Source organism: Saccostrea cucullata, unplaced genomic scaffold (assembly GCF_032062105.1).
Source record: "Saccostrea cucullata isolate Sc308-1 unplaced genomic scaffold, CSIRO_AGI_Scuc_v1 ctg4505, whole genome shotgun sequence".
Classification (NCBI taxonomy): Eukaryota; Metazoa; Mollusca; class Bivalvia; order Ostreida; family Ostreidae; genus Saccostrea; species Saccostrea cuccullata.
In genome coordinates this window covers 1-66,707 of record NW_026935772.1, presented here as the reverse complement: position 1 = coordinate 66,707, position 66,707 = coordinate 1, and the positions used below count along the sequence as shown (strand labels likewise).

Sequence of the window (66,707 nt, the reverse complement as noted above, 5' to 3'; positions counted from 1 at the left end):
TCCGGAAAAATCGTTAAAAATCAACTACTTAAAAGCATTTTTCAATAGGTGCCCCTCATATCACCACTTTGAAAATTTCTCAGATGAACCATTGATTTAAGAGCACTCTTCATGCAAAAAATTACGATGGTGATATTTTGGGCACTATGTGATTTACAAGAAAATGTGTTCATTTTTTATACCATTAAAACTCATGCATAAGACAAAATGTTGCTATATATTTATGTACATGTAATATAACTTGCCAGGTATCGCTGAAAAACCATAATTTTATAGGATGAAGTTTTCACATTAATATAATGAACATCAAGTCTCCTTTAAATTTACATATTGGTCAAATTCCGATAAATTGGACCTGTACATCTACATGTACATGTAGATAGCATCGACCTTATTTCTGCGTCGTCTTAACTATTCCGACAGTGCCCTAATTACAGAAAGTTAATGTCTACGTTAGGTAGATATAAAAAAAAATAAGTTTCAATAAAAGTAGTATTTAAGCATTATCTATAATAAAAATGTTATTTTAGATTTAGTTACAATGCTTTTGTTTATAAAGGCTGATCGATAAAACAATTTGAAATTTATACATGTACGTCATTTTTCCAAAAAATGACGTCACAATGGTTTCACCGATATTTTTTCATGGTCTGTTGGAAAAACAAGCTATTTTTTATAATTCTATTATACATACGTATACCGCTTACAAATCAGTTTAAAATATATGTGCAATATAATACAGTCCCGATTTCATCTAGTTTATATACAGTATCAGATGGCCGGTTGATAATGGTGAACAGGTTTTAATTAGCGTTTTATATAATAGTAAATTAATGGCGATTACATAAAGTCTTAGGATGTACATTATACTATATATAATAAATTAAATTATACAAAAAAGGAAATGACAAGAAAACAATTTACAAAATTTATTGGGGTGGGGTTATTACAGTGTACATGTGTACTTTTAAACAAGATATACTAGGGTGAATTCACCATGCATCGAACACCATTATATTTCAACATATTTCAGCGATATCGATACCGACGGAACAATGAAACTTAACATTGAGTCTGTGAATAAAATATAAATTTCAGACACAAATATTTGCTTTTTATTGAGAAATATCATTTAAAATCCACTTAAAAAAAAAACTCAGAATTCACCATGGATCGGACATGCATCATACAAGTGTTATTTGAACCGGGAAAATGTGGTACCTTTATCACAGTGCTTATAAATTATTGATATGAATATATAATTAAACCTTTACTCACAGGTAATTGAAGATATCGTTGTACAAATGTGGAAAGATGCAAGATGCGTTACTTTTCCTTAGAAAGACTTTAAAATGCTTGTAATGTGGTAATTCGCGCATTAAATCTGTTATTACAGATTTGTTGAATTCGTTATAACCAATTCAAAAATTCGTTAAAACAAATTCTTGAATTGTTTAAAACAAATTCAACAAATCTGTAATAACAGATTTAATTCGTTATACCGAATTTAATATATCTATAATAACAAATTAAATTCGTTATAACAAATGAGTGAATCCGTTATAACAAATTAAATTCGTTATAACAAATTTAATGAATCTGTTTTAACAAATTAAATTCGTTATAACGAATTTAATGAATCTGTTATAACAAATTAAATTCGTTATAACGGATTCAATAAATCTGTTATAACAAATTAAATTCGTTATGACGAATTCTAAAAATCGTTATAACGAATTCAAAAATATTTTTTGATAGGTCCTAAATGGGCGTCCGTATTTTCAACTTATGAGTTCCGCGACTTTAAATCCTCTTCCTGTCTCAACTTTTTACTTATCTCTCTCTCTCTCTTTTGTTATATTGAATATATACGTTTAATTAATTATCAATACACTGAATGTGCAGTTATTTTGCTTGAATATCAACGTTCTTATTAGTCATATTTATAACAAAGTGACTAAATTGTTACAAGTAATGATATAGTTCTCACAACTCATATCATTGTATAGATTTTCCCAACACAAAACAAGTAAAATATACCAATTTTATTGTCTGCCACGACCCCCTTCCCGGCCTTCAAAAAAAAAAAAGAGTGATCTGTCCTTCGAGAGGGGGGGGGGGGGTATCTCCTCACTCATTCTTTTGGTTTTCAAGCGCAAAACTGATATATCAAAATACCAAAAATGATGATGTGGTGGAAGATGAGGGGGTATGAAACGTTCAGGAATACCTTCTTAAATACAGTGTAGATAAGATATATAAGAAAGAAAGGGGTTTTTCACGTTTATTTTGATTTTTTTATGTTTTTTAATCTGCTCCATGGAAGTTGTTGTCTCACACTGCACAAGATGAAATAAGCCCTGTCTTCTTTTCCGCGAATAGACATTGTTTAGTGAAATCTTCTATAGGACATGTACGCTTCGCTTATGTTTAAAACGGGGTTGAATTAAAGTACAATTTTTAGGTCATCTACGTACCAATCAATACATCTACACATCGTTAATTTTTTTGTGAAATTGCACCTCTCGTATACAACGTTGTGAAGAGGAACTATATAAATTAACAAAACCTTGACATTTGGAAAATGTAAACGTTATATGTAGCAAGTATAAAACCAGTGACGTACCATAATTTTAGGGGGGGGGGGCAGACAGAGATATTTTTTTTACTTAACTGTAAAAGTTCACAAGCAGAAAAAAAACATTGCCGGATTACGAAAATCCTATATCGGGGAGGGGTTATAGGCCAGCAATTTTTAGTGTTAACTTCTTCCTGTACCATTTTTTTGCATACAATACTACATTTCCCTTATATCACTTTACTGTAGTAAAAAGTGATGGTGCTTATCAACCTTTCGATGAACATTTCCAATAGAGAAAATAAAGTTGGGAAAAAGGTGAGACTACATGCCTGAAAAAAATCATTTATTTATAGATCTTATACATCTTATAAAATTGTTTCAATAAGCATTGGTATAAGCAAGGGTACATTTAAGATTTATTTTTGTAATGGCATAGGAAACGCACTTTTAAATGTGAGCATTTTGTCATCTAATAATCAATGTCATTTACTGATGTGTCGTAAAATTCACAATTTCTCAGTTCTATGAGGTCTTGTAAACGAATTGGCAGAGAGTAAAAAATCTTACTGGAAAAAAAAATAACGCTGGAAATGGGATGTTTGTGTTTATTGTTAAATAATCACATGCATGTAGACTTGGCCACCGAAAAGAAAGAGACAAAATTAGTCCAGATTACTTTTTTTAACGTTAGTAATTGAAATTCAACGACGCTGCGGAGCGAAATCTTTCTTAATAAGCGCAGTTCCATCTTCAATATTGTGTTTTGAAGTAAGCTGTTCATGAAATTTTAAAGTCATGGAAGCAAAATTAGTTTCAATCACTATTTAATAACATGATGATAAGTGCATTGAGGCAGAGAGGGGGGGGGGGGACGGAGAAACACTGACGTCATTAAAAAACATCTAACGATGAAATAAAAATTGTTGAAGTTTCAAGGTGATTCTTTTCAACACTAACTCTACTTTTTTGTTTTAAAATTTTAAAAATATTTTTAGCTTACGAATCTCATGGTATAAGCCCACGAATATATGAAAACCCTACAATAAACAACATTTTTTATCTAAAAATAAGATTTAAAAAATCGATTTCAATCATACCAATTGATAAAAAAAAATTGCTATTAATTATGGAAAATAAAGTAGTAATTATGGTATGCTATCACATGTAGAACAATAAATTATTGCATTTTACGTTTGTGAGAGAAATTTGATTAGCCTATACACAATGAAAAATACATGTTAGCTGGATATATTGAAATATAATATCCTATTCTTGTTCATGACGTCGCATAAAGCAACCCCAAAATATTGCAACGTTAATTAAGGTAAACAATGCCACCTTTACAGCTATATAAAACATTAATAAAGCTTTTTACAGGCATTTATTGATAATTTCATAAAAATATACACTCTTTAGAAGAACTTACTGAAATATTCTTAATTTTGACACAGGGCCGAATTTTGCGACAAGTGAACCAGGTCCTTTGATGTTGTTGTTGGCACAATGAACTATGATTTTGTAAATCATTTTGTAAGGAAATTGATCAGAATAGACCAATCCAGTCCATCGATACTATGGAATAAAATTTGAACGGAAATGCCGAGTTACTATTAAGATTCTTGATCAGGAATAATAAAACTGGGAACTGTAAAGTAGTTAAGTAAAAGAGCTTAGGGCTAGAACTCCTGTGGTGCGGAGATGGGGATTGAGTCCATTAAATATTACTAACGTATGTTTACCTGTATTTGAGGGTGGTGCAAGTTGGGGTTTATAGGTCAACGGACAGACCTACGGACAAAGCAAAGGTGGCAGGGCAATGGTAAGACAGCCAATGGAAAGTGCTTTTATACATCCGGGACCATTAATACCTTCTGAGTACAAAATACCCTGTTTGGCCGGAAAACGCCATTCTAAATTCGAGACTAAAATCTGAATTCGAGACTAATTTCTAAATTCGAGACTAAAATCTAAATTCGAGACTAAATTCTAAATTCCAGACTAAATTCTAAATTCTTTGACTTTCTTTTGAAACACTCTTTTGAAATATTTTTGGTCTCTTAGTTTTTATATTTTAGTTTTAAGCTCTTCATATATATTTGGGATCTTACAGACATTTGTATACAAAGTGTATTGGTCTATGCTGATTACAATTCCGTTATTAATTAAAAACCTATGCGATCACGGAGAAATTATAAACTTGGATTCATTTAATAAACTTTGAAACCAAAGACAAGTTTTCTTCATTGGCATACAGAACTTAATACTAACAGTATATGGTATTTTGCCATTAAATTTTGAAAATATGCACATTTGTTCCACACGTTTTACTCTGCCTTTGAAACAAAACAGTGACTGAGTGATGTACGAAGAAAAAATGTGTATCAAGTGCTATTCCTTATAAAAAAAAACTCATGAATCCTATGCTTTATCATCATTCCATGAATAGCCCTGACCGTATCTGTTACTGTGAATGAGCACGGGTATTTAAATGATGGTGAAATGGGATACAGGAGCACTTACACGAATGGATAAACACGGGTATTAAATTGTCAAAGTTGGTAGGGAGAGCAAGAGAAGGCCAACAAGTACTCTAAGACTTTGTCTTAAAAAGAAATGTTGAGATTGCTCGCGCGCACCGCCGCCGGCCGGAACACGTGGACTCCAAGACAAAAGCTACCGGAAACCGTGGACTCTGGAGACCGAAGTTATCGGAGACTGTGAACTCCGGAACCCGTGGACTCCGGAAATATTTTAGGTGATAAAACATTCCAGGAGAGAAAAATATTTAATAAAAAAGCATTTCTGAGGGGGAAATATGTGTGCATTTTACAAAATGGATACTGTTATTTAAAGAACGCAGATAGAACTTATATATATTTTTTTTATTAACACCACCCTATTGTGGTGGTAGTGCTGGTGGTGGAGAACGTAATGAGAAAACAAAACAAAATGATTTTTTGTGATTTTCGGACTTCATTTCCATGTTGAACAAACAAAATAATGCACAAATATCATTAAAAAATAAACGTGTCAGTTTATTTATTTTCTTGAAAGAGGTGATTAAACTTTACATGATGTTTGTCGAAAATACATGATATTGCATCTTCTAGAGGCACGTCATTTTCATTGATAAGAGAGAGAATTTCCTGACGAATACTCCTATGCAACGCATTTTTCATGAGGCATGCAGAAAAGAGCTGCTGCTTTCTTTAAATCGAGGGCGTGATTTTATACGTATACAAAATATTTTGTAAAAGTCAAACATATTTCGACATTCGAGTATTCACCTGAAAATTTAACTATTAAACGCGAATTCTATTCAAAGCAGCAGCACTTTTCAGAAACTACAAAGTATGCAGTAACAATTAATACCTTGAATTTTTAATTTCAACTAGGGTATGCTCTTGCGATATTGAAATTTGTTAATGACCTACATTCAGTACACGTACTGTGCATTCATCACGTGACTGTCCATCGATGGGACCAAGCTTCATACAGTACAGAGTGGGTTATACTATGCTATATCCATAAGTATTTAAGTTATGTGATAATAAAACAGCTTTATTAAAATAAATACAGTTCTTAAAAAAAATCGCCTTTTTGGCACGTCTATTTTCCGTTGATTTCTCATAGTAGGCCTTAACAGTGCGGCGTATTGAACAGTGGAAAAGAAAATTGGACAATGAACCTGAACAGCCAATATTTGGTTCTTTTTAAGAATCCGCAAGTCACACTGCAAATCTCTACCATCGCTCCTCAAATGTATTCTGGACATTCCAACATATTGTTAGATGCCTATCAAAAAGCCGTTGATGAAACGCCTCGCGGATCCCTTGTCGTGGATTTAAAACAATCCACACCAGAATCAAAGCAAAGAAAAATATCCTTTATCTATATTCAAAAAAAGGTTAAGATCTATTAAGTGTATGCCCTTGCGAAAGTACGATTTTATGAGGCATCTCATTGTAAAATATACGTAACATGTACATAAAAACATGACATAGTTAACTAGGGCTAATTGTAACGGGGACCGTTACAGATGTTCCCCAAACGCTCCCCAACTCCCTTTTGGTGCCATATTTCCTTAAGCTCTATTAAATAAGACATACTTTGTGCAATTTAGACTTAAACAACATTTTCCCAGAAGACTACAAAATATATTTAAATTTAAGCATGACATGCGAGTTCATGTGAATGCATGTGGGTAATGATCCTATCATCTTTTCTACACTGTGTATATATATTCAAAGAGACTTAATATCAAAGCATTTAATCCAGGAAGTATTAGAAATACACTTATTCAAGCATATTTTAATTTTACTCATTTCACGTGCACACACGTGCAAGCATGTGCATGATGACCATACCTTCTTGTAGGGGTCCATTATGTCTATCAGTATTCTAAATACCATCCTATTTCGTTGAAAACCAAGGGAGTCATAACCATTTAAAGTTTAAGCCAATCAGATTTCAGCGCACGTGCATGCGTGTGATTTAATGACAATTGTTATATATCATATTGTAGGACATCCTTTTGTATGTTTATGTTTTAAATTTCAAAGCATTTCGTCAAAAAACGGAAAAGATATTGAGATTTTTGTTTCAGCCAATCAGAGTGAAGAACACATGCACGCACGTGCATGTCGACCATACCATCTTCTTGGAGTCAATTATGTCTGTCTATGTTCTAAATCCCATCCTGTTTGGTTAAAAAACAAGGGAGTAATAGCCATTTAAAATTTAAGCCAATCAGATTGCAGCGCATGTGCATGCGCATGTTTTCACGACAACTGTTATATATCATATTGTAGTACATCCTAATGCATGACTAAGTTTAAAATTTCAAAGCATTTCGTCAAAAATTAAAAAAGATATTGCAATTTTTGTTTCAGCCAATCACAGCAAAGCACACGTGCATGCACGTGCATGCATGTGCATGACGACTACACCTCCTTGTAGGAGTCCATTTTGTCTGTCCATGTTCTAAATCCCATACTTTTTGGTTGAAAAACAAGGGAGTTATAGCCATTTATAGTTTAAGCCAATCAGATTGCAGTGCACGTGCATGCGCGTGTTTACATGACAAATGTTATATACCATATTGTAGTACATCCTAAAGTATGCCTATGTTTTAAATTTCATAGCATTTCGTCGAAAAACAGAAAAGTTATTGAGCTTTTTGTTTCAGCCAATCAGAGCCAAGCGCACGTGCATGCGCGTGAGTTCGTGCTAATTTGACAGTGTCACATTATCTACAGTATAAATATATCTTTATATGATGAGTTTCAAATCATTTCATCAAAAAATGTAAAAGTAATAGCTATATTAAGTATATCAGTCAATTCACTCATTTCACGCGCACGCACGTGCATGCGTATGCGCGCAAAATGACCTTCGTTCCGCACACCTACACTACACACCTATTAACCCTAAAAAGGTTTTAGCTCAGTTTGGTGAACAGTTTCTGAGAACACTCGCGGACAAAAAAAGTACCGGAGAAGAAATAAGAAAAAAAACTAGAGCAAAGCTCGTTGCAAAGCAACGAGTAGGTCTTCCGTCCGGTTTTGACAGGAAGTGCCGAAAGTGACATCAAAAAAGAAAGCAATGAGCTAAGTCGTCTCCAGTGATTTTATAATTTCAATTTTGCATCAAAAAACTTCAAAATAAGCCATTTTTGGCTACTTCCGGTTTGACCGGAAGTGACACCGACGGACAGAAAATTAATTTTTATGCTCCCAGAGACATATGTTATCCAAAAACCTGTCAAGAACGGCAAAAATACGCGTTTTCCGACTACTTCCGGTTTGGCCGGAAGTGACGACGCCGGACGTATTTTGACGACTCTAATAGATAAAGCTTGAAATTTTGAACAACTTTGCTTCTTTGACGTATTACAAATTCTCAATACTTTTTGAGATATAAAGAAAAAACTTTTGGCCCCTCTAGGCCCCTCGTTTTAGGGGCCAGCCCCTTTTACAAGATATCATTTGAAAGATCGTAAAATTCTACACTTCTTTTGTTCTCTATGTTTTAACAAAATATTTCCAGGTAAAAAGATATCGTAGAAAAGGTGTTAAAAATTTTGAAATTCGCGATACGACAATTTTCGGGCCATAGCGAGCGCCGACGTGCGGCACTTCCGAAAAAAATGAAATACTTTATACATATCTATAGGCTTTGGTCCATCATACCTCAAAGTTTCATGATTCTATCTTGAGCCATTATTGAGAAAGTCTGGGGACAACCTGACCCTTCAAAAATCATAAAATCGACAATATCTCCAAACCGAAAGTGACGTCATCAAATCGGAAAAAAATGCATAAGGTTCAAGTTATGTAACATAAGTCCTGAAAGTTTCATGAAAATCCATCGAGCCGTTTTTAAGAAATAGCGTGCACAAAATCGGTAAGAAAAAAAAGAATAATAATAATAACTAGAGCCGAGCTCGTTGCAAAGCAACGAGTAGGTCTTCCGTCCTGTTTGACCGGAAGTAGCTTTCATTTTTAACAAAAATGAGAAATAACGCCTAAAACTGGTTTGAATCCTTTTAAAGCTATGTTAATTAATGCAAAAATATACGAATTTCTGCTACTTCCGGTTTAACCGGAAGTGATGACGACGGACGGAAATTTAATTTTTTAATGCTTCCAGAGACATATGTTACCCAAAATCTTGACAAAAACGGCAAAAATACGCGTTTTTGACTACTTCCGGTTTGACCGGAAGTGACGACGCCGGACGTATTTTGACGAAACAAATAGATTAAGCTTGACATTTTGAATAACTTTGCTTCTTTGACGTATTACAAATTCTGAATACTTTTTGAGATATCAATTAAAAACATTTGGCCCCTCTAGATCCCTTATTTAAGGGGTCAGCCCTTTTTTCGAGATATCAATTGAAAGATCTCAAAATTCTTCACAACTTTTGTTCTATATGTTTTAACAAAATATTTACAAGTAAATTGATATAATAGAAAAAGTGTTAGAAGTTTTGAAACGCTCAATACGTCTTTTTTCAGTCCATACCGAGCGTTAACGTGCAGTACTTCCGGTGAAAGTTAACAACACAATGCAAAACTACATATGTTGCTCTATCTTCCTGAAAAGGTTTCATCTTCCTGTGATGAGCGGTTTTTAAGAAGAGCGACGGACAAACTGACCCTTAAAAGTCACAAAACTGCGAAAATCTCCGAACCGGAAGTGACGTCATCATAATAAAAAAAAGGGTATCGAGAATTTTTAATGTTCTATCAGACCTAAAAGTTTCATAAAAATCTAACGAGCCGTTTTCGAGAAATCGCGTGCACAAAATCGGTAAGAAAAAAAATAATAAGAAAAACAGTGGAAAAGAAACAAACGAATAACAAGAAGGTCTTCCGCTGAAGACGGAAGACCTTAATAATAATAATAATAATAATAAGAAACAGAGTAAAAACAATATGTTCCCAAACTCCGTTTGGGGAACATAATAAAATACATTCTCTTAATAGTTAATGAATAATCACACTAAACAAAGGATATGCATTGACATTAGTCGACTATTTAAAACCTGTAAGTAATATTCCGTTTGATAATAAAACGCATTTTTCATTGTTAAAATATTCATCAATCTACCTCTCACAGCACATGAAATACGTCATTTTTACCAAAATGACGTCATGTTTACAAGTTCATCGCGATCAGTGCTTTGTTTGTAACCAGGTACATGGGATTTAACTAGCAGGTTTTTATGATGCATTGAAGTTTTATTGTTGTTTATTATGCTAATAGAGTTAAAAGTTGCAAATTATTTCATTTTCAGGTATTTTGAGAAATACATAAAAGTCTTATTTTTGTCTGACGTCACAGTAAACTTTTCCCGTATAAATTAGGCCCTGCCCCCCTTTTCAAGCCTTAACAATGCTGCGTTGTGTCCCATATACATGTATGTACCAGTGTCCTTTCTGAACTTGCACTTATCCGAGTTTATCATTAGATTGTAGTGTCAAATTTTGTCCATTCTCCTTGAGGTCTCTGTCCCACACTAGAATGTCATCAATAATGGCTTTGAAACCTGTCGTTGATAAACTTCAGATGCTGACTTAATACTGAATTGGAGTCGAGTAAAGCTATACCCCCCGAATGGGGTATTTCATGTACAAAACTTGCTACTGGCTGATGATAGGCGAATCTGTCAAAATCCTAAAGTAGCTTTTAGTAGCATCAAGTTTCGTAAACACTATGGCTCCCTCTAAGTTTTTGAGATCACCTTCTATAGAATTTACCCATGGAGTTGGTTCCTGTTGTTTGATGACAACCAATTCACGTTCCATGCGGTCCAATTTCTGTTTCACTTTTTTTTTTCTTAAGGGCAAGTGGCACTTTCTTCGGTGGATGTATGATGGGCTGAACATTAGGATCTAACCTGATTTTATGTTCCCCTGGTAGGCATTCAAGACCTTTGAACACATCCCCATACTTCCTTTTGAATGCCTTTTTTGTACACCGCACTTCCTATGTACATGTATTGTTTTACCTGTTTCACTCTGTTCACTTACATCCACTATATCATATTGAGCGGTTCACATGCCTTTTAACCAACTATCGGTTTTGCGTTTATTTTAAAAATTAAAAACTCAATGTTCTGAAATCTGTCATTCACTCGGCACTCAATTGTATACATGTAGTACCATTTGGTAATTTTCTGTGTCCTGAATAAGATTTCATAGTTTCTCTTGTACTTCTGAGTTTATAATGTACGTCAATTTTGTTCAGTGTGCTGTAAGGCATAACATTACACATTGCACCTGTGTCAACCTGGAGTTTCACTGGTTTACAATTTTCGATAACAGCTGATTCTAAACTTCAAGGTCTACAAAATTCACGTTTGATTCCATATAAATGCTCCCAGTACTGTAGATTGCTAATTATACGCGAGAAATTAATTTCCGCGTTATTTCGCGAGAAGCATTACTCGCGAAATAATATTACACTCTTATATTTTTAAGATGTTGAAATCCATTTAAATTCTATAGATTAACTGTCCATTCGCGATTTATTGTTCTCGCGCTTTGACGATAAGAAGCCAGGACGCAAAAAAAGTTCTCGCGAATAATAAGGAATCTACAGTATTCTTCTCCATCGTCATTTGAATGCTCATTGTCGACTACCCTCACGTTCCTCTTAGTCCCACACATTTTTGAAATGGTTTTGCTTCTTGCACAATCTATCTGTTTTTTCTCTGGCTGAACAGGTGTCTTTTTCATGCTGATATACACAGCGTGTACACATTTTCTGATCATCACTATATTTGTCTGTTTTGTTTCTATGAAGTTTTGTATATTTCCAGTGTCATAACTTAGAGACTGTTTGGATGATTTCTTGTAAGATGTTTTTTAAGTTTACCTTGAAATCCTCTTCAGAATCGTATGCCATTGCTTTTGCTTGTGTAGTGAACAGTTCGTGCAGACGAGCGATTTTCTGTGCCTTGTGTAGCGTAAAGTCAATATCAACCATGGATCAGTTTCTTACGTATTTTTCGGTCACCTGAGTAACTCAGGTGACCTATTGCTATCCGTTTTCGTCCGTCGTCGTCCGTCGTTCGTCGTCCGTCGTGTGTTAACATTTGAACATTTTCAGCTTCTTCTCTAGAACCACTGAACCAATTTTAACCAAATTTTGTAGACAGCATTTATGGGTGAAGGGGAACATACATTGTGGATTTCATGGTCCCTGCTCCCCTGGGGCCGGGGGGTGGGGAAAAAACCACTAAAATTATTACAATCTTTAAAAAATTTCTCCTTTACTCCTGGACATCAAGCAGGCAAACTGTTGGCATGAATGTATAAAGCATTGAGTCCTCTACCAAAATTGTGAAATTCATGGCCCCTGGGTCAGGAGTTCTAGTGCTAGGGCGGGGCTATATAGACAATATAGTGAAAATGCAGTATTTCTTTAAAAATCTTCTTCTCTGCTCCTGGGTATTAAATAAACTAACTAAGTACATAGTTATGATGAGCAAGAGTCGTCTTCCGAAACTGTGAATTTTATGGCCCCATGGTCAGGGGTTCTGGTGTTTGGGCGGGGCTCTATTGATTATATAGTGAAAATGCTTTTATTCTTTGAAAATCTTCTTCTCCGCTTCTGGGTATTACATTAACTAACTAAGTGCATAGTTATGATGAGCAAGAGGGTCTCTTCCAAAATTGTAAATTTTATGGCCCCAGGGTCAGGGGTTCTAGTGCTGGGGAGGGGCTATATAGATTATATAGTGAAAATGCATTATTTCTTTGAAAATCTTCTCTGCTCCTGGGTATTAAATAAACTTACTAAGTACATAGTTATGATGAGCAAGAGTGCCTCTTCCAAAATTGTGAATTTTATTGCTCCAGGGTCAGGGGTTTTGGTGTTAGGGCGGGGCACTATTGAATATATACTAAAAATGCATTTATTCTTTGAAAATCTTCTTCTCTGCTTCTGGGTATTAAATGAACTAATTAAGTGCATAGTTATGATGAGCAAGAGTGCCTCTTCCAATATTGTAATTTTATGACCCCATGTCAAGGGTTCTGGTGTTAGGGTGGGGCTCTATTGATTATATAGTGAAAATGCATTTATTTTTGAAAATCTTCCTCTCCGCTTCTGGGTATTTAATTAACTAACTAAGCACATAGTTATGATGAGCAAGAGTGCCTCTTCCAAAATTATGAATTTTATGTCCCCAGGATCAGGGGTTCTAGTGCTAGGGAGAGGCTATATAGATTATATAGTGAAAATGCATTAATTCTTTAAAAATCAATTCCTTTGCTCCTGGGTTTTATGCCAATGATCCAAGTATATATATTTATGATGAAGAAAGGTGCATCTAGCTAAATGGTTATTTTTTAAGCCCCCCCTCCAATGGGCGGGGCAGGGGTGAGGGGTTACATAGTCTGAAAATAAATTAATGCTTTGAAATCTGCTCTTTGGTATTAATCAACCATTTTATAATAAAATTTGCAAAATTTTGAAATATATGGCATCCTGGTCCGTGGTTCCTTTGTGGTGAGGTGCAAAACTGGTTATAAAGTGGAAGTGCATTTTCTCGTTGTTACTCTGGTCAACCTCTGGGTATTAATTGATAAAGCATGCTAAGTTTATATTTATGATAAGCAATGGTGTCTCTTTCAAGATTATGAATTGTAAATTTCATGGCCTCTTGTTTAAAACACGAACCAAAGTTATTTGTTTGAAAGATGTTACACAATACTCAGGTGACCTATAAGGCCCGTGGGCCTCTTGTTGTTTTGTTGATGCCTATGACAAGTCGTGTTCCTTGCAGTTGCACACTTTTGCAAACAGTTTCAAATCAGTTACAAATTGGTCAAGAGTTTCTCCTTTTGTTCAAATTCTGCTATGATACTTGTATCTCTTGTGAATAATATTGGTTCTGGGCTTAATATAAGTTTTGAATTTATAAGATGTTTATCTTGAGTGTCTTTCTTTCCTCTTCGTTTAGATTCAATGTGGAATATATGTCATGTCCTTTCTGGCTGATCCTGTATCATTAGATATGCGCACTTTTCTTCCTCTGTCTCCTTTTACAGGGGTCCTGGGAATGCGAAGTTTACGTACTGCAAACACAATTTTTACTGGCCTTCTATATCAAGTGCTTCAAGTCCATTGCTGGTGTTGATCCTGATCACAAATCCATCACTCCTTTTTGTCTGTTTTACGTACAGGAAATTTATTGATGGCTTGTATTTGTTAGGTTATTTCCAGATTATTTCTGAAACCATGTTGTGTACAGTACTTAGAAGTCATATTACATAAATGGGACTCTTTCATTATGAAGGTACAAGAAGTAATGAACAAGTCGTAAACATATGAATCATATATGACAATAGGAGTAGAAAGCAGCTAAATATGATATAGCGGATGTAAGTCAACAGAGTGAAACAGGAAAAACTATACATGTACATAGGAAGTGCAGAAAAGGCATTCAAAAAGAAGTATGGGGATGTGTCTAGAATGCTTGTCAGGGGAACATAAAATCAGGTTAGATCCTTATGTTCTGCCCATCATACATCCACCAAGGAAAGTGCTACTTGCCCTTAAGAAAAAAAAAAGTGAAACAGAAATTGGACCGCATGGAACGTGAATTGGTTGTCATCAAACAACAGGAACCAACTCCAATGAGTATTCTAAATAAGTTTCTAATATTAAAATAGCACCGTAATGTCATTTTGTGGTGATGATAATGTGTATCATAATTTTGCTGCTTCTGAAAATTTATTTTAAGATATTTTTATTGTATATATTTCATCTAATATTTTTTTTTATTTTGGCCCTTGCATAATATTCACAAAGTTAAATATGCGCAATATAAGGATGTTTTGATGTAATGCCATCACAGGAAGAAACAAGACTTTTCAGTTAAAACTGAAAGGCGGCTTTCAGTAACTTTTAAGTGGCCATTCAGCCACTGAATGGCACATACATTTCAGTGACCTTTCAGTTGCCTTTCAGTCACATTTCAGATACCTTTCAGTCACCATTCAGCGGACACATTTCCGTCAACTTTCAGTGACCTTTCCATCAACTTTCAGTGACCTTTCCGTCGTGTTTCAGTGACCTTTCCGTCGACTTTCAGTGACCTTTCTGTCGTCTTTCAGTGACCATTCCGTCGACTTTCAATGACCTTTCTGTCGTCTTTCAGTGACCTTTCCGCCACCTTTCAGTGATATTTAAGTCTCAATTTAGCAATTTTTTCACTAGCGTATTATTTTATAATCAGATATTTTTCCTTAACAAGGAAGCAATATTTTTAATAAAGATTTATTATTCAATCTTAATTGTGTTTTTTTTTACTTATCGTGATCAAATTCGGGTACCTTGAAATATATCTAAGTAATTATTATAATTTTATAAAATATGTGAGACTTATTCAAAATGATTTTTAATTTTCTAGTAACATTTAGAAAACAAAAATTCTTCAAGTGATAAAAAATGATGATCCGATAACCGATTCAAATTTAAATATATGCATAACATTCTATAGTGCTTATACGTGTATTTTTTCATGGAAATATATAGTTTTTATTGATGAGACAGAATTTATATTATTTAAACCATTTCTGGAAGATCGCAAGTATTACTGATCAATTTCGTTTCTTAATTGTGTCATTGTCAAAACTGCAGGATATTTAGTTTTTGAAACTTGAGACATTATTTTAAATTCATTTTTAATTACAAGAATAAATAAATCGTTAATACTGTTTACATGCCTCTTGTAGAAAAAAATATAGTAGATTTTAGCTTTCTAAATGATATTGATTAAATAAAATCATTCTACTAAGATTCTAGATAGAGAATTTACAACGATCTTAAATCTTTGACACAGGAACAGGTGCCCGTCTCTGATAATTGTCATCATCCCGATGGGAGATGTGTAATTAATTAGTCTGTCCCCAAAATCCGCGCAACTAACATAGAATATACAAAAGATATACAAGATATATACACATCGCAGCTCCTCGATACAACAGGTGAACTGATTGTTCCATCGATTTCTATAAATTAATTGATTTTAACTCCTCACATCTCAACAAGAAGTTGTAGCGTAATCGATAAGGTCGCGGACAACTAAGCAGGAGATCAGGGTTCGATTCTGGGCGTGGGAGCAATTTTTTTTTTCTTGTATTAATTTTTTTCCTATTTTTTTTTTATTCGGAATTAGATACATTTAATGCTATTATGCCAGGAAAAAGTGAAATAAAATTTTTAGGTAAAAAAATAAGCCGATTATTCAATAAAAAGATTCAACTGAATGATCACGGAAAGGTCACTGAAATGTATGTGCCATTCAGTCGACTGAATGGTAACTGAATGATCACGGAAAGGTCACGGGAAAGGGTCTTTTCAGTGACCTTTCAGTGACCATTCAGTGACCATTCAGCCACCATTCAGTCGACTGAATGGTGGATTTTCATCCTGTGCATTCAAAGATTTTCTCTCTGTTTCTTTGTTAAAAGTCAAAAAAAGTCAGATTGTATTCCACGTATTAAAATAAATTGACAATAGGACTTTTGAAATTGTATATGAACATAGAAAAAAATCTTTCTTAAGCTTTTTTTCACTTTAAGTGCATATATATCCTAAACAATTCTTGCATTTTGTTCAATTTGAAGTCTATTTTCTTCAGTTTTATTTTGTGTTTTTCAATAACTAAATTTCATCAAAGTAGAACTCTGTCACTGAAATCTCGGAGAATTGAGTATGCTTAAGCTTTGTGTGCAATCAGATTGTTAAAGGTGTTATAGTTTATACATTTTATGAGAAAAGTAAAGGAAGAAGTGTATTTCCATATATAAGGTTCAATATATTTTAATAGTACAGCAAAACTCGAATTCACGGATATAGCAAAGTTTTTCTTGGTCTCCGACAAAGTTCTTAACACATCTTTGTAGAATTTTACGGTTATAACGAACTCTTAAAAAAAGAATTTATGGATATAACGAACTGATTTTGAGTCCCGTTGAGGGTAAATATAATGAATTTTAAATCTTTTGTATCGAACATTCAAAGATCTCAAATATTGTTAAATGTAACTGACTTTATTTTCTTTTTAAAATTAATGAAGCGAAAATAGATTTCTAATATATCCAACGATTTGGAAACTCTCGCAAAAAACGTTAAATTTCAAAAAACGCCAGTGCACTTACGGGATATCCCAAGACATCAAAGTACAGCTCAACAAACTTTTTAAGCTCACATGGTTTTTCGCACAAATTAAGGTCACATTGTTGTAATAAAAATTACCATTTTGGAACTGAAGTACAATGGTATAACCCTTCGTTATATTACATATATAATGTCAAGCATAAATGTCTTTTAAAATTATCATCTTAAGTTTCCAAATTGGATGTTTTCAAGGAAAATTTATAAATAAATGAAAGGATGTTTCGGCTATACGATTCTAACATAGGTTTTTACAAATTATATAAAAAGAGCTTTCCTTGATCCCATGAAGTTGAATTTTTTTAAATTTTCTTCTTAAAGGTGAGTATGTTTGAAAAATCTTTCCTCATTTACCATAATCCTTTTGGTTTCGTCGAAATGTAGCGCCCAAAAGCGATAATATTGCAAAAGGAAACCACATTAAAGGGTAGGATAATGAAGTATTTTTATTTTTTTTAATAATAAATTCCTTCTATGAGAAGAAAAATTCTTCTGCATTTACGGTTTGAAACGTTAAAATTTTGCAGTGGGATGAATCTTTCATGATTCTATATTTTAGAAGTTGACTCCTAAAAATCCCATCTTATTAACATAGAAAGCAGTCAAACACATGAAAAATACTATTACCACCCCGAGTTAAAGAGTCAAAATGTACAAAAAATACAAGTTACAGTAGCTGTACTGTACCCATGTCAACGTTTCTGCGAAGAGCTATTGCTTTCAAAGGAACGGATTAAAAGACAGTTACAATTGGCAAGAAACTACAAAAATTCAAATGAAAATAGCTGATATTTTTCAGCCATGCATATATTAAAGTTCTACCAGTTAATTTGTGTGAATTATGTTTCAGAAATTGAAATAAAACTCAAATTATATAAAGAAATACTTTAAAAATGTATTCTGTTGTCTCGATACACAATATTATATCTGAACAATGTGACCTTAATTTGTGCAAAAAAACCATGTGAGCTTAAAAAGTTTGTTGAGCTGTATATCACGTTGCAAATTTGAAAAATACCAATCTACAGGAGTTAAATTTAGCACCAAATAGGATAAAAAGTGTAACTACATGTAGGTGGTTTAGTTACACTTCCGAAATAGCTTCGTGTCTTTAATTTGGCTGATAATGTGCTAAGCTTTGGACTTTACATCCTTGAATTTGCTGTTTTACAGAGTTTGGCGATACTGATTGTGAGTTTTCAGACTTCATTTCACCAAGTAGGCATGAAGGGAGAATATTTCGAAAAATACAATGACACAAGAATTCAAGGAGGTAACGTTTGCTTTTCTAAACAGGGAAGCAAAAACAATGAAACTTACAACAATTCATCTTTTGGAGGGTCAATATCTAGATATATATATTGGTGATATTACAAGAGTAAAAAACTACACAGTATATTTGCCATTAAATCTACGAAAACTTTATTGGCATAGTATCTTTATAAAATGCCCATTCCGAACTACAGATTAGATCAGATAACAAACTTTAACTTACACATATATGTCCAGAGGGATATAATTTATGAGGTAATTGAACCATTAACGGGAATAGAAAATGTTCGATGTATTGATTTTTCACGTTACTTTTGTGGAAACATTTCTTAATCATTTTACAGCATTTTTTAGGCATTGAATTTTTTATCTTTAAAACAATGCTCTTGGACAAGTTTCGAAAAGGATAATAATGAAGAAATACTTTTATATCAAACTCTACTGACATACCTAGACTTGTCTTTCAACAGAATTCATAGTCTTTCAAGTGTTATTTTTCAAAAGAACAGCATGATGGAATATTTGATTCTTAGTTATAATTCTTAAAATGAATTTACATATTAACCACATGACAGATTTATCTCTGTTAGATCCAACGTACAATCAGATATCCTCTCTGGAATCATTTCTAAGAGAGCCTTAAAAATCATAGCAAAGTTTAAAGAAGTTAATGTAAATTTGCTGGGTAACCCTCTGAAATGCTTCTGCGAAAATTTTGATTTCGTAAAATGGATGTATTACTCCAAAGCATTGAAATTTGAAATGTTGAAGAATTACAATTTTGAACTGGAAAATGTTAAAGAATCTCCATTGAATGCAATTGACAATTTATTTCAGAAAAAAGAAGAAAAAAATGTTCTTCGTATACACTCATTATAGTGGTGATTACCTCATTGATATTCGTATCGTTAAAAGCAACGAGTCGAATTGTATTTAGATACAGATGGAAGCTGAGGTACCTGTATATGTCGCAAAAGAGAAATATCAACGTGATGTCGTTGATGACGTCATAATCATGAAAAGTTTATACCGCTACAAAGCCTTCGGATCTTACGCAAACCAAGACGGAAGATTTGCAATTAATCTTGTACAAAAACTGGAAAACAAATATAATTCAAAATTGTGTATTCATTACAGATATTTCATTCCGGGTACTGGGATAATGGACAAAATTACGAATCTCACCCACTGTAGAAGATGATCTATCTGTGTTATGACGTCACACTATTTAGATTGTTATTGGTGTATGTTTGAATTAAACATGGCAAGAATGGAAGCGATTTATTCTCGAAACGGTAGAAATGTTTTGTTTCTAATTATCTTGGAGAAAAACGCCATGAAAAATGTTCCTCTATTTCTGATGGACCTAATTGAGAGCCAGTCGTACCTTGAATACCAAGATGAAGAGAAAGAGACGGAATATTCAGCGTTTGAATCTAAACTTGGAGAGACTTTAAAATCAAACTATTGTGCTCATCAACAGACAGGTAGGTGTATTGGTATTTTACTTATATTGGTTCAATCCAAAGCATGTCAGATTTCAAGATGACCTCGTGAAAGAAGTAGAAAATTAAGCAATGTCTATCAATCTTTGAAATGATTTGAAAAAATCAGGATAAATTGAAGAGTTTAAGGCTATACAATTGATTTCATGATTTTAAATGAAATAAAAATCTCCCGTCTTTGCACTTTGTTAAAAGTGTGTTTTACTGCATTTAGAAAGAGAGACCCGGAATTTCCTAAGATTTTATCCAGTAGAGTTTCCAAGATGTAATTCAAGAGCTATGGAATGATAAAATGTGTTGTCCACAACGGCGTTAATTAAACATTTTAAGCATTAATAAAGTAAATTGTAAAGGATATACGGACACTTTATCAATCTACGTTTATTTTATCAATATACCGTACTGTAAGTATGCCTTTTTTAAAGAATATTTTTTTGAGAAAAAGATCTTTTTTTATTTATTTTATTGGTTTATAAATCGATGAATAAATTTTTAAACTAATAAACTGAGTGAGCATAAAATTAAATTGATACCTTGTACTTCAAAATTATTACTGACTGAAATGAACAGAATATTCAATTACAGAACGGGCTTTTTGAATGACGTACTCAAAATTAGTTTTGGTATAAGATGGTAATTCCAAATGTTTTATAACAGATAGTTTATTTTTGATATGTATGGTATCAGATTGGTAAATCTGTAAACCAACTTTTATTCGAGTGGGAGAAATTTTCTCAAACATCGAGGCAGCCTCGACATTGCGAATATTTCTCGCTGCGACCCGGTACTTAAAGTCTGTCTATTTACAACAGATTGAAAAAGGCCTTATCGCGAAAATTAAACGCCACTTACTAGTTAACTAGTTTTCCCCGGTAAATTGCGCAATAAAATCGTCGCGAATATGTTTGTTAACAGATCATGTATGTCTCTCTTGTTGAATTGATCCAAAAGAAATCGTAATCGAATGACAAGATCAGTTAAGCGTGACCAAACATTGAAGTAGATTGTCAAGTGTTTTCAAATCTAGTATGACCAAAACCGCCTTGGCATTTAAATTTCAATGGAGCGTTTTCTCTAAATAAAGAAAACCTGTTATAAGTAGTTTGGCGTCACTGTGAATGGAAGTGGTTCTCCTCCTAATTTTACTTAAAATGTTGCTTCATTAGATCAAATCGTCCTTGAAAGACAGTGTATCTGTGTGAAAACAATCGTCTCACGAGTGAAGGAGGCATATTTTAATTTCTTGGTGAAGTTTAAAGTAAAAGGAGGTGAGACTATTTGGTATGTTTACTTTGTCAATATCGATTTTATGTAACAGCTACGTTCACCAGAAATTATTTACATGCATTTACTCCAGGCAAAACTGATTTCCATACTGATTTCAATGAAGGTATTGTTTTGTCTTTAGAAACATATTATGACAAAACGCCGTTTAATGATATTTCTATCATTTAGCTTTAGCGTTGCAATTCAACGCTTAATGTAAGAAATTATTGCATTAATAGATGACATTCTCAACCGCTTGTACTAAATCATCATTAAATGAAAGAAATATATTATTAAGCGTTTAAGAATATCAAATATAATGCCGTTTTTATAACATTATGCATTGCCATTGAACGCTTTCAGTTATTCTACAAAACTTGCACAATTTAATTTGTTTATGTCGCTTAAAAACTTACCGTTATTATATCTTGGGAGTATTAATTTAAAGATCCGTTTCAACACTAAGCCTTAACATACACATGGTCTTGTTAATATTTACCGATGTGTATTTATATGTATAATTCACCTGCATTCAAAGGTAATACGAAATGATTAAGCAATAAATTTAACATAACCTTAAAATCAATAAAATATTGAGATTGCTCATAGAACTTTACGTTAAAAGATTCGCAGATATAACTTTTTAATTAGAGAATTATTTTGTTCATTTCACTTATGAGGATGATGCATCTAAGGATGCACAATACCAGTTTAACTTTTGATGCTATATTTTCCAGACGAGTGACCAATTAAAATATTTAGAACAGGTTTATTCAGAGTAACTTTAAGTCCTATGTTGACCAAACGTATGTTATAAGGCTTACTTCAAATGCTGGATCTGATCTACATTATTCAGATGAGGGACCATAATTAAGTTTGTGTAGTTGATTCTTTTATACATGTAAGTAGCTATTTGCCATGTCTTGATCAAACTTGCATGGATGATACATGGAAGGATGTACGCAACTTCGGATGCTGGATTTGACATACATTTTTCAGATGAGTAAACAGGTTCATTTGTTTCTAGAAATTACATAGCAGAATCCTGCATGGAATATGCATCAAGGGATTTCTAGATGGAGCTTAAAACCTCTATAGTTGAATTTTATTTTTGAATAGTTTAACACATTTTGTAAAATAAGTACAAAGCTTCTTTTTTACCGGAAGTTTACTTTTGAGTAATGGCCTTGTTCTGAGAGATTTATCGACGTTTTTTTTTTTTTAATTCAGTGTACTTGTGGCAGGTTAACCAATAAAGATGGCGACTGCAAGTGGAGGATCCCCTTGTGTAGGTATGTCACGTTATAAATATACTTCTAAACAAATATTTTTTTATTTATTTTTGATGCACGATAACTGTATGTACCAGTAATACTGTTAACATGGAAATTTTGCTGACGTTCTTATTTTAATGCATTTTTATTATATTGACATTTTTCTTAACTTATAGAAATTTCCACTTATTAAACTTTACATCATATATAAAGTGTAAAACGAGAATATGTTGTGCATTACTATTTTTTGGCGCACGTGCACTGTTGGATTTCTAAATATTCTTGTCTGTGAACAATGCATAAGTACATGTTAACTGCAACGCGCGATTACATAATGTCGTCGTGTCGCTTTATTTATGTATACACACTCGCACTGTAAGATCGATCGAAAAGATGTCTGCCAAATAATGGAATTGTTGTTAAACGTTACTTATCAAAATCGGGCTTCTTACTGTATCAATCATCTATCGCCGAGAGGTGATGAATTCGATCAAACATAATGATTGACCTAGCAGGCAATATCTGCAATATTATGTTTACCAATTATCCAACATGTCAAAGTTATATTACTTCCCTTCGATCTATGCATTGTTCCAATATAGTATTTGAAAGTGCATAAATATTAATGGCAACATCTCAGGCTTCGGGGTTACCAACCTATAAAACATTTCGGAGATTGGTCTCACGTAAGCTGAGATTCTAGAAAAATCTTAGATATATTTCTGTTGTCATATGCGGCCTTTCTTCGAAAAATGCAAGGATCTGTTAAATCAGTGCTTGAATTTACCTTTTATTCAGTTGTTTATCCATTTTAAGGTGTATCTATCGCCGAAAAAACAGATCACCTACAGTGTACATGTACTTCCTTCGTCTTTTATTTGCTGTTTTGCGTGATTCAACAGAGAGGATTTCAATACGACGTTCGCGACAATGAATGTTTATTTAACCCTCGTAAATATATTTCTACAGAGGTAAAACATAAAAACATATCAAAACTTTGTAGTCTTGGATCGTCTGTCATCATAAACACACAAAAACATACCCGAGGCATCACTTCAGCCATCGTGACGTTACATGATGCAGGTAGGCAGATCAAGGCAATATTTTTCTGACCGATTGATAATAAATATTTTTCTTGTTTTTTTTTTTTTGTTTTTGTTTTGTTTTTGTTTTTTGTTTTTTTTTTTTTGGTTATAGATATTAATTCTCCATGGCAAAAACAGTGTTTGAGTTATAAGGACGTTATGTATTTAGAATAAATGTAAGTGATTTTTTTTTCTAGTAGATCGAAAATAAATAAATGAATTTTTATAAATATTAATTAATTAAAACCTCGATATATAATACTATAGCTGTATTTCTCACATATTGTAATAATTATTGGGAGTGTTCCATAATTGTGGATAAATGCTATAAAATGAACAGCGAACATATCCAGGGGCAGGTATAAACGCATGCTTGGTTTTAAGGATTATTTTTTCGCGAAATTATACAGGAATGTTCAGTTCTTAACCCCCTCCCCTTGAAGGAAGAAAACCGGCTAAAAATTCAAACTAAGCGCATGCATACAGAAGAGACAATAACACATCGCATTATTTTTCTATGATCTCCGATGACGAAATATCGATCTCGTAAAGTCTTTAAATTTATTATTTTTTTTTTAGATAAAAAAAAAATAAACAACGAATATGTATATTGCACGACTTGACCAAAAGTCATAGTTACATTGGAAACCCAATACATATCGGATTCAAATAATCGATAGCCCTAATGAACATACGAAACTGATTAATCTTTCAAAAGTTTCACTGCGTATAAAGATGTAACACTTTTAAACTACGCGTGCGATCATATGTTTTTTTTTATTTTAAAAGATATTCATTCGTGCATCTTGTTGTGATTAATACACGTACATGTATATCAGAGTGGTCATAAATGAAGCTTATTCTTATAAATGAAAAAAAAAACGATCAAGAATTTAATTACAACGAATTGTTCATCTTTTTAAGGTCTTCCGTCTTCAGCGAAAGACCTTACTGTTATTCTTAGGTTTCTTTTCCACTATTTAGGTCTTTCCACCTTTCTGTGGAAAGACCTATTGATTTTCTTCTGTTTATTATTATTAGGTCTTTCCAGCTTTCTCTGGAAAGACCTATTGATATTCTTCTGTTTCTTTTTTTCCTTTTTCTTTATTATTTTTCCGCCGTGTGATTTTTTGTTTCAAGATTTATCGAAAAGACTTTGAGTCGATAAGAATGTACCTCGTAAAAGATTTTCGCAGTTGACCCTGTGTATATGAACTTTGACAACTATCGGAGTTACGACCCCTTTCGCAATAAAAGCTTGTTATCGCTACTCCTCCGAAACCGTAAACCGCAGAGATTCCAAACCTTTATTAATGTCTACGACTGATTTAGTAGATTCTTCATTCACACATTGCGAAAGGATTCGTAAACTCCTATAAGGAATTATTGCCCCTGAATGTTTGCGATGTTTACGAATATCAAGAACTTTTCTTAAACGACAAGTTGTAGAGACATGGGACCAACTGAAAAAGATTCATTGACCTTTGACCTTAAAATCTAGGTCAAGGTCAAAGGTCAAGGTCATTCAAGATATGTAAAATTAAGCATTTTTATAGCTCTTTTGTTCATCACCAAATTGTAAACATCTTTGCATCTTTAGTATGTACTCTTAAAACCATTTCAGAGATTCCATGCTTGTCCCCTAAGATTGACCCCTCTAAAAGTTTGTGCCCCTTTCAGTGTAAACCCTTGTTATCGCTACTCCTCCGAAACCGTAAACCGTAGAGGTGCAAAACCTTCAACAATGTCTGCGACTAATTTAGTACACTTTTCATTCCATAAGTGCGCAAGAATTCGTAAACCATTTTAAGTTGATATTGACCCTGACACTTTCTCATGTTTACGAAGAACTGAAAACTTTCTTTAAGACAAGTCGTAAAGACATGTGGACAATGCATGGGATCTCTAGACCTTTGGCCTTGAGGATAAGGTCAAGGTCAAAGGTCAAGGTCATTGGGAAAATATCAAAATTGCTTATATACGGGTTTTTTTCAGGGGGGGGTGTTAAAATGACCTTGAACTTTGACCTTGACCCTAACTCAGATTTATTTCAATTTTATTTAGATTTAATATAAAATCGAATGAATCTGGAAAATAGCGAATTTTTCCTATCAGATAAATTTCCACGCTCTGTGTGACACAGTTTTCTTCCATGAAATGCATGTTTTAAGTTTAATTGATGCTGATAACTATTAATTTAATCTAAACAGAGATGAATATTCAATCTTACCTATGAGTTCACCATATGTGTCAAAACAAACGCGCCTATATTTTCATTTCATTGTAAACACAGTGCCGACATGGAAGTTCGAATGCATCATAAGTTCTGTATGATTAGCTCAATTTATTCAAAGTATAAACAAACTCAAATGAATTGTTTTTACAGGAAATCGGCATTTTCATTATACACCAATCGTGTTTCTCAGAACTATTCATTATTCTCGACTTTGTGCCACAAACAAATACACGTGTTTCTGAAGCGTAGATCTGAGGGTCCCGAGTTCGAATCCTGCTTGGAGGACTTTTTTTCTTTTCTTGCATTTTTCCTCTTTTTTTTAACTCAAATGACACGGAAACACTTAAAAAGCTGGAAAGACCTCTTATTGTTCTGTGAACAATAAGTCTCCTAGTTATTCTTCTTCTTCTTATTTTTCTTCCGCTGATTTTTTGTTTCGACATTTATCGAAAAGACTTTTTGTTCATCGTAAAGGTCATTAAAAGTTAGGAACAAATATGACCCAACGCATATGAACTATGACCGCTTTCGAAGTTATTGCCCCTTTCGCAAGAAATGCTTGTTATCGCTACTCCTCCGAAACCATAAACCATAGAAGAATGAAACCTTCACCAATGTCTTCGACTACTTGAGGGGACTCTGGAATCTATTCATTGCGAAAGTATTCGGTGACCCCTTCAATGAGTTATAGCCCCTGAAAGTTTTTGAATTTTAAAAATAATTAAATATTTTCAAAACGAGAAGTCGTAGCAACATGGGACTAACTGCATAAGATTCATTGACCTTTGATCTTAAAATTTATGTAAAGGTCAAAGGTCAAGGTCATTCCAAAATTGAGAAATTAAGCTCTTTTTATATCTTTTTTCGTCTTTTAACATATACAAACTGTCTTAGCATCATTATTATGCACTTTTAAAACTATTTTGAAGATTTAAATCGTATGCCTTAAAATTGACCCTATTAAAAGTTATTGCCCTTTGTGCGAAAAACCTTGTTATTGCTACTACTTCAAAACCGTAAACCGCAGGGACATGAAACCTTCACTAATGTTTTCAACTCCTTGAGGAGACTCTGGAATTTATTATTGCGAAAATATTTGGTGACCTCTTCAATGAGTTATTGCCCCTGAAAATCTTTGAATTGTACAAATAATTAAAAATTTTCAAAATGAGAAGTCGTAAAGACATGGGACTAATTGCATAAGATTCATTGACCTCTGTTAATAAAATTCATGTAAAGGTCAAAGGTCAAAGTCATTCAAAAATTGAGAAATTAAGCTCTTTTTATATCTTTTTTGTCTTTTAATATATACTTAATGTCTTTGCAACATTAATATGTACTTTTAAACCTATTTCAAAGATTTCATTCTTGTCCCTTAAGATTGACCCTATTAAAAGTTATTGCCCCTTTTGCGAAAAACCTTGTAATTGCTATTGCTCTGAAAAAGTAAATCGTAAAGACATGAAACCTTCACTTATGTCTTAAGGGACTTTGGGCACAACTTTTATGTTCAAGTGCGAAAGGATCTGGTGACTCATTGAATGAGTTACTGCCCTTTAATTCTTTTGTGCTTACCATTTAACCTTATTACTTTAAAAATATACGTCATAGAGACGTGGGGTTAATTACAATGTGACCCTTGACCTTTGACCTTGAATATACCTTGAAGGTCAAAGGTCAAGGTCACCTCCAAATTTTAACCTTTTTTATTTTTCTTTTAAGCCATTCCTGGTTTCTTTTTGATGAAATTTAATTTTAAAGAGATAAATATTACATGAAATTGAAATTCAAAGAAGGTGGAAAGACCTCTTATTGTTCTGTGAACAATAAGTATCCTAGTTTTATTATTGTTTTTTTTTTGTCTTACCGATTTTGTGCACGCGATTTCTCGGAAACGACTCGATCGATTTTCATGAAACTTTCAGGACTGATAGAACATCAAATAAAGCTGATATATAATTTTTTGCTTTGATGACGTCACTTCCAGTTTTGAGATTTCCGCGATTTAGTGATTTTCAGAGGATCACTTTGTCCAGCAGTTTTCTCAAAAGTGCATTTAGACAGAGACGTAAGATTTTCAGCGATGATAGAGCATCATGTGCTGATGTGAAACACACCTCTCGTTTTCTCCGGAAGTGCAGCACGTCGGCGCCCGCTATGGCTCGAAAAAAGTCTTATCGCGAATTTAGAAATTTTTGACATTTTTTCTGCAATATCTTTTTACATGTTAATATTTTGCAAAGACATGTAGAACAAAAATTCTAGAGAATGTAACGATCTTTCAAAGAATATCAACGATAAGGGGCTGGCCCCTTCAATTAAGGGCCAAGAGGGGCTGAAAGATTTTCCTTGATATTGCAAAAAGTATTGAGAATTTGTAATATGTATAAGAAGCAAACTTGTTCAAAATGTCAAGCCAAATCCATTGGTGTCGTCAAAATACGTCGGTCGTCGTCACTTCCGTTCAAACCGGAAGTAGTCAGAAAATGCGGATTTTGTCATTCTTGATACGTTTTTGGGTAACATCTGTCACTGGAAGCATAACATTCAATTTTCCGTCCGTCGTCGTCACTTCCAGTCAAACCGGAAGTAGCAAAAAAAGCTCATTTTTGCATTAATGTACATACATGTAGATTTGGAGGATTTAAACATTTTTTGGATGAATTTAGTCTTTTCTTTTTAAAAAAAAGTTAATTCCAGACAAACAGGACGGAAGACCTACTCGTTGTTTTGCAACTAGCTTTGCTCTAGTTCTTTTTTTTCTTCTACTTTCTAGACGCCAACTTTGAAGCCTCATATCGCACTCATTTCTCAATTGATTTCGCTCAAATTTTCAGAGGTACTAGAAGTTACTAAACTCTATCAGAATGCTGTCAAAAATTTCAAAAAGTCACTTCCGGTTTTGAGTTATTTCCCTTTAAACGAAAATTTATAGGCTTTAGTTTCCAGACAAAGGCTCCGAGATGGTTAAAGCTGCAGCAGAAATTCTACTGATTTTTGATAATAGAAGGATTGGTTTTTGTTTTTCGATTTCTGCATTCAAAATGGCGCTTTATAGGGGTCAAAAATTAGAACGCTTAAAAGAGCCAAAAATTACTCATATTTTGCTTTTTATCTTCTAAACTAAAAATATTTTGTTAAAATATAAAGAACATAATTTGTGCAGATTTAGAAGATCTTTCAAATGATATCTCGGAAAAAAGGGCTGGTCCCTAAAATTAAGGGCCAAGAGCGTCCAAAAGTATTTTATTTATATCTCAGAAAGTGTTGAGAATTTGGAATACGTCAAAGAAGCAAAGTTGTTCAAAATGTCAAGCTCAATCTATTGAGGTCGTCAAAGTACGTCCGGCGACGTCACTTCCGGTTAAACCGGAATTAGTAGGAAAACGCATATTTTGCCATTCTTGACAAGTTTTTGGGTAACATCTGTCACTGGGAGCATAAGAATTAAATTTCCGTCCGTCGTCGTCACTTCCGGTCAAACCGGAAGTAGCAATAAATTGCTGATTTTAGCATTAAGTAACATAGATTTAGAGGTTTAAACAATTTTAGGACGCTATTACTCATTTTTGTAAAAAATGAAAGTTACTTCCGGTCAAACAGGACGGAAGACCTTCTCCTTGCTTTACAACGAGCTTTGCTCTAGTTATATTTACATTTGCAAATGTTTTTCTTTATATAACACTACTGAAAGGAATGCGTATCTATAACTGTATAAATAAAGGTACGGGGTCAAGAGGTCATAGATGTGCGTATGGAAAATCGTTTGACGTAATTTCTCAGTGACGTCATAAAGGGTCGACGCGCGTTCAGTGGATTACATACTTGCCGTTGAGTTTGAAAAATAATGCATTTTACACGCTAAACGTCACAATCAGGCAAATATAAAGTATGAATAAGTCACAAATATAAATATAAGTAATAAGGTATCATTTTAAAACATCTATACTTTAATCTGTAAATTTTGAACATTTACCCCTTTCCCCGCATATATCGTTTCCCCGCAATCACTGATATTTTACTAACTTTCACAACTAAAATAAATCTTCATTTTAAAGGCAATTTCCTTTGGTTTATACTTGCAAAAGTCTCATTAATTAGAAAATTAATGATTTTATTCACATGTTACGTCAAATTATTTACGCTTAACATTAGAGAAACTTGTACGGCGCATGAAGTGCTTGCGGGGAAAAGGCAACGTCATATTTCTATGAAGTGAAATATTAAGTGTATGGTGCGTCAAAGTTCAGACAGTTGTAAAGAGTTAAATTGTAAATTTACACTTTGATCTTTAAAATTTACACTTTTATCTGTACATTTTATACTTAAATCCAAAACGTCTACTGAAACCTGCAAGGAAATCAGACAGAAATCAACATAAAGATAATCTCGCCGAGTGGTTCTGCCGTGCTATGACTTCTGACCTCAACTAAGTTCAAACAGAATTGAACATATTTTCTCTTCATTAGGATCATCTAAGAAAAAGTATTTGCTATTGTAAATATTTTAGTTTGCTTATACCATTAAAACGGAATGTCTTTAGTTCGTGTATTTAACATATTTCAAATAAATATTTATTATTTTCCATTGTAGATTCAGATATAGAAGTACCGGAATATGAAAACGTGGAAAAGGAAGAATCCAACAAAAAACAGCCTTTTTCAAGTAAAACATATCAATATATTACGTATAAGTGTATTTAACCCCTGTTTTAAATTTTACATTTTTTCCCCAAAAATTACAATATTTTGATTTTATTCAGCAACTATCTCATTAGTTTTAAATGGGAAAAAACAATGATATGATAATATAAAGTACTACATGTACATTATAAGCGGCGCTTTGTTACAACATAAAATGTAGTAACAACGCAAAATATAACAAACCGTGATAATTACATTTTAGGTTATTACGGTTTGCCTCGAAATCAATGCAATATAAAATAATGCAAAAAAGTAACAACACACATTTCAGGATTTTTACATTTTGCGATCAACACAAAATGCAATGACGTAAAATGTAATTGCATGTTTTTTTATTATTACGTTTGAAGTTAATACCTTTGTTGAGTTGTTACAGATTAGGCAAAAGGCAAAATTGCAAAATGTACACACATATTTTGGTCAGCCAAGTTGAGCATTATTTTCAGTTGAATAGTGGTTGAAGAAATGAAACGAAACAGAAAGAAAGCAAAAGAATAAATGTATGGTACATGTCATTCATATTTTATAATATATATTTATTTCATTAGGTACATGCTGATTGTAGAAATATTTATAGCATAGCTGTTGCAAATTAGAAAAGATGAGACGAAGGTGTTGTGTGTGTGTGTGTGTGGGTGGTGGTGGTGTTTATTTTGTTGACCACTGTTCTTTTGCTGATATAAAGTTAAATTGTTTAATTTTCTTTTATCATTATGTAAAAAAATACGTCAATATTCTGATATCAAACTAAATGCATTCAAATCCTTTATTTTATAGCTTTATTAACTTTTTTCTTCCTTTTATAGAGTGTGATGATGCACCAACAGCTGAAAAGTCCTGGTAAGTTACACATCAAAATGAACAAAACGTATTTTACTTAAAACTGGAATTTACAATTAACAATTCAAATCCGAATAATTTAGGTATTGTGATAAAGAAGTTTCAAAACAAGAGGATGCATTAGAAAATGTATTTGACGAAGTAAAGGAGCTCCTAGACATGGAAGAATTTGCAGAAGATCTGAGACATAAAGTATTTGAAATATATCCAGATTTCAAAACAGTATTGGACAAAAGACTCCTAGATCTGAAGCGAAGGGATTGCGGAATTGTTGTAGCTGGTAAAAATGAAATCAATGCTATCTAATTCTCACAATATCTCATTAAATCTATTGGACAGTGATGTCTTATCTGATTTCTGTTCGATTGATATACATGTATATTAAAACATTTTTGGGATCAAGTTGAAATTTGATGAAGATTCCATCTTTTTGCAACTATGGAGGCAAGTTTGACACTCTTTTGTGAAATATTGAATTCATAATACTTATTTGTGCCCTTAAAAGACTTATCAAAGTACATTTAGAAAATTTTGAATAACTTTAAACATTTTTATATTTAATATTATTACTACTATTTTTTACAGGCGACACCAGTTGTGGAAAATCAACATTAGTGAATTTGATGCTTGGAGACACAGTTTCTCCTTCCGATCTTTTCCAAACTACATCAAAGATAATTAAAATGAGAGGATCAGATAGGCTAGGGATTCAAGTTTTTGATGAATCATTAGATATGGTGGCAAAACACACATCATTAAAGTCAGTAGAACACTTAAGAAAACTAATGATAACATTGAGCTCTGAGTGTTATTCAAGTGACTCAGACAGCGAAGATGTTGACAGAAATTCAGCTTATGAAATAAAAGATGAAAACTGGGATGTTGAAAAAGCATGTCTGGGTAGAGAAATTGAAATATTCTTTCCATCTTCGTTGCTTAAGGTTAGCAAAATTATTTGTAAGTCATCTGACTAGGTAGTATGTTTTTAATCACAAATTTTTTCTTTTTCTTTTTTTTTTTTGAATTGTTCATTACCAAATTTTGTATACAGCAACATTTAATGTTTAATTTCCTCCACCTTCACTCTCGACCAAAATGTCAAAATTTTAAACGAGACTAATTTAAGGAAAACAGTATATTTCTTAAACACAACTGTAAATGTGCGAATATAAAATAGAGTTAAATTGTTTGCAAGTGGGGAAGGGCGAAAAGAGCATGAGGTGAAAATAATCTGATATACAATATTACCAAGTATTCCAATATTACAATTACATGTATCTCTTTTTGGTGTCAACCTTTTTAGTAACACTATCGTATAAAAATTGTGAAGTCAAACTTAATATAAGCGGATTTTTTTTTGCCCTCGCTCTCTTTAACTGAAAGTAAGGTAAATTAAGAAACCTATATATACTGCCCATCTGTGGTATTTTTATTCACCTGTTCGTCATAGTTTTTTAAGTTTATTCTATGAGTAACCACAATATGGACAACTACACATGCTTTTATTTTCTCAATGTCAAAAGAAATTCTCCTACTGTATAGAGAGTCTGTAAGTTGAGTCTGTCCGTCCATCTTTCCTCATTTTCTTTTTGCCATTTTAAATGAGTATAACACTTTAGTTCCTGAAAATATATCGTGGGAAACCTTTCACATTGAATAAAATGTTATATTGCAACTTTTTATGGCCTAAGAAAGAACCCTATTATAAGGTTTAATCTAAAAGGACAAACTTTCAGGTAAGACAATTCATACATTATCTCTGACTGTAACACTTGTTTTCAATTGATATCTCTAAAAGCCTTTGAGCATGTCAACTGAATTTTTTTGCACCCGAATCAATAGATCCGGGGCGTGTATTGTTTTCGTCCTTGCTCTCTGTTTGTCTGTTTATCTGTTCGTCTGTCTGTTTTCAACTTTATCCTTCGCAATAACTTATTAACCGTAAGAGATAGGGACTTCATATTTGATAAGCATACTCCATCACTAATAAAGCTCTTTTAAATGACACCTAGGACAATGACCTTGTGACCTTGTCTGTGTCACTTATATGCTAACTATAGCTTTTTCGAACTTTTTTGGCACCGGGCGCATATTGTTTCACAAACAGATCTTGTTTTTAATTGAAATGCACCTGACCTCAAGAAAACATAAAGATTGCGGTCAAAAGGTCAGGGTCAGAAGTTCAGATATTACATATTTGTTTTTAGATGATGGCTTTCTTCTCTTTATTTTTTTTCAACAAAAAATATATCATAAAATCCAGTCCTTCAAAGAATCTCCTGTTAAACTAAAGAAACAATATCAGAAACTAATGTTACATTTTTATTTTTATATGATAATTAAAAAAAAAAACATATCTTGATAGATATATTGGGGGGTTAATACTTAGCAACATACCGTATACCGTATTTACAGCCAATGGCGCTTAGAAAATTGCGAAAAAGGGGCTTATTATGGTTTTCTAGTTAAAATTTTTTGTCATATTTTTACTTCAAATACTCTTGTAAAATGAATTCAGAGAATGACAGTTAAATTTTCTAATTTACCAGTAAGTTATGACAATCCATCAAATTGTTCTATATGATTCATTTTCCATCAAGAAATTAGAGATTACTCAAAGAGAACAAATGTTGCAGGTAACTGTCACTTTCAGAAATGGAAAAAAATGATAATTTCGTTTTTAAAATCTTTCGCTTTCAGAAATACTTTACGAACGAGTAACCCATTAACCTTTTTTTCACTTTTCTTCAAATTATCGCGCAAATTCGAGGCAATTCCAGATGATTTTAATCACTGTACAAGGCACCCTTATTTCCAGTCAATTGAAAAAGGCCTAGGCGGGTAATATGGATTATGCGGTATACCTTATTTTTGATGAGTAGTCAGAAATAAAACATTTTGATGTTGATTTTATTGCAAAGGAATAAATGCAATGATACTGTTTTCCACGATATTGCCAGTCCCTTTTCGATCTAAAACAGATATAATCCTCTTTACATGTATTTGTATTAAAACAATACATTTTTTTCTTTTCCTATTTGTTTTGTGTTTTATTGATTAACAATGCGGAAGCATTTGACTAACGTAATGTGTATTTCAATGTAAAAATATTTGATTTATTATGAAATGAATACATCAATTTAACATAACAGAGTATATTTCAAAATACGCTTTTGCAGGGAAATATCATGCTTGTTGACACACCTGGATGTGGAAATTCTATACACGGCAACTTTAAATCATTACTCTTTGAGTATTTACCAAATGCGGTTTCCTTTATTTTCGTTCTTGATGTCAACAGAGCAGGTGGACTGGAAAATGATAGGGTAAGTATCAGATAAGAATGTGATTCTTGCTGTCTTCAAACAAATCTTACTAAAGTAAACTTTAGTTTTCTATTAAAAGTAAATATGATTTAATTAATACTGAAAGTTAAATATAGAATATTTCTTTTAGATTCAGGTCCTTAATTACACTGTAATATATCTTAGAAATGCATAAATGAAGTAAACTGTGGAAATTAAATGGGATGTACATGTACTATAATAATAATAAACTTTTTTGTTCAAAATAACGAAAACTGTATATAAGACTTGTAAAAAAATAAAGTATAAATTGATATTCAAAGTTAACTTGCTTTCATTGATATCAACAAAACCTTTATTGCAAACTCTGTGGGTAAACTTTAGTTATAGAACTATGCTCTCGTCCGAGTTTGCATGATTTAATTAGTTTACTTCTATCTCAACAGATGGTTGAACTATTCGCATATTTACAAAACAACGAAGACATGCTCAGTTTTGAAGCAAGAGATGCCATTTTTGTCTTGAACAAAATTGATAGTATTAGACCTCAAACGGAAAAATACATTGAAAAGTGCACGAGAAAAATAAAGGAAAATATAACAACCATATGGCCAGATGTTCAATTGGACCATATTTTTTGCATGTCGACTGGAGAGGTATGCATAAATTGTCTGAAAAGTCAAATGTTTAGAAAAGGTATTCAATTCTTGATATTCTTCTTCAAATCAAAGAATAAACGGGTAGCATTAGGAAACAAATACAAGTATAATGCTTTAAAACTAAGACAAGCTATGGATGATTTGATTAAAACTCTTTACATACTACATAATTGTGACACAGCATACACTTAGTCTTCATGTCAACAAAATCTAACGTTAACGTTACCTTTTCCCACAAGCTCTTATTTAATAGCACGGTACAAGTTTCTCCTCGAATTGAGCGTAAATAATTATGACATAATATTAAAATAAGATTATAACTTTTCTTATTTCCTGATATTTTAGCAAGTATAAAAAAGATGGGAATTGTCGTTAAATCGAGAATCAAATTTCCTTTTGAAAGTAGGTGAGAAATGCCTGATTGAAGGGAAGGGGTAAATGCGTGATTTTTCGTTAGAAATAGGAAATGGTATATGCATAAAAATGCGTGACTACGGGGAAGGGGTTTGTAATGCATAGATGAAAGAAAATTTATTCATGATAATTTAAGACATTTACCAGATGCAATATTTGAATACTCTGAATTTGAATGGGCAAAAAGAACAATGTTTATTCTTACCTGTCTTTGGGGACGCTTTGAATCTCATGAAATCACACATTTCGTATTCTTGATAAGTTGAGAGCAATTACAGTAAACCAACTGTTATTCGCGACGACTTTATTTTGCGAATTACCTGCAGTAAACTATTTTGCGATGAAGCCTTTGTGGAACTGTTTTTAATAGAAAAAGAGACTTTAAGGACTAGTTCACGGCGAGAAATATTCGCAATGACAAGGCTTACGCGAATCTCGCGAAAATTTCTAGCACGAGAATAAAAGTCGGTTTACAGTAATAAAATGAATGAAAATAAAACTTGGAGATCATTTATTTTCTTTTTTGCAAGAAAATGTGTCTCAAGTAACATTTTGGAAAGTGTGCATTAAACCTTTATTTAATATAAAAATTTAATATCGTATTTCTAAAAAAGGTTAACATACATTGATGTCTTTTTAGATAAAAGTTGGAGGTGAAAAATACCCCGAAGAATATAGAAAATTCGAAAAAGTACTGCAGGAAATTATTCAAAGAAACGAAAACAAGAGAATGAAGATACACTTAAGGTATTTCTTTTTCTAAGAGTATGCGTTTTTCATATAGAACGTTAATTCTGTTTGCAATTTAGAGTACTGGTATCTACCTTCTTTCAAAATTAAAGAGTAAAGCAATATAAACACTTATGTGTATAATCAGAATTTTTTTTTATAATTTCGCAAATGGCCAATGACCAGGTACATTACAGTACATGCACCACGCTAAAATCTTACAATTTTTAAATGACAATGAAATAAAATTATGCTACAATTCTTCCGTAACATAAACAATGTGAACAATTATTGGGGAATTTATTAATGAATTAGTTTTTGATTTATAAACTAGTTGATATAAGAGTACATTTATTAAAGAAAAAAAAACGCAAAATTCTATACTCAATTATTGAATTGTAATTTTTTTTTGTTTTGCTTGTCTTTACCAGGCCGATTAATGTGTATAAAATGGTATCTACCCCCGCAATTTCAATTGCCTTTGGACAGAAAATCAATGCATGCTTTTTGAGTACACGTAATACGATCAATATTACACATCAATGAGCGTGCTGGTCTACAATGACCCTAATTTCAATCTATGTAATGCACAAAAAAAAGATGAATTAAATGTGCATAAATTTCTTTCAGGATTTAAAATTTTTGAACGTAGTCTGAGGGATCCATTCTGGTAATTTACAGATGTACACTCAAACAAATAAAACACTTAAAACTGATTTAATACATGTAGAGCTAGAGAAATTAACTATAATAAATGGACATCTCACTAAAAATAATCATGACTGAAAAATAATACGTGGCAAAAGTAACAGCATTTTTTTAATAGTCCCAATACTTAAGGAGATGCCTTAAGGGTATCCGGATAATATGGAAATCGGCCATGCTCTATTATGGTATATTTAAAACTAATTATTGTAAGAAATAATCAATTCCAGTTTAATTTACAGTATAAAAAATACATACGTATCAATCAAAAAATAAAGAAATTGAATTTTTAATATACCAGATAATTGGGAATAAATAGTCATGTTCAGTGTGATTCATACATGTAGCTGTGAAAGCCTTCTTCTTTTAATAAATATTATTTCAAATTGTTTCTATGCTCGTACTGTTCATAAATGATCTTTGCATACATGTACGGATTCCTGGCATACTACTCAGAATCAATTTCAGCTGCCTTTTATTGTACCATTGTTTATTGGAAATTTCATTTCTGAGTTAGTTCCGCCCGTGAAATAAATACACCCACCCACTCTTACTGCTGGAACTGCTTTCTTGGACTGCTGGGACTGCTGTGGGACCGCTGGGACTGCTGGGACTGCCGTGAGACTGCTTTGAGACCACTTTGGGACTGCTGTGGGACTGCTCTGGGGTCAATATATATCCCGCTGACTGTGTCAATAAATAAGACCTGAACCCTGACAGATGAGCGATTGTCTCTTTATACACGCCCCACTTTTACAAAAGAAAACTACATATAGTATTTGTGCATTATTTTTTTCCCATAAAAATCGCTTATAGATGAAATATGAAATTCACTACCGGCTACACTATATCATGTCCTCAAAATGGAAACTTGTCAGTACTAGATCTCAGAAACGATGAAATATTAAGACAAGAAACTAAGAAAGCGAAACCATTTAGGATAAAACCGTAAGTCGTCACTTCTTGTGCGTGTATTAAAGAAAACCAATATTTCAAAGCTTTTCTTTCTTTTAAAAAAGTATTATATTGGCTGTATCTTAATTGCAGATTCGAAATGTTTTGGTCATATCGGAAGCAAAAAAAAAAAAAAAAAAAAAAAAACCTTCCGTTTATAAAGGAAGATGTATGAATGGAGGTTTAAATATTATCAACTTCATAGTAGATAGGCTCTTGAAATGATTTTTATATGTGTAATTGAGACTGTAAAGAAGTAGAGTGAAATCAGACATCTTAGTAAAATTAATCTTCGGTCCAATAAAATGGGATTTTTTTTCCCTTTAATTCACTAATATCAATGAAAGCAGTGAGATGGTTTTATTTAATCTTAATCGAAACTCAAAACCGAAATGCAACTTTTAATTTCATATTTTGATATCAAATACCATACATTAAAAATTAAACGTTATTTCAAAGTGGCTGTGATACCATTAATGCAATAAACAGCAACAAAAACAAAATGAGCATCTGCATTCAATTAGCATTTGGATCAGCTCAGCATTTTGAACTAGATATTTTTTGAATAAGTAGGAAGAATTGTTATACCCTTTTATTAATATGTTTGATGAAGTATTCTGGCATTCTGTTCTTCTTTAACAATAACTTAATTTCAACTCACTGGCTTTCCTTTTTTTCTGTTCTGAAAGCTAAATGGGAAAATGTGTTTTCTTCAATAGTTTTCTGGCACAATTGGTTAAATCTATCCAGCTAATCATTGAACCTCGATATCAGCAAAGTGAAACCAGTGTAGAGGAGAAAAGAGTGTTTGTACAAGGGGAGATGAAGAAACATGAAAGATTGATCAAACTCTGCAAAGAGGTATGTTCTTAATTTCACTACGATTTGCTTATGTTTAAGAAGTGTAAGATTAAATTTTACTTTTCATATAATTTGTTACGCAGAGTTTTCTTTTGCATTATGCATTTTGTTTTTAGAAACAAGACTTGTACCTAAGCAAAATCTACATACACATATCGCATTTAAGCAAAACAACATTTGAGTACATGCAAACAGAAGGATTTATGCACAGAATATTAAACGAAGGTGGACAACAACTCATGACCTGTAACAGATTACAAGTACGAAAAAAAATCGCTGAAATAGTGGAGGTACTATCAAGAGAAATTATAGCCCGAGAAGTTAAAAAAATCAACAATAGTGAACTTAACAATAGCATGCTTAAAGATTTCAAGGAAATTCATGAACTAATGCACGGCTTGCAAGACAGAGTAACTGGTCTGGATGATGCAGACAACATAAACAGAAGAATGCCTTTTGCATTAAAGTGTGCTTTCTACACCATTGGACTAACTCTTGGAGCGTATGCCATCTATGAGAACCCATTACGTCTACCATTTGTGGTCTCGGCTGTTGCTACATTTATAAGTTGCAATAGTTACATCGTGGTTAATGCTGCAAAATCAATTAACATTCCATTTGAGAGGTTCATACAATCAAGTATTGAAGATATGCTTGCAGGTTTTGACATTGATACAGTTCGTGCAATGCTAGAAGAAACCATTGGGGACCAGCTCCGAAAACTGAATAGAAGAATTTTTCAAGAGATTCTTCCAGGAGAAATAAAAAAGATGAAAATTGCCATTGAAGGACTTGAACTTGAGCAGAACGATTTGCTTAAAAGGCACGGAGATCTAAATAAACTGAAGAGAAAACTAACCCAAATAGTAGACCACACAAATGACTGTTACAGTCTAATATATAAAGATTAGATAATGTAATATCCTCTCATACAGACAGTTTATATTTCATTGATATAATTCTGTTAAAAAGATGCACTGCTGTGTAATGTGTCTTTTTGTGATTACTACTCACGTTGATTTTTTTATCAATACTAAATACATCATAAATCAAGAATAACAGCAGTCCCGTTTGAAGTAATTTTATTTGTAAGTTCTATTGTCAATACAATAATTTTGTCAGTAATTACAATTTATCAATGAGTCGTTTTTCATAAAAACTGTTTCTCAATTATATATACTTTGAATTGACCAGGCACATATCATCAGGGCTGCCCCTCTCCCCCACACTTTTTGCCAAGCAAAACATTTTACTTTTAAATTGTTCATTGGAAGGCCGATTTGCTAAACTTAGGGTAAAATAAGGGTGATGTAGCACATAAAGAATAAAATTTGGTACTAAAAGAATTTTAGGATTGAACAATCTCCTTTTCTTTTTTCTTCCTTTTTTGGCTTGTTTCAGGTAGGTTGAAATGTTTTTCTGTGGTTGGCCCCCTTTCTTTTAAAAAACGACGCTACGTCACTGTTTGAATCGGATCTTCCGGAGGGTGTGACCAGTCGGCAGGGGATGTTAACTCCTCCATGGCACCTTTTACCAAATCTGATGTTTTGGAGGTCTGTGTTTGCTCTTTTTCTATTTTGTATTCTATTGACTTCTGATCTTAAATCCAGTTCGTTATCTCCATATGTTTCATCTTAAATATTATCAAAGCGCATCATTTTCAAATAATTGCGTTTTAACAAGGAAAATCTAGCATATAACTGTTACGAAAATCAGAATTTACAGTATTACAAAACATTTTTGTCCGATGACTTATAAAGTTTGGTACACCCTATATAGAAATATTGAGAGATACACTGCTTTCTTTGCGTTTCTCATAGAGTGTTTTCACTATCATACGTTTAACAATCTGATCTGTGCACAAAGATGACGCATAATAAATTTTCCGAATTCAGTGACAAACACAGTTATCTCAGATGTAATTATATAAAATAAGTCTTTGGTAGTTCATAAGCTTTATTTGAAGTTTGGTCGCGGTGACATATGCCAATTTGGAAGTGGCTGTCAGGTCATTTTCCCAACAATCACCATAAATTTGGCGACCCCAAGTGGGATAAATATTATGCACTTGGTAAAGTTCTCGAGTGGACGACGCCACGCAATATGGATACAATGGGACAATTTCCCATGAAAAATGTAATCAATGTCAAATGATTGGGCAAATATCCCATCAACAATGTCTTTTTATCAAATCAGTAAAATGTGATTGAATGGGCCATTACCCCATTAAAATGTATTCTAATGCAATTGTTAAGTTAAACACGTTTTGAATAGTGTTTGAAGCAGTAAACCGAGCATTTACAAAAGAGAGAGCTTTTCATTGTGACGTCATAATAGAGCTTGGAAAACACAATGTCCCGTGACGTATTTGATATAAAAAAAAACTCAGCGAAAAAAGACGTAAATAACAAACAAAATGCAAAGATTACGCATCGCCGGGAAAACTCAGTTTGCGACCGTTAAATCAGCATGAACGGTCGCAAATACATGTACCAAATAAGAAGATAGTTATTACCCAAATGAACGTTAAGGTACTCCGATCCTCAGGCTCTGAAAATCAGGAGAAAGCGAGAAATATAACCTCATTGGCGTCATTGTAATTGATAAAAATAGCAAATGTTTAGCCGTGACTTTTCTTTATTTATCATTGTAAATGATACAAACAAAGCGTATATTCCTTGAATAATGATCACTCAGACTTTTTGCAATAACATACCCATAAGCCAAAACTTCCCTTCTTTAATAATGATAAATTAGAATTTCAACAATCTTATCCATCAACCATTATATCTGCTGATCGAAATTCATTGTCATGAAATTTGAAAGTATCTCCAAGTTTGGATCGAAAGGCTGTTACTTCATCTTTATCTCCGCCCTCTGGAAATTCTATATAAGATTTTGAGTCAATCAAATCCATGAATGAAAATGGTAATTTCTTCATGGCGGCTTTCTCTAATGCCACCAGAAACAAAACGTTTTCTCCATTTCTTGAATAAATGGCTTCCATGCGTGCCATGTTAAGCTCAAACATGCACCAGTACGACTGTAAAAAATGTGAAGTGATGACACAGACTGTTTTTCTGCTGTGATGAATAGCGTTCGTGATATTATCTGCTATTCCTGTTCCTGGGATAAAATCACGATGATGTATACATAACCGCAAGTTGAATTCTTTTTCCAAACGTTTGACGAGTTCAATAACGAAAATTCTGTCTTTGTCCGCATAAGAGACGAATGCATCAAAATAATACTGATCTTCCAATGCATCTGGTCTTGGAACATTATGTTTATATTTTTCCCTCGCCACGTAATACATATATCTAAGTTTCCATCGATATCTATAAAGAATACGACTAATGGTAATCGTTAAGAGGACGATTATCAATGACGTCATAATGACGATGACCAGAGTATACGATGAACACTGTTTCTCCATCAGTTGAAGTAATTCAACATTAGAGAATTGAATTACTGAGGAATTTGAAAAAGTACACAAATAATCATCAATGTTAAGAAAAACAATATTCTTTGATATGGTCACCCATTTCATGAATTCTAGATTTTCACAGGTGCATCTTAATTTGTTGCTCTTTAAATTCACATAGAGACGATTTTCCTGTGCTACTACGTCTAATATGTCTCTAGTTTCCTTATCCATGGTGGATATCTGGTTATTGGATAGGTCTAGGTGAGTCAAACGAGTCATATGACTGATAGGTACTGTAAACTCGCTCAGAGAATTATAACTCAGATTAAGAATTTCTAGTTGTTTCAAATTCCGAAATATTTTGGTAGGAAGTCGTACGATTCTGTTTCGGGTAAGGTTTAACGAGTTCAAGTTACGAAGATTTTGAAATATTTCACCGTTAATGTCGTTTTCCAAATTTTCACCAAGAGCATTATGGGAAAGATCAAGGTAAGACAAGTTTCTGAAATCTTCGAAAAATCTTGGTGAGATATAGCTACAAAAATTGTTGGAAAGGTCCGCATAAACCACACTTTGTATGCCTGTGATGGGGCCATTCATTTGATAGATGATATTGTTCTGCAAGTATACTTTTGACAATGCAGATTTTGTAACAGAAGTAAAGGCGAAGTCTTGAAGAGTCATTTTATACAAATTGTCATGAAAATAAAAAGTTTTTAACTTAGGTGGCATGTAGATAGTTATGTTTTTAGGTCTCATTAAAGATGAATACCGTCTATTGTATGAAACCAAATTCCCATTCTGGTTCTCTGACAAAGTGGTACAAACTGGCCTGGTATCATTGCAGCCTATGAAAAAATCTTTTACTTGTACTTGATGAAACGAGGATTGGAAACTTACATTCATCGTCACCAAGTTGTTCATATCACCGAACTCTGCAATATATAATCCAAAACTGAGTACATTATTGGCCAGATTTATAAGCTTCAGCGACTTGGGTAGCTCAGACAGAACGCCAAGCTCGAGACTGTTGATTCGATTAGATGCCAAGTTTAGCTCCTCTAAATGTGTATGTTTAAGATATGCAGTGTGATATTTTTTAACTATGTAACTAACTCCATATGTGCACTGCAATTTCTCAAAATTCAAAACTCGAATGGATGTAGAATTTCTTAAATCACTCGAAATGTTGGCCACAACCTCCAAAGTCAGTTCCTGATTACCGGAAATATCAAGATGCACTAAATTTGAAGAGTCTTTGAAGGAACCTAGTTCAATCGACAGAAGTGAATTTTCCGAAATGCTTAAATTCCTCAGATATTTATATTTTGTTAATGATTGTTGATCGATGTCTTTAAGCTGATTCCCCGATATATCCAAGTAAACAATGTTAACAGGAAGGCTGGCGGGAAAAGTAGAAAGTTCATTGTTAGCGAGACTTACTCCTATGACGTCACTCTGAAATGATGGCGCAGTTCTGAGGTCTAGATTTTCACATTTGGCCCATAATTGTCCATTTACTCTAAAACATACACATTGTTTATTCGACGAACAGCTCGACGCGCTTATTTCTATTATTGTCATGACAATGAGGTAGACTCTCAATTGAAATGCTGAACTTTCCATTCTACAAAAAGATGGAAAATATCTATGAGGTTTATTTTGGAGTTTGCTCCACCTTTCATATTTTTAGATAACAAGAAAAACATTATCGAGCGTCAATATGCGACACAACCCTAATACATATTAAATATTTCAAGTCAAAGGTACACATTCTTTAAAATCATTATATTACAGTTTCAAAGTCGATGTTTTAAAGTTAACTTCATTAATAAATGATATAATGTTTCATCCTTAGGATTGATGCTAGATTTTAGAAAGTAATCAAAAAAAAAATATATCAGATGCTTCAATAGGAAAACAGTCGAACAGATGAAAAACACCATTATTATCTTGCGCTTTATGGTCATGTTAATGTACAGAAAAAAAAAACAGAAATCACCTGCGCTGTTTCTGCGTCTAACCAAAGGCAAATGACTGTTTAAAAAGGAACGGACACAGAGACAGCTGCATTTGACGAAAAATCATCGAAAACTATTTGGAACTGCCATAATCTTTCAGCCAAGGGCATATCATAATCTTGTAAAATTGTTTTTTAAGCTGGTAAAATTAAATCAAATTCAACCTATAAATAACTTTAAAAATATATTTTGTTACCTCGCTACAAAATTTTGCAATATATATTATAATATGACATTAATTTGTGCGAAAAACGAGTTAAAAAATACGCGAAGCTGTATGTAAAAAAAATCATTTTTCAGTTTAAACATAAAAAGCGTTTACAATACATGTATTTATTGATTTAAATATTACAAACATATATGCTAAATAAAATCATATATAAATTTGTGTATATATTCAAAAGTGTACTATTCAAACTTATTCAGCTTAGATTTTAAAAATCAAAAAGTATCTGAAATGTATACTTACATACAATTTTTTTTTGTTTTCAAACAAGGATGTTAAATCTAAAAAAAAACTTAATGATATAGATAATGCCCATTTATAGTAATTAAGGGTTTCTTTTGAAAAAAAAAACAAGTTCTGGGTTTTCAATTTAAAATACAAAACACTTTTAAAACATGAAAGGTTTGCAACCCTGTACATGAATGTAAATGATAAACCAATCAGACTTTTCCATATTGATTCATTTCTTCAAAACAAATTATGCATGTCTCTGAAGTCGAATGTAACTATTCGTGATAAGGACTCTCTTCTTTTAATAGAACTCCTATGGTTTTCCCAAGATATATTTTTTTCAGAAAATGAACTTCCCGATTACATGTACGTACCTATATAAATTTTCATTAAATTCACAATGAGGTTTTCAACTTCTAATTTCTTCATGAAATGTTAAGCGACTTTTGTTCTTGTTTTGAAGTATATATGACTACATGATTTAAGTTATGCGAACAGAATACATTTTTAAAAATAAATCACTTCATGACATTTCAATCCCTGTTACATATACACGTACAACGCTAGCATACTGAATAATATAATCATTCTGCTCCACAAATGTTAAGTATTGTAACTTGAGACTCTTACCTGTCAATATACACAGACCGTTAAAACTTCCTGGTTTTCTGGCCGTAGGTTATAAGTCTCCTGATGGTCACCTGGTGGAAATACACACATTCTGTAAGATAAACTACTTCCATTTAAATCCCCCAGTATATTTACATTTTCAAGGCTGTGAAAGGATTTAATGTTAAAAGGTCAATGGCAGATTTATAGCTAGATTACTTATAAACTACTTTATGTGTATCCAATTTTTTCTATATCTTTTTATGTTATAAATTATGATTAGTCTAGCGTTGGATACAGTTGGTTTTGAAAAGTAGATAATTAATTCATCTTCCACCTCTAAAATTAAATAGGAAGAATTAAAACATTTTCGTTCCCAGTTTCTATTGTTATGCCTGTTTTGATTTATTCGCATGTGAGTTAAGGCCAGTTCTATGAATCAGTGTAAAGAAATAAAGGATTTCTCATCATGATACCATTGTCATTTTTTTTATTCAATTGACCAGAAACAAAAGAAATTATTTATTTACTATGAAGTACTCGATGTCTACTTTTACTACACATCTTTACTTATGACGTCACGGGTCACCTGACGTCACCTTGCTTAGATGAATGAAACAGACTTTCCAAGCAAAAAATAGACTGGCGCAAGGGCATACTGGATATAAAAAAGCTATATCTTGGCACTGTCATTTTCAGATAGCTTTGCTTTAACACACCTTTGCTGCGCAAATCATTGTTTCCGTTTCTAAATATATATAATTCGGACATAAACACGTATAACAACACAAAAATCATGGACTTTTCTCGAATACTTTCCTACAGTTAGTTAATCTTGCGACTGTCAACATTTGCGCAGCATTTCCCATATACAGCATTAAACAGACTATCAATTAATGTCCACTTTTTAAACTTTTAGTTAGGGTATGCCCTTGCGCCATCCCGTTTTATTTCTGCTATCCGAGATTTTTCACCTCCCACGAACAATACAAACGCACTAATGATCTGGATCAAGGGAAACAGGGGAAGTAATAAATGCGGGAAATTTAAACAAGATTTCGTATATCGACAAAAAAAAAGCAATCAAGATCTACTTTATTTGAATAAACATTATCTTTTTTTGCTTAGAAAATAGGTTTCACTTCATTATCTCTTTATTTACTGGACAAATGAACTCTTCACAGTTCCCACTAAGTAAGCCTTTCATTAGTTTCATCGTAAGATGTTACTCTCCAAGCAAAAATCACTTTCTTTCACAAATTACCACTAGTTTACTAAATCCTTTAAACTGTCAATATTTCTTCATTCTATACTGCAGTATATCAAAGTTGATATTCAGCTGACTTAATAAAGCTGCAGTCAGACCCCATTTCTTACTAAATATACACATAATATAACGCACAAATAATGATAAAACACTGTTACATTATTTTTAATAATTTATTCATCTTGATAAAATTCATCAACAATTATAAATTAATTACAAAAACGAAAAAAAAAATTGAAATACATTAAAATAAAAATAAGAATTTTTTTGGAGACTATAAATTCCAAGACAAGCTTCTATGAATGACCTTCAGGCAGAATCAATAAGAAGAATGGTTATTCTTCAACCTAAATTTTTTTGGCAACCATGAACATTCCTGAGAGTATGCAATACCATCTGTAAGTCATTTTTCAACTTTCCACCATGAACCTCTGTCACTTCGCAAAAGTAATTATTGGAAGATCCTCAAAAGATTCTTCAGCTATTAACTACTGGAACAACTATGTCAACGGCAGCCCCCAATTACAGAATTATGTACCAAAGTATGATACCACGCTTAGTGAAAATCAGGGATATCTATTCTACACTCGGGTCATGCATAAATATCCAAAAATGTACATCATTAAAGTCAGTTTCGCGAGTTCAAACCTATCTCACCAGTTCAAAATTCTTCAAAAACTCAAATAAATCTGGGGAAAAAAGATCTTTCATTGAAACATACAGTTTAGTCTCCTGGCTTGAGCTCTCTGAATCAGAAAGAAAATCTCATGAACTATGCAACTGTCAGAAATGCCAGCAAACAGAATCTGGGTTACATGCATCTGCTACACATGAAACCATAGAATTCGAAAAATTGTCCTCAGATGTTACTGATACTATCATATCAGATAAAATTACCTCCCCTGAAATAACAAACAAGAAAGTTGAAAAATTCATCAACACTTTACATCCCTTATTAAAACAGAAGTTGGATGTAGACTTGAAAGAATGCGTGGAAAAAACATTTCACTTACAACCAAAAGAAAATTCAACAGAAAAACAAAAACAAACTGTTAAAAAACTTAAAGAAAACAACAACAAAATGCAAGACGCTTTGTTTAATCCAGACAACGATGTTGACCAATTTTTGTGTACAGGTGCTTCCTACAGTCAGTACGAAAGAGAAAGAATGAACAAATATTTTGAAACACAAGAATCTGCAAAAAAATCTGCTGAAAAAAATTCCAACAAAATAAAACTGGGTTTGAAAAAAGAAAAAAAAACCATGGGAAATTTGAAAAGTAGTCATTTGACAAAAAATCTTTTCTACTTGAATTAAAAGAAAACAAAGGTGAAAATGTCAATTGGACAGCATTAGGAAAGAAATACAACATCAAAAACAAGGCAGGAATTTTTCCTTCTAATGCTGGCCAAATTCTAAAGCAGTTTGCTTTTGAAAATGGTATACAAACAGAAAAATTCAATCAACAAAAAATTGTAAGTGGTAGGGACATAATACAAAGAGTTAGGAGAAAGTATCTAAGAGTACGTGGACTAGCTGTGCCACATCAAAGACCAGCAAAAAAGATCCGAAAAACCCTACAGCAAAAAATTGATGATGGCGTCTATGATATTGGTGTTTGCATTGCCCCTAAAGTTTTTGATACCAACAAAATAAGCAACACAGGTGAGCTTGTTGTGAACCAGGAAGAGATATATGGGCGGAAGTTTCCTCTCCTAAAGATCAGGGAGCAGTCACTTCATGAACAGGAAACGCTGGGGGTCTTGAGGAGTACATCAGATGAGGAATACAGCTCTCTTCCACCTGCAGATGTAATAAAGAAACTTAATGAATATGGTAGGTTAAACACTAAATGTATTATTTAAATAGTTCAAATTAATATCTTAAACCAATCTAATTAAAATTAGATGTTAGATACGCTCACATACTTACTACACTATTATCTAACAACATTCAGAGGTCAATTACAAAACAAATATAACATGAGATTTGTCTACTAGTATTTTAAATGGTCCAGGATCAGGGGCAAATCCAGGTCAATTGATCTAATAGGGAGAAAATCCAATTTGTGTTTGTATGTGTGAAATTACTCTATTTTTTCAATATTATTAATTTCTTAGGTCTTGGTGCATTAAATATTACACAATACTTTAGTTTCTTGTATTTGAGGTATTTGAATACCTCTGTATTGTTCAAAATTGTCCAAGTATCTTGTTTATCTCATTTGATTAATAAGCATTTATCGTCTGAGTACTCCAGAAAAATTTAATTTTAATTCCCCTTGGAAAGAAATTATTTCCATCAGTGGCTTTGCCTCTGGAAATAGTTTCCTCCCTCGAGAAACAATAAATTTGTTTTTCTCTCTTAACAATTCAAAAACTGTATTTTTCCCTACCTGCATAGTACATACCCTATCTTTTTCTCAGGACTGAATAAGAAACAATTATTTATTTACCTTGGCCTGAATATCAAGGTTCAAAACTCAAATGAAAATCTGAGACATTAAATTGTTCTGATATACAGAAAGACTAGAAGACAGACATTTAGCACCATACAATAATATTAACGAGCAGAGACACATTACACTTTAATGAACTAATTTTGGCATTTATCTAAGTAATGGATATTACAGAGGTTCAGCAAGCTCACTTGTACGTGTACATGTGCATGTAAACTACAAGTTATAATTACACATGAACGTTAACATTTTTTTCTTGTTTAGCAAAGTATAACCTGTACTTGTACTTGTAATTTTTTTAATGTAATAGTGGTTTACATTAAAAATTCATCCAAAAATGCAATGATTTTATTACTAATATCACCGTTTTACATAGATATGTACATGTACTTATGAGAAAAAGATTGTACAGATTTCTTATATTTTTAATCGGTCAAAGCCTGTTTCGTAAATGTAGATGTTGTGAATTTAACTCCCTAAAAATTAATACTTTTCAATTACCGACGTTCGGTTCTTTTATCAGTTATTTGTATAAAATATAAAATTCAGGTGTTAGAAAACCGCACACTTTTTGAAAAATAAACAGCAATTAAAGAATTACAAGCTACAAGTTTTGACTTGCGTGTACTTGGCAATCTACATGTAACCTGTGTAAGAGGATATGTGTAGAAATTCGTCTTTAGCAAAAAGTGATGATGTAATACAAAAATTTCTGGTGCTACACATACACATTGGTTTGCTAAACCTCTCTAATATTCCATAAATGTTTATCTCGTTAAACACTTCTTCAGTTCTCAGTTTGAGTAACATGCAATGCTATCTGCTAGTCATACAGCATCTTTGGTCAGCTATGTACCCAATACAGGAGAATCCAGCAAACCAAAAAACACTCTAATCTTGCAAAAATGATCAAGACTTTCAAATTCCAAACCAACTGATATGAAAATCTTATTAATTAATTACCTGGGTTCAATCCATTTCCTACAATGATGATGAGCAAATGACCCCAACACGAACACAAGAAGTTAAATTTCAAGGTGGCACAATGGCTTTGCTTTCCATAAATTAGGTCCATCTCCCTAAAGTGAAATAAGCATCATGAACATGATTTTTATTCATATAAATTGATGAAATATCATTATGAACAAAATTCTTCTGCTGGTACATTGTACATGTATTCGTGAAAGAAAATTAAAGCTACACATTATATGAAGAAGAAATCCTCACTAACAGGTTGTTACATTAATATAACCAGCTTCTTAGATTTTTTAAAAATCAATATTAATAAGTCATATAAAATTATTAAATTGTCCAACTTTTTAGTCTAGTAGCCTACTTTAATAACACCAGGCCAATTGATCACAAAGCTCATCCAAGTCACCTTGGCAGGTTGTTCCCTCATAACATATTTTGAACCCATATTGCATTCAAAGATTTAACCAATGCTGAAACAGCAAAGCATTAAGATGCTTCAATTTGGATATTGCCTTGTTGTTCTCAAGGATGAAATGTTGAAACTTGAATAATGTTCAAATGACCCACCCTTATCCTATATCTTTAATTAAGAAATGAATTTAATTTTTGAAGATTCATGAGGTTATGAACTACGACGCTTCACGCCGGCATATTTCATGAAGCACGTTAGCGCTGGAGATATTCATGCTTATTCGTGATACATACCTAATGTAGTTCATGAGAAAATATACTGCATTTTATTTTGTAAAGAATCATAGGGGAAATTTATTGGAAATGTAAATACAGTGGACCTTCATTTATCCGGACGCTTCGGTTCTCAGTCAATTTGTCCGGATATGTGAAGAATCCGGATATCTGAATCACTGGTTAAACAAGACAAAATAACATTAAAAAATTTTGTTCCGATGAAAAATCGTCCGGATACTGAAGCATCCGGATATCTGAAGGTCCACTGTATATATGAATATGCATAACTTGAGAATAAGTATGACCCTGTTATCACTGAAATGATTTGTTTCTACAAATCTCCTTGTTAACCTCTTTGGACTGAAAGGGGGGGGGGTGCATCTTTAACAAAAATCAGTGCATAATAGCATCTTGGTGGTGGTGGGTATATAAAATGCATATAATTTGGCAATTTCTCTTATGCCTATCGGAAACAAATCACGTATGCACTTATATTCAGTAATTTATCTATACGTAAGTGTTTCCCCTATTTCCCTAATGTCTGAGAAAACCCGGAGAAGCAATTTTTTTGGTTAAAAAATAGACATAATACTGGTGTCGAGAGGTCAATGAAATTTGTGAAATGTCTTTATAGCTTTCAAAATTTATGTACACCTCAAGAATACATTCCATATTGTAAACAGATTCTTGTTGAAACTTGGTAAGGAAACAATAATGTTCATCAAAATATCATTTATGCACAATAATATCAACATATGACTATATGCATATACATAAGCATATACAAAGCAGAACTTAATGAGGCCACCTTACCCCACAATGCCACAATTTTATTAAACCTGAGTTATTTCTGGATCAGTCATTCTTCATTGTGGATATTTTTGAGATCCCACAAAATGTTTACCAATATTCCTAATTATCTCCATTTGTCAAAGTATCTCTTCCTTTATTTGAGGCGTTGATAGAAAATGGTACTAGTGATTCTCGTAATTGTCAAAAATGTATAAAGTTTACATTCCGACAGATTAGACAACAGACAAATTGTAATCAGGAAAATTTGCACAACCTTTTCAGCTTCTGTTATGTTTGTAAATGGACAAAACTTTTCAATACCCTTCTGATCAGTATATTCCCCTTCTGTACATTCCCCTCTTCAAAATCCTTCCAATTCCTTCAATGACACATCCTAAAAAATTATAAACACAATCAAAATTTAATTTCTATGCATACAACAACAAATTTCTTTGAGCTAATGCTTACTTGTAATACTCCAGCTCTACTGTACTTGTAATATATATGCTATCATGAATCTCACTTAATGGCATGCCTTAACAAGTGTGTGCTAAAATTAATGATGGAACAATTTTCGCCGACGATCGATTGTCGGGGTCATTGGGAGCTCTTTGATGTTACATGTACTAATCAGTTACAAAATAAATGTGGCCGACATCCCTTACAAAAAATAAAAGTGTCATACTTTAATTTTAAGTAGAAGAATGTTGATAAATGAATAACACAGTTCAAATATTCTTGGGTATATATACCACACCTACAAATTGATAATTTAATATTTACATTTGTTGATGTCTTTCCTTAGATAACAATGATAATGAAAATCAATGAAATTCAATTTTCAATGACATGCAGTTGGTCACATGATCCAATTTTCTTGCATATGGAAAGCAAACTGCACGAGTCTTTTTGAAAGTTTTGAAAGTTCAGTAGTATTAAAGTAGATACTAGATACGTTATGTTGCATTTCCATATCAAAGTCTAAATTATGCCTATTTTTTTTTGTCACACAAATAAAAAATGAAAATATAAATATAAGAAATAAAATACATGTATCATTTTTAGAGTGTCATTGGGATATGACATGAAGTTGGTATGCGATCAAATAAACTATAACGCCTTTCGGGCGTTATAGAATTTGATCATTTGACTGTTTAAATGGAATACTGGAATTTAAATTAATTTACACTGTAAATAATTTTTATTCATATATTTTCAGGAATACAACCAGAGTTTCAACAAAAGAAGAGAAAAGAGTTGAAAACAACTATTACTCACAACAAAATTGAATCAGATACTTATAAACACTTGTAATCATTTTAGAAATCTTAATTTCATGTGAACTTTTTTCTTCTAGTAGTATTATTGATCAATTTTTTTTTATAATTTCATATACATATATTTAGATCTCTTTCAAATTTATTTAAACATTATGAACTCATCGTCCATTTTCAATTAACAAGTCTGTCATGCGTTCACAGGGGGGAAAAGAAGAAATAAGAATTCGGCATTAAATGAAGGTCAGTTATCAAAATCCCAACCTTTTTTGATTTTACGATTAAAAAATAGATTTATCTGTTGTGACTACTGGGGGTGGGGGTAACAAAATAATATATGTACCTAATTTTCCATTGTAGAACATTTGAAACTTGGATCAGTGAAATGCAAAAAAAGATATTGTTCCATGAAGACAGAGGTATTACACAATTATTTCTCAATTTATTTCCAAAAAATAAAATGCCTTGGGGTTAATTACTTGTTTGGATAAACATGATAAAATATGATTTTTATTTAAAAAAAAATACCATTTGTATTGTCAAACTTCATTTCCATGATTAAGGAGTCACCCATGTGGCACAGCTAGTACTTGAGAGTTTCAGATTAAGGAGTTGATCCTTTGGTCGCTGGTTTGAAATCCCACTGTGGGGTGTGGAGACCAGTCCTTCGGATAAGACCATATAAATTAAGGTCCCGTCACAGTAGGTACTGGCAACTAGAGCCGAGCTCGTTGCAAAGCAACGAATAGGTCTTCCGTTGGAGCTACGGACTAGAAGACGTAGCCTTGAGTCGAGGTCAAAAGCCACATACTAAAGATATACCTACCTACCTACCTAGTCCTTGTTGCACCCGGAGGCACATAGGGCAAGGACTAGGGATTTCCATTCCTCTCTATTCTTTGCAATCTTCTCCACCTCTCCCCAGGTGAGATTTATCTCCTTTAGTTCTTTCTCCACTGTTCGCCTCCATGTTGTTTTTGGTCGGCCTTTCCTTCTCTTCCCTTCTGGGGTCCATCTGAGTGCCACTCTTGTGATGTCGTCTGTGGGCTTTCTCAAGACATGGCCTATCCACCTCCATCTATATTTTACTAGTAAGGTCCTCATGTCTGTTGTTTTAGTTGTTTCATGCAAATCTTTGTTGGTTATTTTTCTGGCCAAAATATCCTCAAGATCTTTCTGAGGCACCCATTATGAAAACTTGATAGTTTCTTAATGTCACTTTCAGTCATCCTCCAGCATTCAGCACCATACATTAAAACAGATAGGACACAGCTGTTATACAGTTTGATCTTAGTATGTCTGCTAATACTGCTTGACTTCCATATGTTCTTAAGCTTGACAAAGGCTCCTCTGGCTTTACCTAATCTTGATATTATGTCCTTGTCAGCTCCGCCATCTGATGTTACCACACTTCCCAGGTATGTAAAATAATCTGTATTTTTGATATCTCCTCCATTCAATTGTATTTTGGGTGGGCTTTTTGTATTAAGGGACATTACTTCTGTTTTCTTTACGTTGATGTTCAATCCGATTTTGCTGGCATTTGTTTGTAAATTAGATGTTTTCCTTTGCATTTGTGTTTCCAGATGAGATAATAAAGCCAGGTCATCTGCATAATCTAAGTCCTCTAGTTTGTTGAAAAGAGTCCATCTGATGCCGGTATTCTCATCACTAAGGGTTGATCTCATTACCCAGTCTACTGCTATAATGAACAGTAGAGCTGACATCACACATCCTTGTCTCAATCCTGACTTAACAAGAAAGCTTGTGTTTGATGATCTACCAATAGAGCATTTAAATTCTGCATAAAATGCTTTTATTAGGTCAACTAGTTTAGATGGTATACCGTAGTGCCTCAGGATTTTCCACAAACTGTCTCTGAGAATGCTATCAAAAGCTTTTTCGAAGTCAATGAAGTTTATGATGAGTTTTCTTTGCCACTCTGTGCACTGTTCTATTATGTTTCTTAGTACAAATACTTGGTCACAGCAGCTCTTTCCTTTTCTGCAGCCTGCCTGTTCTTTCCTTAGTTTTTTATCCACTGCTGTCTTTATTCTGCTTACAATTATCTTACTGAATATCTTGCTTGGTATAGAGAGTAAGGTAATACCTCTCCAGTTGTTACAGTTTGTGAGGTCTCCTTTCTTTGGTAGTTTGATGATGCTACCTTCAGACCATGTTGTTGGTATCATGTTGTACTTCCATATCTTGCAGAAAAGAGGATGAAGGATATGTGCTGCAAGGATAGGGTCTGTTTTGAATATTTCAGCTGGTAGGTTGTCATTCCCAGGTGCTTTATTGTTCTTTAAACTCTTGATTGCTGTGATTATTTCTAATTTTGATGGTTCATTTATGTTGATATCTAAGTCAATGTTTGCTTCAGGTATTTCTGCTCTGTTGCTTGGATCTGGGCGGTTTAGTATCTCTTCAAAATGCTCCTTCCATCTTTGTTCTTGGTCTTTATCAGATGTAATCATTGCGCCCTGCTTGTCTCTTACTGGCATACATGCATTTCTTCTTTGTCCACTAAGCTTCTTGGTGATCTGATAGACATCACCCATTCTCTGTTCTGATGCTGCTTTTTCAGCTTCTTGTGCCATATTTTCAATGAAGTTCTTACGGTCCCTCTTTGTGGCCTTCTTTATTTCTTTGTTACTGTCAGAGTATTGTTCTCTTAATTTCTCTTTTATTCTTTCTGAGTGTGTGTTGCACAACCTCTTCTTTCGTTCTTTTCTGCTGTCAATGAGTTTCCATGTACCTGGTGTTATCCATTCTTTGTGTATCTGTTTTCTGAGGCCAATAACTTTCTCACTTGCATTGTTAAATGTATCTTTTACTTTCAGCCAGTGTTCGTCTATCTGCTCTTCGTCTAAATCACTAGCTTGCAAGATAGAAAATCTGTTTTTCAGCTCTAATCTAAAATCTTGCTTGGTTTTTGTGTCACTAAGCTTGCCAACATCGAATCTTTTCCAGCTGTACTTTGGTATAGTTTTCATCAGTTTAAGTTTAAAATCTGCAGTTACAAGGTGATGATCACTGCCTACATCTGCACCTCGTCTTACTCTCACATCCTGAAGAGATCGTCTCCATTTACCATTTATAACAATATGGTCTATCTGATTTTTGTCTCTTCCTCCGGGTGATATCCATGTGAGCTTGTGTATGTCCTTGTGTGGGAATAACGTCCCGCCTATAACCATGTTGTTGTTACCACAAAACTCTGCCAGATGTTCACCATTCTCATTCATGGTACCACAGCCATATTTTCCCATGACTCTTTCATATCCGGTGTTGTCTTGGCCTATTTTTGCATTAAAATCTCCCATGATGATGGTTAAATCATGTTTGGGAATCTTTTCAAGTTCGGCTTGTAGTGCTTCGTAGAAGTCTTGCTTAGTTTCATCTTCTGCCTCATTAGTAGGAGAGTAGACTTGTATGATGGATGTTTTAATTGGCTTTGTGTCGAGTCTTGCTCTCATCATTCTCTCACTTACAGGATGGTACTCTATCAGTGACTTCGCTGCTGCTTTACTCAGAATAATTGCTACTCCCTCGTGATGTCTACCATCTTTTCTTCCTGAGTAAATGATTACCTCACCGCTGTTTGTCATGATCTTTCCAAAATCTGTCCATCTGCATTCAATTACTCCTAGTATGTGTAACTTGTTGTTCTTCATCTCTCTTACTACTTGCGCCTGCTTTCCTGCCTCGTACATGGTACGGACATTCCAGAAGCCGATCTTAAGTTTGGTTCTCGTGCTCAGTATACTCTTCATGCGACCAGCTTCCTGTTGGCTTTCACTGGCTGCATTCATACGCGCAGATGGCTGCTGGTATTCTGATGCCTCGAGAAAGGATGTATTTCTCCTAGTCCTCGTATCCGTAATCATTCAGTTTTCACGAGAAGGGGAGATTACCCCCTTGCTCAACCTCCAACTTGGTGGACCAGAGATTTGTAATCGAGGTTGCCTTCCTCTAGAATGGTTGCCTGCCATAGCTCATGAAGCCATTCTCTCCAGGTTTTCTAAGATTTTCTATCTGGATTTTCTTCCATAGCCTTTGACTTTCCCAAGCCGTCCACAAGGCAGTGGAACTATTTAACCCATAGCTGGGAACTAGGTTTGCAGGTATCAGGACATATCCAAGAGAAGCAACTTACAATGTTTTGCTAGGAAAAAGACTGTAAAGGAATACTAGTATGTTTGACCTTGATCTTTCCAAATGACCTTGTGCTAAGCAATATCTAACTCTCGTTAGAGCTAAAATTGAGATAAAATGAGTTAGGTCAAGGTCAAAAGAAAGGCCAAGCTCAAAAATGGTGATGCCATTAAACAGCTCTCTTCAGTATGCATCAACATGTGAAGTTTGATAACAACATTTTGAATGGTATGTTTAAAACTGAGCTAAACACTAATTTAAGAAAAGTGAGGTACATACATGTATATAAAGTCAAGTTTAAAAAAATGTTAATGCAATTGCATAACTCAAATTAATTTCTATCAGTATGTAAAGATTGATAAAAAATATCTTGGAAAGTTTGTTTGAAACTGAGCTTTGAACTGAGCTAAAGGCAAAGTGTGACAGAAGGACAGACGGAAGGACAGAAAGTAGGAAGGATGGAAGACGTCCGACAAACACCAAATGCCTTGGCCATTTTCATGGCAGGGCATAACATGTCATGTATGATTATTGGTTTATATAAAAATAGGTCGTAACTTTCAGTCTCGGAATTCAACCCCTAAACTACATGTATATATGCATGTACAAAAACAAATCAACCAACTGACATTCTCTGCTTAGAAGGAAGACATTGTATTCATTTTAAGGGATGGGGTACTTATAGTGATGAGAGGAATTTAATCACCTGTCGGTCCATGAAACATTATTTTGGAATGTCTGTATACAGCTGCGTGGCTTTTCTTAGAAGGAAATTAGTATTTTTTGAAATATCTAAATAATTCTTTTATTGACGCCGTGATATATTTGATAGGCTGTATAATAGCTGTTCGGATATAGCGCCGTTTGAAGGTCCAACACCTTTCTTTTAATATAACCAAAGGTTCTAATGATCTTTTTTCCGTATAGTCAAAATGCATGGGAGAAAGAAAAAAACGTATGGAGTCGTTCAAAAACAAATTAATGAGTTGTGTTTTTCATCTACACAGAAACATTTTTTCTTCTGGCTTTCCTTTTTTGTGAATTGCCGTTTATTTTGTTTACAACTACAAGCTTGTGTTTATACCGCTGTTCAATGTGAGAGGAGAAAACAAGACGTCGTCAAGCAACAATGACTGACCAGATGGACGTTTATATACATTGTAATCATTATACAACCAAATATCAGAGCGAATCGATAGTTTAAGTACCTAGTTAAATACATAGGAATTCAATAATTAAGGAAAGAATTTAATTTATATTTTATGATAAATAGGCAATAACGAATTTTCTAATTTTGTAAAATCGTATTCTGAAAGCTCTGGATGTATATGTTTGGCCGCTCTTCTATGTAAAAGTTCATAAATATAAAACATGTAATTGTTATCGGCTGCGGTAGCGGCCAATCTTTTTGTGATTGTGTAAGAGAGTGCACATGGGGAAATGAGACGTTTTTTTTTTATTATTTCAATAAAATTATTCGAAAATTATAACAAGTAAAAATCATGCGTAAAATATTTTAAAAACTTGCTTAAACTTAGTATTGAATGTTGAAATATATTTCTATTTCATTGTCATTAATATCTCATGATCATCGGTAATTTATGGTCATATAAAAAGAGTTTACATCAGATACTCCCCAGCCTGAGAGTGTGTAAGATTTGAAAAGAAATCTCTTGATTTTCCGGATAATGATGATGTGGTTAAAGTGCATGGTGAATAAAAAAATTTGGAGTTTTTCAACTTCTAGTAAAAATTGTTTTGAATTTCCTCTACATCTACAAATGACACAAAGATCATGAAGATATTTTTCTTTAATTTTGCACTGCGGTTTACAGCATAGCCTGCTCTGCAGAAACCATGAGCATTATCATGTAATCAAGATTCAGGGTATCGAGGCTCGGACAGGCCTACACCTTCATTTTGATGACAATAAATTCTTCTTATACATCAATGAACATGAATTTTTTTAACATCGATAAATCTATTTATAAGCAAATGCGGTAAAATTATTTTTTATTTTGCTTTGAAAACAGCCTGAAATAGAATTGAAAAACTATTTCAGCTTTGAATATCTTGTTGTGCTATCCTTGCATGTGAAAGAATTTTTTTGCTTTGTAGCCAATTTGATGCTTTGCATCAATTAAATTCGTACTGACATTGTACATGTACAGGCATGTAAAATATTCTGTTTATTGGACGAAATAGTATACCATTCTGTACAATATCATTTTAAGTTTAGTAGCAAATAACTGCAAACTCAAAAGTGCTTAATGTCATTTTGGATTTCCCCCTGTGAATTAGAAACGTTAACTTCACTTACAATTATCATGCATGTGTACATGTAGTTTAAGATTCATAAAACAATTACCACTTCAATAAATACTGGAAAAAATGATGTAAACGTAGCTCGTGTTTTTTTTTCAGCTATCAAAAGGCATAAAACTTGAAATGAATAAATCCACAAGCGATTACGATTGATTTTAAAACAAGCTGAAATAGAGTGGAATTGAATGATATGAAAGGAGTTGACTTGAATTCAAACCCAATTTTCCATTTGTAACTATCGGAGTACACAACGGATTTTCAAATCCACATACCCGCTGCTATCTGCGGACACGTGCTTGTAAATGAGGACTGGGCTACAAAATTTTAGACACAAAGTGACAAAGCTGGATGTAAACTGTTTATTACAAATACGTGAATAATAGTATATTTTAAAGTATTTTTTTAACGTTCAATGTTTATTAATATTAAAAAAAATAACGGAGAAACAAAAGAGTGATGGTAAAAATAAAATGTACATAATAGTATATTACGTATCACAAGACTTCCATCACTAATTATAATTATTTGCCGAAGCCCCTTTTCAATTACAATTTAAATAAAATACATTAAAACGGAATAGAGAAATAATTTTGCGTGAACAGGCCAAAGAAAGCGATCACAATTCAAAATGATTTCATGCATAAGTGTTTCGAATTACGATTAAATATTTACATCCACTGAATATTTTCTCCTTTATTTCTTAAGAAACCCCATTGCGTTCATCACTGCATAAACTATACAATAGGCAGGTCGCCTGTACAGATTTCTTAATCAGTGGCTGTTCCATCAATGAAACATATAAAGACGTTCGCATCATTAATACATGTACAATAATCTTTTAAATCCTACTTTAATTGATTATTTAAACAGATATAAATATAAACAATAAAACGCTTTCTTTGTTTGTTGTTACTGGAATGAACGGTCGCAGCTATTGCAGAAAAAATACATAAACCGCGTAATATTGTTTAAATGAAAGATCGGTGAAGTGTTCTTATTGATTCGATAAATTAAAAACATGATTTTCTATAAATTGATAGGTCTTTGTACACAATGGATTTTAAACACGATCACAGACACTTGCATTGTTTACTACAGGTGGCTGGTACACTAGTGACCTCGATCGACAGCGTGGGATTTCGCGTTGGATTACATAACTGTTACAAACATCTAGGCGATCTTGGAGATCGCCAAATGTATACAACTAATGATCGTGAATTATTCGATGCATAAAGTTAAAATAACTTATTATTGTTATAATAATCAATGTAGAAAGAAAGATTTAATATATTCCGTTTATGAAGACGTGTTCACTATAAAACTAATTTATGATAAATAAAAAAGAAAGACTAATCGTTATAAATAATTTAATAGTGAACCGTAAAGCACGTATAAAGCCCTATTTAGAAGAAAATAAACATTAAATACCATAGGGTTTATTACTGATTGGAAGTTAGTGTAAATTATACACATGAAAAGTCTGATTTCCTTTCCGAATGAAAAACGCTACCTGTTTACCTGGCCTGCTTTCAACTACGTATTACGCAATACCCCCGGTATAATCGAACACAAAACATTTTCATCAGATTAAAAAGGTGTCAAAGAACAATTTTGTTCGTATAATCCAGATCGAAATATTTACCGTTTTTGAGTTATAAAGCAAAAACTTTCAAGCTCCCTAAATCCCTAATCATAGGGGCCAGCCCCTTTTGAATAGTATCATATGAAAGTCCTTGCAATTATGCATAACTTCTGTTCAACATGTCTTAACAAAATATTTTTAGTTTTCAAGATAAAAAGGAAAACATGTGTAAATTTTCGCTCTTTTAGGCGTTCTATTTTTTGACCCCTGTATAGCACCATTTTGAATACAGAAATTGAAAAACAAAAACCGATGTGCACAAATTCAATCCTTTTGTTATCTAAAACCGGTAAAATTTCTGCTCCAGCTCTAGTGGTCTCTGAGCCTTTGTCTGGAAATGAAAGCCTATAATTTTTCGTTTAAAGGGAAATAACTCATAACCGGAAGTAAAATTTTAAAATTTTAGACAGCATTCTGATAGAGTTTATTACCGTCTATAATGTCTGAAAATTTGAACAAAATCCATCGAGAAATGAGTGAGATATGAGGCTTCAAAGTTGGCGTCTAGGAAGAAAACGAAAAAAAGAATAATAAGAACTAGGAGACTTATTGTTCACAGAACAATAAGAGGTCTTTCCACCTTCTTTGAATTTTTCAATTTTGTTTTATATCTGACTCCTAAAAATTAGATTTCATGAATAAGAAACCAAATTGTCCTAAAGGATAGAAAAAATGAAAATTAAAAGAAAAAAAAATTGAAATGACCTTGACCTTTGACCTTGAGAAAAATATTCAAGGTCAAAGGTCAAGGGTCACAATGCAATTGACCACATGCTTCTACGACTTATAGTTTTCAAGTTATAAGGTTTAATAGTAAGTACAAAGAAGTTAAAGGGCAATAACTCATATAAGGGGTCATCAGATTCTTTTGCACTTATACAATGAAGTTAGGTCTAAAGACCCTTAAGACATTAGTGAAGGTTTGTTGTCTGTAGGGTCTACAGTTTCAGAGGAGTAGCGATAACAAGGTTTTTCGCACAAGGGGCAATAACTTTTAAAAGGTTCAATCTTAGGGGACAAGAATGAAATCTTTGAAACAGTTTTAAGAGTACATATCACTGATGCATAGACATTAAGTATATGTTGAAAGACAAAAGAGATACAAAAAGAGCTAATTTTCTCATTTTTGGAATGACCTTGACCTTTGACCTTTACATGAATTTTAAGGTCAAAGGTCAGTTAATCTTATGCAGTTGGTCCCATGTCTCTATCACTTCTCGTTTTGAAAATTTTTAATTATTTGTAAAATTTAAAAAGTTTAAGGGGCAATAACTCACAGAAGGGGTCACCGAATACTTTCGCAATGAATAGATTGAAGAGTCCCCTTAATTAGTCGAAGACATTCGTAAAGGTTTCATACCTCTGCGGTTTACGGTTTCTGAGGAGTAGCGATAACAATCATTTCTTGCGAAAGGGGCAATAACTTCGAAAGCGGTCAAGGTTCATTTACGCAGGGTCAACTGCAAACATCTTTTACGGAGTACATTCCTATGAACTATAAATCTTTTCGATATATCTTCAAACAAAAAAACATGCGGCGGAAAAATAATAAAAAAAAAGAATAATAAACAGAAGAATATCAATAGGTCTTTCCACAGAAAGGTGGAAAGACCTAATAATCTTAATCTTCAGAATCAGTAGAAGGTCTTCCATTGGAAACGGAAGACCTTAATTAAGAAAATGATTTCTCACTGTTTACAACTCTGAGTATAGGTCAAAATTTGCAGCTCTCTACCAAATCTGAGGTATTCTGAAAATTACATTATTCAAACAAATTAGGTTGCTTTTCCATCTATATAAGTATTACAGAACTTAAGTTGATGAATGAAAAGTTTTTTTCTGAAAATTATAGTGTATATTTCTGAATATGTTGAAATGTTGAATTTCATTAATACACTGTATTACAATAAGGGCAAACAATTTCTTTTAAAAAATAGCATTATTTTTTAGGCCAAATTCTGAACACAGAAACTTTGGTTGAGATGATCTTGGGAGCATCACCTGAAGTTGAAGAATTCAAGAAGTATAGGCGCTTGTCTAAATATCATCCAAAAGACAAGTTTATCTCCGCCTCCTTGGATCAATCACTGGCCAAGATTCAAACTAAAATAAGTAAAAGACAAAGAGAATTGAAAAATATGTTGCAGGACATGTCTAATGATCTAGCTGAAAAGGACAAAATTCAGTTACTTAAGAAACACGCTGAAACCCTCTCTTGTCATTGGGGCATTTACTTTTTCTAAAGATAAGGGTGAAAGAATTTGTTTAAAACTCATAACTGTCTAATCAATGGATACAAGTTTTCCCCTGTATCCTCATGGTTTCAATTATATGATATAACAAATGAACTTTTATCTACTTTTCTCACTTAAAAATATTTTTTTATATAGTAATTTATGATTATTTAAATAGTTCCATGAAATCATGAATCCATGCATTTGCATAAGAGGAAAATATATTCCTTTTAGCATTGTTTAGCATATAGCCTAATAGATTTCTTTAATTGGGACTTCAAATAATACAGATGCATAGTATTAAAGAAACATGGGTATCTATTCAAAATGTACAGACTGAACGTCCTCCTGAAAAGCATCAATTGGAGAGATTTTGCTACATCTTGTTCATTTTCAGAGATAATACAGATTTGATTTTGCTTTTCAGCAAAAGCTTTAATAATCATTTTCAACAATGTTCAACAATACCAAATACAGCTGTCAGCAATTAAGTTAAGTGATATCTTTACATCAGCCTGCTTGCTAACCTCCACATTTATAGAAAATATAAAAGAATAGAATTTTTTGAGAATATAACTTCTCATTATTTATAGGTGGACTTATAGTTTTAATTAGCATTGCATTTTTTTCGTTGCTACCTGTTTTCAAATATTCTGTAGCATTAAAATTTCTTAGACAATGAAGATTAACTTGTTCTGTGTCACTACATACAAGGCGATACAATATGCATATGTGAGAACTTGCGATCAATACGATTGATGTATCGCTGTATTGTTCCACCTCTAATAGAGTACTCTTTGTTTGGAGATTCATACATGTGATAATTTTTAGACAAATATTGTACAAGCGCCTTGAAAATACTGGAATTTGGGTGAAAATACTGCACATTGTTATCCCGGTATACAAGTCTATACGAAAAAAAAGTCTTAAACATTTCTATAATGTTTTGCTGAGCGGGCATGAAAAAAATCGATGTTGGACCGCTGAGTGAGATGTTTGACCGGTTAGTGAGATGTTGACAGCTTACGTCACAGAATCGGTGAGGCTTAATCTCATTTTCATTTGTTGGTGTTCAACAGTGACGGACCCGATGTTACACCATGGAAGACAGTACAAAATAAATGTATGTCAAAAAACAAAATAAAATGAAAGGTATAACAAAACATTTATTGACCGATTTCTCAGGCAAAATGTGTTTTGTTGGACCCTCGAAGCCAAACTATCTGCATTCCGCCGAAAAATCAACTGAGAAGTTAATTTTTTATTAATAAATTTCAAATCAGTGTACAAGTGTACCACTGCATGCAGTGTTATATATACAATAACTAATTTCAAGAAACTTTTGCAGCATTAAAAATTTCGGCAATCCATGTGCTTAGTGCTGAACTTAGTAAAAAGACTTCCATAGTACAGTGTTAAATGCAAAAGTCTGGTCGCTCCAGTCATCTGCATTTATTTAATGATACTAAAATCATTTCTCTTACTCTGTGTTATAATCATGATAATTGATAATACTTATGCCTTAGCAGACAAAAAAAAAGTCGGGCTTAGATTTTACATTACATACCCAAGCGGAGTTAGTCACGATATTCGGTGTTGAGAAAATGAGAGAAAAATGGTGATTTCAAAAGTTCAAAATACAGTACAAATTTTCATTTCCCATGAATTTTGGTGTACTGCCGTGAGCCCGTGAATGGGGTAAAAAATTCGTGACATTTTGCGTACCGCCCGTATATATCACATGTATGTGACTTCATATTATGTTAAAAAGTTCATATATGTTACAGTCAAATTTAATTAACACAGTTATATGCTTATTTACATGAGTCAAGTAAAACATTTATCTCACTGAGCTAGCTGACTTTTGCTTAAATTGCACTACATGGTAATCATTAAGTTGAAAATTAAAGCAGGGACCCCTGAATGTTAACAAAATCTTGTTTCATTATTACATTTAGGCCATATAATTAAAAAAAATTCTACATTTTCAATAATTTCTTTTAAAATATCAAGGCAGGCAAGCGGATTCACTTTGATATTATTTTTTCAATTATACAGATTTTTTGTTGACCAGATTTATCAATGCAGATTTCTCTAGAATGCCAGAATAAAAGTAATAGTATCCTTCACAACCAATGTTCCTTAAACTGTTTAATACAGTGTATATATTACAGCAGTTACCATCTTATCAGCTTTCAAAATCATGCCATCATTGACTAGACTGGTATTTCCAAAATATAGTGCAATTCAGATAGCCAGGCTTATAGTCTAGTCATTTGTGGGATTGAAAACGAAAGTTGAAGGAACGTTGAATACCGATCCCGATCAGAATTATGACATAAAAACAGAAAAAATTTGATTTGAAGCAGGGGTAAAAAAAAAGGGGGGGGGGGATTTGGTCGCGGGCTGACTGAGAATCTAGGATTTTTTTTATTATGGCTTTAAATTAAATTGACATTTTCATACTGACACACATTAATCTATAAACTTTTAATATAAACTTTTTAATGTAAAATATCAGATACAGAATATAGGTATGATTACCTAGAAATTCATTAATTTAATTATCCTTGGTGTATCATTATTTCACTATAGACACAGGTCAAATAATTATTCCAGCTGGGAAAACAAATCCCATTGCCAAACGCACGGGGCTAGTGAATTTCAGGGGTGGAATTTTATCTAATAAAATCACATATGTGAGCCAGCCATTGATTTAACTGGGGCTTGCATGATGTACTCACTATTTGCCTTCGGCATCGGGTGACCTAACACTCTAGGGCATTCCTGTTACACTGGGGCAAATATTCTGCTATGTTACCCTCAAACCCATGTGATATATGTATAATATGGTCTGGCAATCAAAAATCCATGCAGGGCCAGTGAATTTTGGCCATGCACTTGCCCTTGGAAAATTGGCTATGTACTTGCCCTTGGAAAAGTGCCTTAAAAATCTATTTGTCAGCCAATGCATTCATTCATTTGCTGCCTGAGTGGTCATTAAAACTTGTGCTGTGTTCATTTTAGAATTGTACAGTGTTATTCATTTAATTTATATTTGGATGATATGCGATTGACTCTCTTTATAATTTATTAGAAGTATGACAAGAAAAACATTTGTTTACCATGTGCCTTGATTTCAATTTCAACATGTGCCTCAAAAATGCTTTACCAAAAGCATATTAACATTAGATATTTAGTATTTCAAAGATGTTTTATATCACAGGAATTGCACATGGTGTAATTTGTGACACTGTACACATACATGTGACGGTATACTACATGTATA

The 66,707-nt window shown here is 33.0% G+C and overlaps 2 protein-coding genes and 1 long non-coding RNA gene across 8 annotated transcripts; 1 reads left to right on the top strand and 2 right to left on the bottom strand.

Moving 5' to 3' along the window:
• The first annotated feature begins 21,089 nt into the window (after window positions 1–21,089).
• Window positions 21,090–41,391, top strand: LOC134243751 (uncharacterized). Of its 5 annotated transcripts, none has more exons than XM_062725995.1 (12): window positions 22,335–22,420; window positions 22,554–22,615; window positions 23,601–23,680; window positions 30,512–30,583; window positions 31,428–31,461; window positions 31,545–31,741; window positions 32,047–32,402; window positions 34,641–34,787; window positions 35,213–35,422; window positions 36,480–36,586; window positions 38,947–39,088; window positions 40,494–41,391. In XM_062725995.1, the coding sequence occupies exons 1-12, from the start codon at window positions 22,400–22,402 to the stop codon at window positions 40,530–40,532; spliced, it is 1,467 nt and encodes a 488-aa protein (XP_062581979.1). In that variant the 5' UTR covers window positions 22,335–22,399; the 3' UTR covers window positions 40,533–41,391. The 5 variants fall into 5 exon arrangements, with proteins under 5 accessions (XP_062581977.1, XP_062581979.1, XP_062581975.1 ...); XM_062725991.1 differs by having other exon boundaries at window positions 39,205–41,263; XM_062725996.1 differs by having other exon boundaries at window positions 40,490–40,562.
• Window positions 41,392–41,707: 316 nt separating this feature from the next.
• On the bottom strand, window positions 41,708–45,733 carry LOC134243750 (toll-like receptor 4). The gene is made up of 2 exons (XM_062725990.1): window positions 45,624–45,733; window positions 41,708–44,142 (listed from the first exon to the last, which is right to left on the bottom strand). The coding sequence occupies exon 2, from the start codon at window positions 44,139–44,141 to the stop codon at window positions 41,859–41,861; it is 2,283 nt and encodes a 760-aa protein (XP_062581974.1). The 5' UTR covers window position 44,142; window positions 45,624–45,733; the 3' UTR covers window positions 41,708–41,858.
• A 1,365-nt stretch (window positions 45,734–47,098) lies between these two features.
• LOC134243749 (uncharacterized) lies at window positions 47,099–63,297 on the bottom strand. Of its 2 annotated transcripts, none has more exons than XR_009987103.1 (4): window positions 63,186–63,297; window positions 52,104–52,176; window positions 50,292–50,407; window positions 47,099–48,673 (listed from the first exon to the last, which is right to left on the bottom strand). It is a non-coding gene; the product is annotated as an uncharacterized LOC134243749 (long non-coding RNA). The 2 variants fall into 2 exon arrangements; XR_009987102.1 differs by lacking the exon at window positions 63,186–63,297 and adding an exon at window positions 52,468–52,496.
• Between the last annotated feature and the right edge of the window lie 3,410 nt (window positions 63,298–66,707).

Excerpts from the sequence above, each read along its gene's own strand:
- LOC134243750 (XM_062725990.1), bottom strand. The coding sequence starts at position 44,141 with ATGGAAAGTTCAGCATTTCAATTGAGAGTCTACCTCATTGTCATGACA.
- LOC134243751 (XM_062725991.1), top strand. The coding sequence starts at position 22,400 with ATGGAGCTTAAAACCTCTATA. Across the intron at positions 30,584-31,427 it reads CAAAAAACAGCCTTTTTCAA|AGTGTGATGATGCACCAACA; the intron begins GTAAAACATATC and ends TTCCTTTTATAG. Across the intron at positions 32,403-34,640 it reads TTCCATCTTCGTTGCTTAAG|GGAAATATCATGCTTGTTGA; the intron begins GTTAGCAAAATT and ends ACGCTTTTGCAG.